Here is a 72,089-nt window from a genome sequence, read left to right on the forward strand (position 1 = left end):
AGCCCCACAAGGGAAAAGAGCCCCAGAGGACTTGAATTTCTAACGAAACTTAAAGTAGAACAGAATGTGTGCCTTTGCCAACGAGCTGGAACTTTCTGAAGGTTGATTTGAGATGGGGGCAGGGAGTGGGGACAAAATTGAGCACTGTGCTTTGGGCCAGTCTCTGCTAAGAGCTCCAAGGCAGGAATACGAAGTGCTCTGGAATTAAAGCAAACAGCCAGTGCTTCCTTTGGCCGACCTTTGCCCGGAATCATTCCCTCACAGAGCTGGCCAGTTTCTCAAACACAGAAGTTGTGTTTCAAAGACGCTGGGCAAAGGGACCCTCCAAATATCATGCCCAAGCCAGTAACTTAAGCAAGACAGGAAAGCCTGCTTCCAGTGTCCATTTCCACTCCATATGCTTCTGAATATCCAGAGAACCAGTGGGCATGCTGTGATTTGTGTTTTCTTCTTTTTTGAAAAGGGACCTGTTACTCTTCTCTCTGCCTGAATAAAGACAGAAAAATTAGAGGGAAATATGAAGACAAGAGTAAGGAATGAAACAGGTTGCAAAGGCATTTTTTCTTTTAGTGACATGGGTTATTTTGATCATGGAATGAAAGGAGCAGAGTGAAAAACAGCAGAACGGCTATGGTTAGCCATGGCCATGACTTCTAGTCCTGGGCTCAGGCCCCCTTTGGGCTTTAAGTGATTCAAATCAACAAAAAGGCCCAGAGAACAGAGGAGTCTGGACAGTTTGCAGGGCAGAGAGCCACTGCTTCCTGTTCTGGTCCAGAGCTTAGCACCCCTTTCTGGAAAGGGGGGTGGGGTGAAGGATGATGGAGGGAAAAAAGAGAGGGTATTTCTACCCTGAATCTACTCATTGCGATACTTGCAAGAACCATCTAACCAGTGTTCCAGAACGGGCGTCAGACACCAGTTCTACCCCGGTGCCTGGCCTCACCCTCCACACCTCTCCGGGCCCCTGTGGACCTCCGTGTCATTCCCCAACAACCATATGCACTGCGTAACTCCGCGCCTTCACATAAGCCACCCTCCTGCTCTTCCTCTTCTGGCTCGAATGTCCACGTCCACTTCAAGTACCGGCCCACAGTATCCCTCCTCCGCCAGGCCATCTGAAGGACACTCAGCTGTTCCTTCTCCTTGGTTCTCACTGCACTTCTCCTACACCCCTCTGCTTTAGGGTCAAGAATCTGCAGGCCCAGACTTCCAGCACACTCGAAGCATCTTATGTCTTCCCTTTCCATCTATCTCTGCGGCCTGGAACAGTGCCTGGCTCACACAAGATGCTCAATCAACATATACAGGATAGGGGCACCTGGGTGGCTCAGTCGTTAAGCGTCTGCCTTCGGCTCAGGTCATGATCCTGGGGTCCTAGGATCGAGCCCCACATCGGGCTCCCTGCTCCGTGGGAGGCCTGCTTCTCCCCTTGCTTGTGTTCCCTCTCTCGCTGTGTCTCTCTCTGTCAAATAAATAAACTAAAAAAAATCTTAAAAAAAAAAAAAAAAACCACCAAACATATACAGGATAAAGGGACCAGTGGGATCAAGCGCTGTGCATCTTCATTTTATTGTAGAGAGAGAAACACAATAGGAAAGACGGAGCTCCCTCCGGGTTTCTATACATTTTTAGAAGAAATTGCCGCAATACTACTTCTGCGTCCAGCCTCCCTGGTTCAAGTGAAACCAAAGGAATAAACTCACTGAGGGGCATGAGAAGCAGCCCCTCTGTCCTCAACCTTCAGCTGCTGTGTGAAGATAAAATCACCTCCAAACGTGGCCTTCGAGCCGGGTGGGTACACCACGAGCTCGCCCCGCCCCCCAGGGCGAGGCACACCCCCCCCGCCCCCCAAAGCTGCAAGACACCGTGCCATGGAGGGAGGGAGCCGTGGACGCCGCCCGCATGCACACGCTTCCCCACAGAAGCCCTGCCCTCGTGCAGCAGGTGCGGCTGAAACGTGCCCCGCCGGGCCTACTGGTGAGAAGGACACCGGATCCTAAGGAGCTGCTAAGGCAAAGGCGAGGCTCCTCAAGACGTCTGTCATCGTCAGCAGACGCTCCAAGCACCGAGTGAGGTGGACGCAGTTCCGAACACTACCCGTCAGGGGACGAGGGGGGCGGGACGCACAACGGCTGTGGTTTCGGGAAGGCTCTGCGTGGCGGGGACCAGGAGGTTACAGCGGCTGGCAGCGCAAATACCGTCGGCCCGAGGCTCGAAGACCACAGGCAAAGAAACGCAGGCGATGCACTGGGCTGCCTATTTTTAATTTATTTCTTTTAAGACCACCTCCTTGCAATTTCCAGAGAGAAAATACAAAACAAGAAACAGACTTCGTTTCAAATACATAAACAGTGTGCTGGAGTTTAAAGCGTTACTGATAACATTGTTACAGAAGAATGTCAGCTTACTCCAGGGCACTTCAGTATTCCTGAGGAATAAACATGATTTCTCTTTTCCTCCCACTGGGATGTTCTCAGGTGCAAGTCACTGCTCCTGCTCCTAGAAAGTAAGGACACTCTGATTAGAAGTGTGCAGACAGCATTTGGACAACCATCTCCGACCCAAGGGACCAATGGGCCCCAAGCCTTGACACCCGGTTTGCTTTACAAAACGGTCTCCCAAGAGAACTAACACCCGTCCCGGGGCCTCAAGAGTGGCTCCCTAATCTTGGTGGGAGGACGGGGGCAGGGGGACCAGAGTCAGTACCCGCACAGCTGTTCCTCACACTCATCAGAGGGCTGCACCAGAGGTGGGCGGACGCAGCGCGGCTCTGGAATCGAACAGCTGACTACCGATGGGACCTCGGGCAACTTTCTTAACCACAGTAAGACTGCAGTTCCTCATCTGCTGAAGGAAGGCAAGGAAAACCTCTCCCACTAACCTACTGGGAGGGAGGTCTCGAGAAAGAACAGAAAGGCGAGGCATCCAGGAGGGGCCCTCAACAGGCCCCGACCGTGAGGTGACTACCTTGAAATAGCCCTGCGCTGGGCCCGCCTCTGCAGAGAATGGAGGGTGACCACCCAGAGGCACAGACTCAAGCCCAGATACAGTTACAAGGCCATTTTGGAGCAGGACACGCAAGGCTGTTAAAAAGGAACAATATTTTCCACAGTAGCTCCCAGCCATGAAGTGTATAATACGCATATAATCACCCCTGAGCCACTATCCATGACAACTGGGTCTGGAACACGAAAACATTCTGAACAATTAAAAGACCTGAAGCTCCTCTCCGGCTCCTTTCTGTTCTCCCCCAAATCCAGCTGTGGTGCCAAGAAGGCAAAGGGTCAGGGAGCGGTGGAAACTGCCTGTCGCCAGCTTTGGTACCACGCAGCCGCGCTTCTTCTCGTCCCTGTGAGGATCTCCCCCGGGCTCTGGCGCAGGGACAGGACACTAACCTGGAGGGCGGCGGAGGGCGGCCAGGCTCCCTGGCCAGACAGCTCACACTGCTCCCAGTTCTCTGGCTGAGCACGCGCGGGCTGGGGGCCCGGCAGGCAGTGGGTGGTCTGAGCGGGTTCTAAGACAGAGGCTACTGAGCTGTGGTGGGGACTGTCCTTTGAGCTTTGGTGACCCTGGTGGCTCCAGCTTTTGACCAGAACCGGGACACTCGACGGTACCCCCTCTTCCGCTCTACTTGTTATTTCGGAGGAACAAGGGGTAAGTCAATCACCCTTTCGGGGCCGGCCTCGACTATTACCCCCAACATTCCTATTGATACAGCACCTCACAGCTTAAAATCATTTTCACACCGAATTCTCACAGCAACCATGTAGGTAGAAATTATTACCCTCAGTTTATAGACAGAAGTGAAAACTCAAGATCACAGAGGAAGCAAGCGGTGGGTGGTCCAGGACCCACACCCTGGTCTCCTGGCTTCCGGGCTCGTCCCCCTCGTCCCCTGCTGCTGCCCAGATCATAGCGACTCTAGCTCACGGGCAACCCAGAAGGGAGAGGAATCTACACATCCAGGCAACAGGACACTCTGCAGTGAAGCTGGTGTTGCTACAAAGACTGTGCCTTAGTAAGCCCGAGGCCACAAACACATCTAATAGGAGATGCAGTTTACTTCACTCAGTCATTTCCTATTTATCTGAGTGTCTACTTTGTTCCAGGCCCTGGGGATACAAAACTAAATACCACCCCCGTCCTTGCGCACCCAGCCTCCCATGATCCTTTCCCCCCAAACCCCACAGTAACCAATCATCTAAAGTAAGGCAATGGGAAGAACCTCAGGAGACGTGCCACCTTCTCCCTCCTGAGGTGCAGGCCACAGGTTTTCATCCTGTCCCCATTATTAAAAATCCACCTGTAGACAAGGACTTCAGCAGAATCACATGGGACTTAGAGTGGAGAACCTCCCCTCTTCAACAAAAAGTGAAAGAATGCTGAGTCCCAGCTGTCTTTACGTTTAGCTGGAGCACGTGTGAGATGTTTGCAGGGCACTCTGAGATCTTGAGCATAAGTGCTACTTACAGGTAATTTCAGACAAATCTACTGTACTGCGATGATAAACTTTTCCAGGCAGGTTCATCCATTCTACTCGCTCACCTAAGCTTATACACGTGAGTGCACAGGTGTATCTCAAGCCACAGGGGAAAGGACAGACGTTAGGCACCAAAGCGGTGTCGACATCACTAAAGGCCGAAGAGCAAATCAGGGGCTCAGTGGTGCCACAGTGACCCAGACCGTTTATTAATTGTATGTGCTCTAAAGAACTCCTCAGGGACTCTGCGGAAACTGTTTTTAAAAGAAAGAGAAGAATCAGCTCTATACATACTTTGATGTATTTTCCGTGTAGAAGATATGGAGCCTGGAAATCATGCTGACAGTTGGAGTAGGCCATTCCCAATCCCATGCCAGAACCAAAGGCTAATGGCCACATTCTTCCTGGTGAGCAGAAAAAGGAAAATCCCAATAAGGAACCATTAAGAGAAGATAAAGCTTTTTCTCCGGCTTCAATCCGTTTATTTGCTTAGGGTTCAATAAATATTCAACATGCATCTTACTGATGACTGCAACATACCACACATTTCTATCAATGTTTAATCAACGGTTAAAAACCAGGAAAGGGAGTCTATTACTGAATTTATCAATTCAGCAAATATTATTAAGTACCTATGCCCCGAGGGTTCAAGGTCTTAACAAGTGGTGCAATATGAAAACAGTGGACACAGTCGAACCTTTTAATTGTATATATACGTTCTAATCATTTGCTCCTTTTAACTAATTTCTTAACCTTAACAGAAATACCACCTTTGAATTTTAAATGGAGTCAGTGAATTTTGATTGAAGTCATAAAGCTTATTTATGCCAATACCATGAAGTGATGATTTTGCATCAGCACTGTGTATTACGATTCCCTGGTAATGTATTCCCCACCCATTCTTCACGGAAAGCGGTCAAAGTGACCCCTTTGGCTTTTTTTTTTTTTTAAGATTTTATTTATTTATTTGAGACAGAGAGAATGAGAGAGAGAGAGAGCACATGAGAGGGGGGAGGGTCAGAGGGAGAAGCAGGCTCCCCGCCGAGCAGGGAGCCCGATGGGGGACTCGATCCCAGGACTCCAGGATCATGACCTGAGCCGAAGGCAGTCGCTTAACCACCTGAGCCACTCAGGCGCCCTGGCTTCTATTCAATAACCAAATTTCAGAATTTCTTCCACAGAATGAAAGGGATATTGTCTGCCCTTTGCTTAGGAGAATTTCTGGCCAAAAGGCATGTGTATTTTTGGTCCACTTGTTTTTGTGACCAGCAAGACTCATTTTCAAGTTCCTTTAGAAAAAATAATTAATTAAAAATATTTGAGCATGCAGATTTGGCCAAGTGACTCACTGGCATAAAGTACAGGCTTTTCAGATGATATCATATTGAAGATATCAGGCACCCTGACTCAACGCCCACGGGGAACTCTGGAGGCGCCCAACCCACTCGGACCTCTTCTGAGTCCACATTCTCTGTCTAGCACCTTTGACAGTGGCCTACCTACACCCATAAACGGACGGGGTGGCAACCACATAGCTGTGCCCTCCAGAAGTGTGCCTGCTGTGTGTGCGTGTGTGTGTGTGTGAGAGAGAGACAGAGAAAATGCGCACAAGGACATTATGTTCAAAAGGTAATAGTAAAAGTCACACTTACTTTTAAAGAAGGTAAGTGAGAAAACAAGTCCTAATCCAAAACCAGTACCTACAAAGAGGGAGGAAAAACATGTTAAATCTTATAACAGTAACTTAACAAAAACAAAATGAACATTTCATAAATGTAAACATCTATAAAACAAAATTTTTCTTAAATAATTTGGTACCGAGGTGACTTTCCCATTTCTAACCTTATCGTCAGAGGCTTTACAGATGCCTTTGGTCCTTCTGCCTACAACAGGGGAGAGAAACTTTATTCCCAATTCTGTCTAGACAAGTCTGGCAGGGTAGGGGAATGAGCCAAGAGACAGTTCTTGAGCAGACGCTCTGGGCCCCACTTGCAAACAACGTCTGGCACCTTGGGCGCTCCTAGTCCTCTTCCATAGGGTTGCCTGAGCCAGAACATCAGACTGTAGACAATGTCAACTGGAAGCTCCCCTTGTCATTTTAGCATTTTGAGTGATGGCTACTTTTTGAGGAATAGGGAAAGGAGTGATCCAGAACATTCCCAAAGGCTGTCACATGTCAGACACAAGTCAGAGACCTCAGACAGAGGGAAAGTGTCTCCTCAAAAGCCCCGAATGTGGAGATTAGTCCCCTTCTCTTGTTTTCACTCATGGGGCATTTTCAACCACTATCTTTCAAAATAAAAGAACAAATGCAAGCTTATTTTAATGGTCTGGAAGAAAAAAAAAAATTAAATACCTAATTTTCAATCAAACCTCACAGGAATCTAAGCTTGTGGGGGAAAAAGACCAGAAGACCAGATCCTCATTTTTACCAGTATTTCTCAAACCTTGGTCATTCTAGTGCTGCCATCACAATTTTTGCTAAATCTACACTACCTTCACAATTACTTGTTTAAAAAAAAAGAAAAGTTAAGAAAATCAATGCACGTATTTAGTTAAATGAATTTGGCCTGAACTTAAATAATATTGGTGTAATCATAGCTTTGAGTGCTAGTTTTATCTTTCTCATAAGATGTGTTAAAATGAGGAGTGCCTGGGTGGCTCAGTCGTTAAGCCTCTGCCTTCAGCTCAAGTCATGATCCCAGGGTCCTGGGGTGGAGTCCCGCACTAGGCTCCCTGCTACTCGGGGAGCCTGCTTCTCCCTCTGCCTCTCTCCCCCTGTGTCTCTTCTCATGAATAAATAAATCAAACACATTTAAAAAAATGTGTTAAAATGAATGTAGAACCATTAAAAGAATTTTTTTTTTTGGTCTGTGGTACCATTTTAGGAGGGGAATCACCCCCCATACTATAATAATACATGTCCCAAATATTGAAGTAAACTCATTTTTCCATTATCAAAAAAGTTATACACACCAAGGAAGAGTGCCAAGCTCTGATTTTATATTTGTTTTTCAGACTTGACAATTGTTTTCAGACCTTCCAGAGTATTCTGAGGCTCTTTACAAAGTGTCTACTCCAGAGTCCAACTGAGCCCCCAACCAACCTCTTTACAATTAAGCACCACAAAAAAGTCCCGATTCTCACTTTGCCTTAATAGTTTCCCAATTTTGGCTGTTGGAATTCTAAGAGATTCTTCTCTGTCTAACCATGATTTTAGGCCACTGCAGTGTAAACACTCAAAGTACTTCCCTGGTCACAGGCCTGACGTCTCTGCTCTAAACACAGAACTTCGGCACAACTAAGCAAGCTAATTCACATCAGTTTTCATCCACCCATGCAACCACCCAGCTGATGGTGGCGTGAAGAAAGTATTTATGCCACTTACTCAGAATGATTTCTTATCATTCTCTCGTGCCACATACATGCGGCCATGGTGTAGGTTCCTCTCATATGACTGCATCCTATACAAATATGAATTTTCATTACAAACCATGACTTTGCCCCCTGTACAACAGACCCTGCATTAGGTTTAGTGCTCAACTTTAAAATGCAGTATCTTTTTTTTATTTTATTTTATTTATTTATTTGACAGAGAGAGACAGCGAGAGAGGGAACACAAGCAGGGGGAGTGGGAGAGGGAGAAGCCGGCTTCCCACGGAGCAGGGAGCCCGATGTGGGACTCGATCCCAGGACCCCGGGATCATGACCTGAGCCGAAGGCAGACGCTTAAGGACTGAGCCACCCAGGCGCCCCTAAAATGCAGTATCTGAAAATCACTCATGTCACCCTAATGTCCATACAATTTATAATATGGTGGAAAGCTAGGCAGCTTACAGACCACACTAGTTAAACCTGTTCAAAGCTAACATCATCTGAAGGAAAAGGAACTAACATTTTAGTATTTCCCATGAGTACCCACCATTTTCTCCCCCTCCCCGCCCCCAAATTATCTTTCAAACCAAATGACAACCTGATCCGGTATTATCCCCCATTTTTCAGATGCAGAAAATAATTTGCTCAAGGGTACTCTGTTTAGTTAGTGGTAGAGCAGTGAACGGGGCCCAGGTCTGCCAGACTCCAAAGCCACTCGACCCACTATGTCTTGACACTGGAGTCCCCTACAATTTCAACCCCGACACAATCACTACCTCCCGAGGGAAAGCTGGAGTGTCAAGATTTCTACTGCCAGTGAAGATACAGCCAAAAACCAAATTGTGCTTCCCACGCAACAGCCCAGAACGCTCGGCAACCAGGCCAGGAACAAGTCTGCACAAGGCCAAAAGGGCTTGTTCAGATTCATTCCCAGACTGATCCTACCGCACATGTCACAGACACAAGTCCACCTGGTAGGTGAGATTCAAGAGCTTCAGAGAAATGCGAGCTATCGTGACTGATACTCCTTGGTGAGAATCTGCTGTTGCCCGGTTTATAAAATGGCACTGGGTTCAATTTCAAAGCAACTTGCCTCACCCCCTTGCAGCTGGAAGATGAGTAAGACAGTAAATTGGTACTAGAAAATGAGGTAAAGGATTTGGACTGGCTTACAGATTTCAAACCAGGCAATGGGATGGGGAGGTAGGCCAGTAAAAACATAATGGCTTACAATCAGAGCTTTTGGTCTTCTCCATCTGGAAGGCAATTTTTTGGCAAACAAATCAAAAGCCCAAAAGGAAAATATTTCAGCATTTTTCTTGTCCCTCTGACTCCATGCCTGTCTCTCCTATTTTTCCCCAAGGAAAGAAAGCTCTCAGATGCTCAACTTTTCCAAATAGTAGACCAAGAATGATGGTAACCCACTGCTACCAGCATCACTCACCACAGAGATGAGAAACGTCTCAATATCAATCAATACGGCACAGGAAATCTTTACCCTAGACACTTAAGCTCAGGGATATGCCCAACACCTAGTTCTGCTCCCAGCAAAGGCACCTATTTGCAAGTCTGAGACCAAAATCCCAGTTCGGACGAAGCAAAAGATGGTCTCCAATTGGGCTGCTACCTCTTCCATTCTTAAGAGTGACTCCCCCCGCCCCCCCACCCGGTCTCCGTATTTTTAAGACACAAAATAACAAGACCGGTCTCTTCAGAAAAAAATAATACAGAAACTGATTTTTTCAATGCCAATGTCTGATTTAAACTTAGCTATCTCGGTTACTTGCGAGATTAGCAACGGTGGGGCCGCTGATGAGTTTTACAGGCTCAAGTTCTCACATGCTGGGTTTCTTTTAAAAGGCAACATGGAGCTTCAAAGAAGTCCCACCTGATCCGGGGACACCCACTCTGCAGCTGTTTCCACTAAAGACTGGCACCTCTAGGCCACGTTTAAACTTCATAACAATAAAACATGAAAGGTTCGTCTTACAATAAAAACAAACCAACATGGAAAAGAGAAGAGTTTTTTCTGCCTTTGGCCACTTTTTTCTGTTGTTGCATGACAAGCTCTCTTAGAGGAAAAAAGCCAAAGGAAAAAGTACAAAGCATTTTTCACCTTCCCTGGAAGCAAATATTTAACTATGAATAAAGTTTATATAACTTCGCCTTTCCCCCACTCAAGTCTGTTCTTTTGCTCCGTGCTGTCTGGAATGACAAATCACCCTCCGAAGGAAAGAAATGCCTGATTATAATAGGTACACATCTTCCTCATGGCAAAGTCCAGTTATGAGGGGAAGGAGGGGGGCAAGGCAAACACACACACACACACACACACACACAGAGGAGCCTTATGGAATTGACATTAGGCAAGGAGCCCATGCTCCAAAACCAGAAAAGAATTGGCACAAATTCTTTCAAAAAGAAATTACTCCAAATCAATCTAGCCCTGCACTTCAGTGCATGTTTAGTACCCAAATGGACATCATAAAGCTTGCTAGTAGAGAAACAAATTTTTAGGAAGGACCAATTCCTTAGCAGTTCATCTGATACTATTTTAATAACAAAACAAGAAAGAACTCACTCCCACTAACAACATGTAAAATACATATAAAACATTGCTGTATCTTATGCCCAAGCGGATTTTTAGCAGATTTAAAAGGATAACAACCCAGAGCAGTACACCCGTGTATGCCTGAAGCCACGTTCTGTGTAAGAAGGGGAGGACATAGATATATGTTGACAGCCATTACTGTGACATGTGGACTTCTGGTTCCAACTTTATTTAGAAAAATCTTTGCTCTCACCATGCCACCTAGCATAAAGCTTCACTTCACTGCAAATCACTAAGAAGCAAGCATAATCAGCAAGAAGTAACAAGCAGGCTACACAATTGGATTGCAGTCTTGGGGTAGAAGTGTACTTTGGATGTGAGCCCCTACAGAACAAGCTGGAGCAACCCATGCTCCCGCAGAACCGACCTGGTAAAAAGTTGCACTTGCCAACAGACTTTTTAGGCCAGGAGGAGGGACTCATTGTTTGGAGGGGCAGAAGAAAAAAAAAAAAAAATCCTCATTAAGTCACTTAGAAAACATGTCTAGGAAAGACCCGGGGGGGGTGGGGAGACCATGGGCCCATTTTATTTATCAATAACTTATTATACAATAATTAAGCTCTCCTTCCAGTTTACATTTAACATTTTATTTTTATTTATTTTTGATTTCTCATTTTTATTGTTTTTAATTTTAATTCCACTATAGTTGACAGGGTTATATTAGTTTCAGGTGCATAATATAGTGATTCGACAATTTTCTACATTCCTCAGTGCTCATCATGAGAAGCAAACTTACATTTCACATGTTAAACGAAGCTCCTAAATTCATAAGCCTAATGTATAGTTATCAATGCTAAAATCTGACCTGTATCTAAAAATTAAGTAAACCTGCAAAGCAACTCCATTCTAATTTCTATAACTTATATCATAATGTAGGAGCAAAAACTTAAGTATCATTGCAACTGGCAGTTTAGTATGAGAAGCTTCAGTAATTCCAGGCAAGTTTTTCAGATCCCTAGAAGCCACGTGCCAAGCAACTGTATTCGTAAATGTCTGAAAGAAAACACAAAGGTTCCAAAGCAAGGAGGGCTTTGGTCTCCTGCTGAGTGGCACAGCAAGAGGACTAGTGCCATCACGAGATGGGCCTACGTCAACCACTGTTCAGCAGCTAGCTCCCTAACCTCACGTCCTATACTAACATCACCTAGCCCCAACCTACTGGGCTACAGAGTAAAAACAATCTCACAGGGTTGCTGTTTCCGGGAAATATAAGGTATCTGGCAGCATCCGGGACAGAACTCAACAAGTGGTAGTAAGTTCTGTTACTTCTCTAATAAAACTCAACACAGATCAAAAGTGTCATGTAAGAGTTAATCCTCTATTAAAATACAACCCACTGGCTTGCCTACGATCACACTGTGGGTGAGCCACGGCTGAAAGTCACAACCTTCCCCCACCCCAACTCTGCGTGGGTTATCGGCAATTTTTTATAGGAACACCTCAGGTTTTGACAGACTTTTTTTTTAAAAAAAGATAGGGGATTCCTTCAGACTCATGGCTAACTAGAACATTTTGCTTAAAATATGATAAAAATTTTCCGAGAGCTATCTGGTGTTTCATAAACCTCCAGTTATACTTTGAACATGGATTAGTATCAAACTGATCTATTTATGATGGGCACGCTTTCCTGTTCAATCATGTTTCGATCAATGTTATTACAATCATCAAATGCATTTGTTATGACAGACCAAACAAGAATGTGCTTTTATAGAGAAGTACCCTTGGGACTGAGTTTAGTGAGAATTACATTTCCAAGAAACATTCCTGATTTATGAAAGATGCTCAGGGCCCAATTTATGAGGGAAAAAAAAAAGTTTTAAGTCAGCTCCAAACTGTGTTACTTAATGCTCTGAGGCAAAGACACACTGTCCCAGGTGTCCACGTGTAAATGCCAAGTCGTGTGAATTAACCAAGAAAGTGGGCCGGACCAAAGACCCAGAGATGGTAAATTCAGTCTGTGTTAACCAGCCTCTCAAAAGTCAACATCGCTGCAGGGTAGATAGGAAGCAGACTAAGAAGGTGGCTTTTGTACAAGACCTCCACCTTCTGTAGCTATCCAGACTAGACGGAGGCTGGAACATCGGCAGGAATTTCTCGGGTGGACATCAATTCCCGGGATCCTGATCAGAACAAGCAAGCCAGTCAGCAGAAAGCAGTAAAGATAGGGAAGGTAAATGTGGAAGTCATTACTGGGGTGCTCTGCTTCAAGTAAAGCCAAACTCACTAAAAGGGTCCTTTTAAATGAGTGCGTGTGGCACATGATCCAACTTCGGAATTCTGACAGCCATACAACTTTCCAAGAATGCACAAAGGAAGAAACAGGTTTGGTACACATTTTACTAACATATAATTAGCTAATAAATTCACATGTGGGCATAGCATGCAGGAAAATGAGAAAATGCTCTGAAGACTAATTTAAGGGGGACTGAAAAAAATGCAGAATTACTAAGTTTCAATAAACACAGTAAAAGACGCAATGCATTACACTTATTTGGGGGGAGGGTGCTTTGGAGGTACTAACACTTACAGAGTGTCAGGCACTGATACCGTTTCTATGTATTATTTCATTTGATCCACAGAACCACCTTGTAAGATGTAGTATGATCCCGTCTCCCAGAAGAGGAAACAGTTTACTGGAACTGACTTACCCAAGTACACACAACTAAAAAAGGAGAATTCAAAGCCAGGCCGTCTGACTCCACAAAGTCATGGCTCTTTCCTATACACAGGGGTAAACTTCATGGAAGGTTGAGCAGAACAGCAGGGCAGCTGGTCTAACGTTACATTAACAGCCAAGTGTTTTCTGCATTGTGACAGGTAGTTTCTGACTATGTGACTCTTCAGTCCCTCAAGAAAACAACAGAAACCACAGATGTTTGACTTTTTAGGAGTGGTAACAAAAACCTGCAATTACTCAGAATCAGTGAGAAAGAGAGTCGACAACTCAAGCGGGGAAGTACTGCCCTCTGTGCACCGGCTGGAGATCAGATGAATCCAAATTCATCCAACTGCTCAAAAGGGTATCTTCCAGTGAGTCCCTTCCCTCCCAAAACCCCCATCCCTCTCGCCCATCCCCATCAATACAGTAACTGGATTCTTACCTTTGGGAAAGGAAATGTAAGAATCGGGGATTCAGGATACCCGACATGGACCATTACAGAGATTATGTTGTCATCTACTCCTGATTCAAATGAAAAATTCAATGGAGAAACAAAAACCAATAATTTATTTTCCTTACACATCTACTTGAGCTACATTTATGAGCATGTATTAAGTAGAAGGCACAGGTGTTTCTTTTTTGAAGGTGGGAATTGTTACATGGAGGTCTACTTCAGTGATAAGGTTGTGTGGACTTGGGGTAAGACAGGTTAAACACGAAGGAGAATACAGGTTAGGTCACTTATTAGTTGTGTGTCTCAGTCCTTGGGCAAATGACAGAACTTCTCCCAGCATCCGTTTCCTCATACGGAAATCAGGAATACTAACAGTACCTGTCCCCGACTGGGGAATGGTGAGGATGACACAGCAGAGTATGTGTAAAAAGCCTGGAACAACGGCTCACCACACACAGTTAACTGTCATTCCCTTCCTTCCCAACCAGCCAAACCATCCTGGCGGGTTAGAGAAGGGAGCGGGGAGAAGGTGGTAAGATTGTTCAAGAACAAAGCAAAGGTTCAAATACTTACTGAGTGCTGAAGGACACGGGTCAGAAATAAGTAAGACAGAGTCTCTTCCCTGGGGAGCTTGTGATCAGGGAAGGAGAGTGAGTCCGGTATCCAGAAAACTGGGAGGGACCATGTTCTGCTGGTCCAGAGGAAGAGGGTGGGAGGAACACACTTAGCTGGGAAGATTTTTTTAAATACTCAAGAAAGAGGTGTCATTTGAGTTGTCTTAAGGAGTAGACATTTAACAGCCGAGTTCGTACAGAGGGGCACATGCTCCACCCAAGGCTGCGCAGGGAAACTGGGGCGGCGGGGGGCGGGGGCAGCTTGCCTGAAGCCTGAGGCCTGTCCTGGAGAGCAGCAGGTAAGGCTAGAAAAGGATCAGGGCCATTCTGAGGGCCCCAAAACATCACGGCACTTAATCTAGCGGGCAAGAGGCTGCCTAAAGAGTTTTTTAAAATATGTAACATGACTGAAGCTGTGCTTTAGTAAGACTCATCTAACTAAGGTGTGTAGGATCACTTGGAAAGGAAGAGACATTTTGCTGGCAGAATTTACAGGCTTAACAACTGATTAAGTGTGTGTATGTGGGTCTGGGGTTTGGGGGCTGCAGTGGGGCAGGCTGTAAGAAAATGCCGAGAACTGCTATCTGGATAACTAGAAAAACAGGGGTACCATTTATAACATTCATCAAATAACCTTTTAAATACCAAATGCCCTTTATCTAAAATATAACTGGGTTTATAAAACTGCAACATCTAGGGGCGCCTGGGTGGCTCCATTAGTTGAGCGTCAAACTCTGATTTCGGCTCAGGTCATGATCTCGGGGTCGTGGGATTGAGCCCAATGTTGGGCTCTGCCCTCAGTATGGACTCTGCTTGTCCCTCTCCCTCTGCTCCCCACCCCACTCAAGCTGTCTAAAACAAATAAATAAAATCCTTAAAAAAAAAAAAAGGAACATCTACAATGTTTTCGGGAACACTATACAAACATTAAAAGCATTCACTAAGCACTTAAGCCTCAGGAGCCCATTATCTCATTTAATCCTCATGATAGGGGCACCTGGGTGGCTCAGTTGGTTAAGCATCTGCCTTTGGCTCAGATCGTGATTCTAGGGTCCTGGGATCGAGCCCCATGTCGGGCTCCCGGCTCAGCGGGGAGCCTGCTTCTCCCTCTCCCTCTGCCCCTCCCCATGTTCACTCTCTCTCCTGCTCTCTCTCTCAAATAAATAAATAAAATCTTTAAAAAAAAATCCTCACGATAAACTTCTTTTATTAGCCCCATCTTACAGGCCAAGAAACGGAGACACAGAAAGGGTAAGTAACTTGCCCCAGGTCGCACATCTGGGATCTGAACCCAGGCAGCCTGACTCCAGAGGCCTGGTCCTTGACTGCCCCCTCACAGATACACGAAGCTATTATCATAATTTTGACTCCCTAAAGTAAATGAAATAGCTTTCCAAATTCGTCCTGGCCAACACTATGTGTGAGCATCTCCTTAATCATACAAACTGAGCGCCTACTGTGTGCTGGCTGCCACGCCAGGCCCTGCGATTGGTAAGCTCACGGTCCAGTGCTGGAGCCAAGTGTAATTAGAAACTCGAGGTGCAGGGCACAACGACAGAAGCAGGTACAACGCACAAAAAGCACTGAGGAGGACACCCAAGCCATTCTGGGGCACAGAGAAGGGGTAAGGGAGCTCCTTGTTGCCAAATCATCCGGTGTGAGGTCGACGGAGCAAGTCTTTCATGCCACACTAAGGCCCCTCGGCCTCTACTGTAAGCGGGAGGGAAGCAATAAAGAGAATTAAGCGGGGGAAACAACATATCCAATGAGCACTAGACAACAGGCCTGCTCTGCAGCAATGGGGACAGATGTGAAGAGGCCCCCATCAGAGATGGGGGTGCCGCGAGGAGAAAGCCATCACAGCAGCCCAAGTGGGAGCCAGGTCCGACCACAGACTCTCCTCTGCCCATCTGACTGGAAAATGGTATCTTACATACTGTGGCCTTTGCCTCCCCCGTCCCCCCTGCTAGGCAGAACTGAAAAGGACGGTACTGGAGGTGAACAGGACAGGTTACAGCAGGACTCTGGTCAGGGCTGAGGAACTTCTGAGCAGTGGGAGTGACCACACTCAGTCATGACTCTTAATACATAAGGGATCCTTAAGACACAGTCATGGACAAAGGTAAACAGAGATGGAAAAGGGGCTCAAATATTTGCAAAATATACCAATGGTTCTACATTTAAGGTATTATTGGAGCAAATGGGGGATATCCCAAATCAGCATTTGCAAAGGTGTTGGAAGGATTCACCTGAATTTCAGGGCCTTCTGTGAGCAAGCAACTTTTTCTCTGCTACTCAAATCTGGCTCTAATAAGGGGCCCAAGACAGCCAACAGCACCCAGCTGACTATATTCTGGTAGTAGTCCACAGTCTTTCTTAAAAGGCATCATTATTCTACAAAGCCCCATAAATAAAACTCTCCAAATCACTGGACTTGTATACATAAAGAAACCAAGAATTCAGGGCGCCTGGGTGGCTCAGTTATTAAGCATCTGCCTTCGGCTCAGGTCATGATCCCAGGGTCCTGGGATCGAGCCCCACATTGGGCTCCCTGCTCGGCGGGAAGCCTACTTCTCCCTCTCCCACTCCCCCTGCTCGTGTTCCCTCTCTAGCTGCCTCTCTCTCTCTCTCTCTCTCGTCAAATAAAAAAAAAGAAGAAACCAAGAATTCAATTTTCATAAACTGAGTAAAGAAAAAAAAGTCTTCTAAAACAGAAGCTATGAGCTGAGGGGCGCCTGGGTGGCTCAGTCATTAAGCGTCTGCCTTCGGCTCAGGTCATGGTCCCAGGGTCCTGGGATCGAGCCCCACATCGGGCTTCCTGCTCGGCAGGAAGCCTGCTTCTCCCTTTCCCACTCCCGCTGCTTGTGTTCCCTCTCTCGCTGTATCTCTCTCTGTCAAATAAATAAAAAATCTTTAAAAAAAAAAAAAAAAAAAAAAAAGAAGCTATGAGCTGAAATAAAATGAATTTCAAGTTGTAGTGGAAACAAGAAAAAAATAAGTGTGCGTTTTTGATGGTCACAGCCAATCTTTTCTGGGAATTCGTAAGACTGGTAGCACATATTCTAATGTTAAGACAATGTATGACTAGAGCAGGAATAAATAAAATACTCTATTTTTGCTTCTAGTCAGAATGGGATATTTATGAGCTCACGAGTTCAGGGTTTGTCACATATAGGCCTGTACCAAAATGGTTAAAAAAAAAAAAATCTCCAACTAATGGATTTCAATTTAATCATTTGAGATGATGCCAAGAAAGTAGCAGCCTTCTTAGGACTGCTTCCTAATAAAAGGTGAATTATGTTGCTTAAATCATTCGCTTTAGTTAATCATTTAAAATCTATCAGACAGAAATTTCGAGTGGTTTACATGTGCAGGTTCTGACAATCAGAAACATTTGTTCTGACTCATAAACATTTGTCGAAGTCAGTCTAGAAATCTGTCAACAATTACGTCAGAGTGTTACAGTAATTATAAATTATCCTAAGCATTCTAATGCAGCTTTAGGTTGGATAAAGAAACTTGACATAAACACACTGGATTTCAATTCCTCCCCATATACACTGTTAACTATTAATCAAATAGTTCTAAATTCTACCTGAAGATATCCAACTGAAACGACTTTGGAAAGTCTGTATAGTTTTTTATTTTTTTTTATTTTTTATTTTTTAATGATTTTATTTATTTATTTGACAGAGAGAGAGAGAGAGAGACAGCGAGAGAGGGAACACAAGCAGGGGGGAGTAGAAGAGGGAGAAGCAGACTTCCCGCAGAGCAGGGAGCCCGATGCGGGGCTCAATCCCAGGACCCTGGGATCATGACCTGAGCCGAAGGCAGACGCTTAACGACTGAGCCACCAAGGCGCCCCTAGAAAGTCTGTATAGTTCTTTAAAAAAAGCACCACGATCTGCCCGCTCTCCCAGCTGTGCCTCACACCATTTTGCTACTTGGCTCCCTGTCATCATTTGTTAATATTGACTCATATTCTCATATCCCATATCCTTCTCATATGCATACATGTGGTGTGTGTTTTTTTTTTAAAGGCCCTAGAAATAATGGGCTATGCTTTCCTTAAAATCATTCTAATTATTCTGTTTATTCCTTTTTTTAATTCATTTCCCCCCTCGATTTCAGTTGCTGAAAAAGTATGTGCATACAGGTATATGAATATATGAACCGTGTTGTGTATTAGTCTGAAAGGCTGTGGCAGGGGAGCCATAGAGAGTAAGAAGTTTAGGGAAGTTACATAAGCCTGGGGCAAGGTTTCTCAACCTCGACTACTGACATTTAGGGTGTACAATTCTTTGGTGCTGTTCTGCGCATTGTAGGGTGTTTGACAGCATCCCCGTCCCCTACTTACCAGATGTCAGCAGCGCTCCCACTCCCCCATCCCCTATATGGCAACCACCCAAGTCGCCAGACATGGCCAAATGTCCCCAGGGGTAGGAGGTAGTGGTAAACCCCTCCCAGTGGAGAACCACCCGTCTAGGGGTTTACAATTTATAAAGTGCTTTCACATCCACTTAGATTATTATCTTATCCTAAGCCTCATCAAAACCATGTAGGGACTAGCACCCCAAGTGTGCAGATGAAGAGGGGCATCTGGCTGGGTCAGTAGGTAGAGCATATGACTCCTGACCTCAGGCTCCTGAGTCTGGAGCCCCACACTGGGCATGGAGCTTACTTTAAAAAAAAAAAAAAAGGCAACCAATTTCCTACAGACTAGGAAATTGAGGCTCAGAGAGAGCCAGTAACTGTCCCAAGCCCATTTGGCTCTTCACTAGCCCACGCTGCTTCTCCAGCTAAAGGCCCTCAGCTTCCTCACTCTTAAGTTTATGAATTCATGGGGGTTATTCGACTGGGGTCTTCCAAGGCAACAATGGGCCATCACATCCACCAAAAGCAAACCCATTAACAGGTCACCCAATGAGAAACTCCATGAACAGACACAAATATAATTTCAAAGTTGGCAAAAAGCTTCAAAGATTTTCACCTTAAAGTGCTAACCTGCTAAATAACAAAACTAGACCTAATATACTCATTTGAAGATTATTCATAATCCTCAACTACAAGAACCAAATGGACTCCATAAAGAACTTAAAAAAATTTTTTTTAAGATTTTCTTTTTAAGTAACCTCTACAGCCAACATGGGGCTCAAACTTACAACCCCGAGATCAAGAGTCTCATGATCCACCAACTGAGTAGCCAAGCACCCCTAAATAATGTTTTTTTTTTAAACAGAAACTGTTCTTATGTGTTTATGTGCTTACATTATAAAACCAGCAAAGTTAATGATCCTCTCCACCTAGCATCACCATCACTCCCAAGAGATAATTTGGATTAAGTTTATCATTCCATTTATATAAATGGGATCACACATCATGCATGATTTTTTTTTTAAGATTTTATTTTTATTTGAGAGAGAGAGAATAAGAGACAGAGAGCACGAGAGGGAAGAGGGTCAGAGGGAGAAGCAGACCCCCTGCTGAGCAGGGAGCCCGATGCGGAACTGGATCCAGGGACTCCAGGATCATGACCTGAGCCGAAGGCAGTCGCTTAACCAACTGAGCCACCCAGGCGCCCCCATGCATGATGTTTTACAACTTGCTTTTCTCACTTTATAATTATCAAGGACACCATTCTGTAACAGTACATCTTTTTTTCTAAGATTTACTTATTATTTGAGAGAGAGAGAGTGTGTGCACGCGAGAGAGAACATGAGCAGGAGCAGAGGGAAAGAGAGAGAGAGGGAGAATCCCAAGCAGATTACCCACTGCATGCGGAGCCCTACAAGGGATTGATCCCATGACCGTGAGACCATGACCTAAGCTGAAATCAAGAGGCGGACACTTAACCAACTGAGCCACCCAGGCGCCCCGACAGCACATGTCTTTCAAAAGCTTTTTACTGAAATACAACATATAGGTAGGAAGCTGCACAATCAGGTGTACCACAGGATGTATTTTCAGACTAAAAACACCCAAGATACCAGCACCCAGAGTAAGGCACGGAAGATTACCAACATCCTCAGAAGCCTGTCTTGGGCTCCCTTATTCAAAGCTCTCCATCCGAGGGCAATCATATTCTGACTTCTGTAAGTATAGTTTTGCCTGTTTCTAAACTTCTATAAATGGAATCACACAGTGAGTATGTTAGTCTAACACTGTGAACAGTTGTAGGTCGTTCATTATCACTGCCAAAGAGTACTCCGTCACATCAGTGTACCACAATTTACTTATCCATTCTCTGCTAATGGGCATTTGGGTAGTTTCCAGTCGGGGCTATTCTGAACAGTGTTCTATGAACATTTCAGTGAGAGTCACCTGGTGAACACATGGGTGCGCGTCTGCTGGGTAGATACCTAGGCATGAAATTGTTGTGTCACAGGGTATATACCTATGGTTAGCTTTAGTAGATACTGCCAGTTTTCCAAAGTGGTTCACCGATTAATACTCCCATAGGCAGTCTGAGGCTTCTGGTTGCCTTTATCCTCACCAGCACGGGGTATTTTTCATCTTTCCGGTTTTAAATAACTCTTGGGGGTATAATTTCTGTAGAATAAACTGCAGCCACTTGCAGTGTTGACAAGCGTATATACCTGTGACACCACCACTCCAATCGTGAGACAGAACACGGCTGTCAGCTCTAGAACTTTCCTTATGTCCCTTTGCAGTCCACGCTTCCCTCCACCCTTTGCCCCAGGCAACCACTTCTCTACTTTGTCATTACAGATTGGTTTGCATTTTCTAGAATTTTACATACAAATGGCATCATATAAATGGAATACAGTAGGGGTGCCTGGCTGACTCCGTTGGTAGAGCACGCGACTCTTAATTTCAGGGTTGTGAGTTCAAGCCCCACATTGGGCGCTGAGCCTACTTTAAAAAAAAAAAAAAAACTTTTTTTAATGAAATACAGTATACACTCTTATATGTCTAGCTCGTTACTCAACATAATGATTGTGAAATGTATAGATATTGTTGTATGTATTAGTATTTGCTCCTTTTATTAATGAATAGCCCACTTTATGGACAGTCTGTATTTTGTTTATCCATTCACCTGTTGATGGACTTCGGGGTTCTTCCCAGTTTGGGGGCATTATGAGCAAAGCTGCTATGAATATTCATATATAAGACTTGATGTGAACAAATGTTTTCGTTTCTCTTGGGGGGTAAATACCTATGAGAATGACTAGATGGTATATTTATAAAAAACTACCGAACAGTTTTACAAATGGTTGTACTATTCTACAACCCCACCAACAGCTCCCCAGGACTCCAGCTGCTCCACATCCTAGTAGACTTTAGTGTGGTCAGTCTTTTTAACTATTTAATGGGTGTGGAGGGGTATTCGCATGATGACTGAATTTTGCATTTCCCTAATGACCAATGATACTGAACATCCTTTCATGTGCTTCTTTGCCATTAGTATAATTTCTTTTGTGAAGAATCTTATCAAACATTTTACCCAATTTTTTTTTTTTTTAAGATTTTATTTATCTGAGAGAGAGAACATGAGCAGGGAGAAGGGGTAGAAGGAGAGGGAGAAGCAGACTCCCCGCTGAGCAGGGAGCCAGACTCGGGTTCCATCCCAGGATATTGGGATCATGACCTGAGCTGAAGGCAAATGCTTAACCCACTGAGCCACCCAGGTGCCCTTACCCATTTTCTCAAATGGGTGGTTTGTCTTCTTATCATTAAATTTAAGAGTTCTTTATTTTTTTATAAGATTTTATTTATTTGAGAGAGAAAGAGAGAACATGCATGAGAGAGCACAAGGGGGTTGAGGGGTGGGGGGAAGGGCAGAAGCAGAGGAAGAATGAGACTCCCCGCTGAGCAGGGAGCCTGACGCAGGGCTTGATCCCAGGATCCTGGGATCACGACCTGAGCGCAAGGCAGATGCTCAACCGACTGAGCCACCCAGGTGCCCCAAGAGTTCCTTATTTATTATGGAACAAGTCCTTTGTCAGATATATGTACTGCAAATATTTTCTCCCATTCTGTGGCTTGCCTTTTTGTGCTTTTAACGGTGTCTTTCAAAGAGCAGAAGTTTTAGATTTTGATCAAACCCCGTGTATCAATTTTTTTCTTTGTGACTTTTGTTGTGACCTAAGAAATCTTTTCTGAACTCAAGGTCACAGAGATTTTTCTCCTATGTTTTCTTCTGGAGTTTTACAGTTTTAGCTTTTACATTTAGGTCTGTAATTCTTTTGAGTTAATTTTTATGCACGATAATGAAGCTCACTTTTTTTTCTCTATGTGGATACCCAGCTATTCTAGCACAATTTGTTGGAAAGATTTTCCATTCCCCGTTAAACTGCCTTGGCATCTTTGACTAACTATTGACTATTTCTGGACACCAATCTAGATGTGTCTCCCTTCTCCAATACCACTGTCTCATTTACTATAGCTTTACAGTAAGTCTTGATGTCAGGTAATGTTACTTTTCCAACTTTATTTTTCATTTTAAAAACTGCTCTGGTGACTTTGGATTGTTTACACTTGAATACAGATTTAAAAAGCAGCTTCTCGGGACGCCTGGGTGGCTCAGTTGGTTAAGCGTCTGCCTTCGGCTCAGGTCATGATCTCAGGGTCCTGGGATAGAGCCCCGCATCGGGCTTCCTGCTCGGCGGGAAGCCTGCTTCTCCCACTCCCCCTACTTGTGTTCCCTCTCTGTCTCTCTCTTGTCAGATTAATAAAATCTTAAAAAATAAAAATAAAAATAAAAAGCAGCTTCTCAATTTCTATAAATATCTCTGAGCATTATTTTTCTTGCTAGAAAAAGAGAGAGAATATAAACTTCCTCACTAAGTTGCTAGGAGGGTAAAAGGGGATAATATGTTAGTGTACCAAGTACGGTGGTGGCAGATACCAGGCATTCACTTAAAGTTAGCTTCCTCTCTCTTTCCCTCTCTTGGTCTTTAAGTAAACAAGATCCAATCTAGCAATGCCCTCACATTTTACTAGTGGGTCAATGGCCACAGTAAAAATATTACCACACCAAAAAGACTTTTATAAGTAAATATTTGTATTTTCACTTGGATTCAATACTGAAATGCACTTGCCAGAGAAAGCAATTCAGCATATTTGCTAATAAACTGTTTCAGGCCACATTTCAGGAAAGCATGAAACCACAGCCAGAACAAAAATTTAAATATGTTTGCAAGTTCCGTATCGTGCCTAATTACATTATTCTGTAATACTAACACAAAATTCTCCTCTAGCAAGATCACAATGTTCCATTATTCATATTGCTGCCGCAAATGGAAAGAGTATTTTTGGTCTCAGAAACTGTTTAGAAATACATATAACAAACAAAATATGGCTACTAATTCAACAATTAACGTACTAATTTGAAACCAGAAACCTATAAACAGCCAAAAACCTTTGAAGTATTTTAGTTTAGCCTAAGTGATATCACTCTATGAAATGGAGACAGATCAGTTTGCAAACTCAGGCTACCAAAAGGCAATTTTGGTGAGCCACCAATACTCTGTGGTAACCCACATTTATCAGATGAACTGAAATTTAAAGACAAACAATAATTTGCTTTCTTTTTCCATGACCTTATTCAATGGCCTCTTCTCGTATAGTATTTTTTTTTGACACGAAAATGGCCTTCACAATTAATTTAACTACCCTTGATTGATTATTGGATGAATACACAAAATCTGCTGGTTAATTCTAAGGCAGGTCACCTGCTAAGTCATTTACTGTCCTACTTTCTTAACAAGGAAGAAACAAGGCAAACCCTTTCTTTTCATGAAAATGAACGCATGGCAAAGCAATTTCATCTCGGTTGAATGAGCTGCATATATCCAGTGACCTATCCCAAGACGTACCAGAAATTAATAAACTGCAAAACGTTCCTTGGGCTCCCCTCCTGCCTCTCCTGTTTGTCAAGGGCAACACCATTCTCCACTCATATCGATGTGGCATCATCCCCACTCCTCCCGCTTGTGAGCATTTCAAGTTCCGTAAGTAGGACCGCTGCACAGCGCCACGACGTATCTCTCCATTCCACTCCTCTGTCCCCATCTTAGTTTTGGTTTCCTCTAATCAGATCACCTCATCTTCAGCATGAATTTGCAGTCACACACTATCAATCTCCCTGCCTCCATCTTGGTCCTTTCTAATTCATTCTCCTCGTGCTAATTCAGTGATCTTTCTGAAGTCAGAAATCCAACCATGTCACTCTTCACCTTCACATCCCATGGTTTTTCTCAATGCTACCCAAAGAGTTGCCACACAACCCAGCAATTCCACCCCTAGATACATACATACCCAAGAGAAATGAAAACAGGCCTCCACATAAAAACTTGTATATTTGATCACAGCAGCATTATTTGTAATAGCCAAAAAGTACAAACAACTGGGTGCCTGGGTGACTCAGTTGGCTACGCATCTGCCTTCGGCTCAGGTCATGATCCTAGGGTCCTGGGATCTGCCCTACCCCCCCCCCCCCCCCCCCGCTCATGCTCTCTCTCACAAAAATAAATATATTTTTTTAAGATTTTATTTATTTATCTGACAGAGAGAGACACAGCGAGAGAGCGAACACAAGCAGGGGAAGGGGCAGAGGGAGAAGCAGGCTTCCCGCAGAGCAGGGAGCCCGATGCAGGGCTCGATCCCAGGACCCTGGGATCATGACCTTAGCCGAAGGCAGACGCTTAACAACTGAGCCACCCAGGTGCCCCAAAATAAATAAAATCTTAAAAAAAAAAAAAAACACTACAAACAACCTAAATGTCCATCAACTAGTAAATGGATAAACAAAATGTGGTATATCCATATCATAGTATTCTACGGTAACAGAATAAATGGTATTAATACTAATAGTATTAATATAAATCATTAATATAAATAGCATTAAAAACTAATAAATAGTATTCTATTTGTTAATACATGTCAATACTACCCAAAACAATCTACAAATTCAGTGCAATCCTTACCAAAATCCCACGATAGGGGGCCTGGGTGGCTCAGTTGGTTAGGTGTCCGACTCTTGGTTTCAGCTCAGGTCATGATCTCAGCATCATAGGATCAAATCCAGCATTGGGCTCCCTAGGTCTACTTGGAATTCTCTCTCTCCCTCTCCCTCTGCCTCTCCCCTTGCTCTCTCTCTCTCTCTCAAATAAATAAATGAAACATGTATCTGATAAGGGGTTAATATCCAGAATATAGAGAGAACTCCTAAAACACAACAATAAACCAAGTCAAAAATGGACAAAGGACTTGAACAGACATTTCTCCAAAGAAGATATACAAATCGCCAGTGAGCACATGAAAAGATGTTCAACATCACTAATCATTAGGGAAATGCAAATCGAAACTACAATGAGATACTAGCTTATACCCATTAGGATGGCTACTATCAAAAAAAGGCATGAAGGAAGTAACAATTGTTGGTGAGGACTCTGGTGCACTCCAGGTGGGAATGTAAAATGGTCCAGCTGCTGCGGAAAACAGTGTGGCAGAGCCTCAAAACGTTAAAAGTAGATTTACAATATGATCCAACAATGCCACTTCTGGGTATGTATCCAAAAGAACTGGAGGCAAGGTCTCCAAAAGACCGGTGTCTACCCATGTTCATAGCAGCATTATTCACAGTAGTGTCCATCCACCCACAGGTGAATGAATAAGCAAAATGTGTTACAAACACACATACACACACAATGGAATCTTACTCAGATTTAAAAAGGAGGAAATTCTGATATATGCTACACACTTATGAACCTTGAGGGCATTACCCAAAGTGAAATAAGTCCGTTTCAAAAAGACAAGGACTGTAGGATTCTACTTCCAGGAGGTACTTAGAGAAGTCAAAATCAGAGAGACAGAAAGTAGATCAGAGGTTGCCAGTGGCTGGGGGAGGGCAGGGGGCCAGGAATGGGAAGTTAGTGTTAAATGGGTACAGAGTTTCAGTTTTACAAGTTCAGATGGTAAATTCTGTTATGTGTATTTTATCACAAAAAAAACTGGGGAAAAAAGGGGGAAATACCCCATAAGGCTATAAGGCTTAAATGTGATAATGTATATAAAATGGAAAATGCCAGTATCTGGGAACACACACTAAGTGCTCGATAAATGGCAGCCACTATCAGCATTCCCTGCAGAAGCCAAAGCCTCTCTGTCCTCTGGGACCCCACCTGGACAGTTTCCAAGGCCTAGAATGCAGTCCTCTACCTGGTCCACCTACTAAATGCCTACATATTCTCCAAGGTGGAACTCCAATGTCACCACCTTCTTTGCACATTCCTCCAGAAGGTAAGCCCCTCCAGGGTAAGGCTGGTGCCGATTATCTGTACACTGCACCCCCCAGACTTTCCACAATGCCTGGCATTAAATTTGGGGGGGGGGGAGCATACATTAATGATTACTATTACATATATAAACTGGAATACTGATTATCCGGCTTCCATACTACCCACAGCAGCAAGATAAAAGCAAATGTGGTAATTATTTTAACTTATGACTGCTATCTTTCATTCACATGCCTACAGCTAATATTTATCAAGTATAGGTAATATCCTAATTGCTCTATAGAGACTATCTCATTTTATCCTTACTTGTAACAACCCCCTGAGGAATATACTACCATTCTATAAATGAGGAAACTGAGGCACGAGAGGTGCTTCTTTCTTTCTTCCTTTCTTTTTCATTCATTCATTCATTCATTCAAGTAAACTCTACGCCCCACGTGGGGCTCAAACTCAGGACCCCGAGATGAAGAGTCGCACACTCTACCAACTGAGCCAGGGAAAAGAAAAGGAAAGGACCGTGAACGTCCCAGAGTCCACTGAATGGATCACACTCTAGGGCGGCTTCCCAATGCTCACACCTTGCACTTTTCCTTGTTACCAAGAAAATGAAAAACCCTGCTGTGCTGAATATACCTGGCTTGCAGAGACAGCCTTTTTCAGGACAGCCTTTTCCACAGCCTTGGGCAAACCCTGCCCCAACCATGACATCTCCTTCCCCTCTTTTGGATCTTCTGGCCAATTCACAAGTTAGTAAGACCAGATATTCTGGACTCTGGCCTCCCAGTGGGAGCGAAATGCAGGGGAAAGGGACACAGTCCATTGTACAACTTTTCAAGTCACTTAGGGATCCCAGGACCTCTGTATGAATCCAGGAAGTACTGGGATCAGATTTTCCTCCAAGCCTCCTCGGGCAAATCTGCAACCCTGAGGCCCTGGCCAATGTCACACAGACATTGACTTGGTCATGAGGTCACAGCCGGCCAGCATGGACATCCAGCGTTCAAGAGGGAGTTATAACAAGGCTCTGAGGACAATGGCAGTGCTTCCATGACCCACACTTGCAGGGCTTAGAAATTCTCAAATCACAGGGAAGCACCTCCCGAAGTCTCATAGTGGGTTTTTCTCATCTCCTGGAATCTTATTTTCCAGGGAAACAGAAAACAGATATAACCGCCCATCCAGTCCAGAGTGACAAGCACAAGCTGAGGGCACCAGCTCTGTCCCAGAGCTTTTAAGCCCTCTATTTTGGCAAGATACCTTGCCTTCTATTCTCATTAACAAGAGGGTGTAATTTATTCCTGTGGGTACACACAAGACAAATTACTCCGTATGTACAAGGAAAATGAACGGCACAGTCCGTGAACTGAGTGCAGAAAGAAAACCAGGGCATTCAATAAATCTGATAAAACTTAAAAATACACCCATAAAATTAGCAAAAAACCATTAATGACGCATTCACATAAAAACTAACGGAACATGCCATTCGTAAAATGTAACATTCTTCACTCCTTTTTAATTTCCTGCAATAAGGCTTTGGCACTACCACTTAACCAACATCACCCTCTACTTGTTTAAATACAAAAGTGCTCTCTGGTTCATGTTTCTTAGCCGATTACTCCCAAACATTCCTAATGCTACTTTATTATGAAGATCTACTGACAATAACTTACATCCCCAGATGAAATAAAAAGTTGGTACAAGCCCCAAGATTACAGGGACACATGATCAAACATGTGAACTGGCAGAAATTCACATGAAATCTACCTGACTTGACTTTTTAATTTAAATGCTAGTTCATTCGGTTAATAAATACACACTGAAGAGCAAATACGGGCAGAGAATGTAGTCTGCAAAATTCTCAGCAATACATGTCATTCATTTAACAGCAATTATGGTATGCCGCCTCTATGCCAGGGGTTAGGGGATCAACAGTGAACAAAAAAGGTCTCTGGGTCTCATGAGTTCACATTCTAGTGAGGGCAGACAATCAAGTAAAGAAACTGCAGGGCGCCTGGGTGGCTCAGATGGTTAAGCGTCTGCCTTCGGCTCAGGTCATGATCCTGGGGTGCTGGGATCGAGTCCCGCATCGGGCTCCCTGCTCAGCAGGGAGCCTGTTTCTCCCTCTGCCTCTGCCTCTCTCTCTCTCAGACTCTTATGAATGAATAAATAAATAAATAAATAATCTAAAAAAAAGAAAGAAATCACAAATTTCAGAGGGTGCCATGTGCTATTAAAAATTAGTGATGTGGGGCGCCTGGGTGGCTCAGTCGTTAAGTGTCTGCCTTCAGCTCAGGTCATGATCCCAGGGTCCTGGGATCGAGCCCCGCATCAGGCTCCCTGCTCCACGGGAAGCCTGCTTCTCCCTCTTCCACTCCCCCTGCTTGTGTTCCCTCTCTCGCTTATCTCTCTCTGTCAATAAATAAAATCTTAAAAAAAAAACATTAGTGATGTGATGGAGAATAAACAGAACACCTAGGAACTTATTCAATGCTAACAAGTTTATTTTAAAAAAAGATACATTAAGCTCAAACTTTATGGAGGAACTAGGCAATGCATATGAGTAGCAGGAATAAGAACACAGGCCAAAGAGAAGGGTAAAAGTGTGACGGGGGAAAGGAAAGGAAAGGCACAGGAGCTGAAAGAGAGAAACAGATGTGTAAGAACAATGGCCTATTGTGTCTATTACAGGGAGGCATGTGTTTTGTTTTGTTTTGTTTTGTTTGATTCATGGGCTCGATATATTAGGTCAAACCGTATTAGAAACCACCTATCCTACCATGCTCCTATTACACACAAAATAAATAGATATTTTAAAACCAAAATTAATGAGGGAAATACAAATGCTTTTCTTATGACAGTGAAGGGCAGGGAAAAAGTACTTATGAATAAATGTAGTTCTTTCTACAGGATAAAACCACAGAATTTTCTGTTTAGACATTGCTCAAGCTTCAGAGCAAGCAAGAGATCCGTGAACAGCAGTTTTTTTAAAGAACTACTGTCTGAGTACAAGCTTATATGCTCTTTAACTCGGCTGTACTACATCTAGGTTAAACATGAGCAATGAAAATAGTCATTTTTCAGCAAACCATTGTGAAAAGAACAAAAACCCTTCAGGTTTGGGGCGCCTGGGTGGCTCAGTTGGTTAAGCGCCTGCCTTCGGCTCAGGTCATGATCCCAGGGTCCTGGAATCGAGCCCCGCGTCGGGCTCCCTGCTTGGCGGGAAGCCTGCTTCTCCCTCTCCCACTCCCCCTGCTAGTGTTCCCTCTCTCTCTGTCTCTGTCAAATAAATAAATAAAATCTTAAAAAAAAAAAAAAAAGAACCTTCAGGTTTAAGGCAGCCAACCACAGAGAAGCGCTCACAAAGGGAGCTGTCCATCCACCTTGGCTTCCCTTCAGTCTCTGTCAAGCCAGAGCATGAAATTACCAATACAGAGCTGAAAGCCTGCATTGGCCCCTCTTCCCCGCCTACATCTCCTACAAAACCTCTATCTTCTGGCGGGCGGCCACTCTGAGTCTCCACCTCCATTCTCAAAGACCAGGCAGCAAGCAGCCCAGGAGGTTTGAAGAGTCCCATAACCTCACTGCCAATACGCTCACTACAGAGTGTGCTCCCCTTCACCGTCTCAAAGACCTCTAAGACTACAGGCTCCCCGAGTAACTCTTCTATGCTTCAGTGCTCTTATGCCCTTCTCTAAGTCCATTACTAAAGGGACAACGCCCTCCAAATCTGAACTCAGCTTGTCCCACAAAATTAAAACTCCCTACTCAACTTCATTATCACTCTCAAACCATTCAATCATGTAAGCAGAAGAGCAACCAAAATCATGATCACTGTTCTCATTGGTCTTCCTCCTGCCATCCCCCATGATCAGTTTCTAGTCTTTCCCTACTTCGTGTAAATGAGGTGCACATACCCCCCTCCAGTTTTATGTCCAAGTTCCCTTCACTGAATCACCCCTTAACCACATTCTAACCTTGGAGTCATCTTTGTAAGAAACGGAATGATGCAAAGTTAACCAGATGGAGAGAAAGATGAAGAAAATAGCATTTATTGAGTTCCTATTATGAACTTGGCACTGTTCTAGCCTAGGAGGTGGGAATTACTATCTCCATTTGATAAATGGGGCCCAAAGTTGGATGTTTCTCAAATACACCCATTCGTCTCTGGTCTAACAGAGCAGGCTTTCATCACTTCACATTCACAGCACCACTGGCCTTCTCGACTCCTGACCTGTTCTGTATAAAACACTGCCAGAACAACCATACCAAAATTCCATTTATATCACATCAATTCCCTGTTGAGGGAAGTGAAATGCCTTCTGCTTCTCTATCTGCCCACGGACTGGCCCACAATTCAATAAATATCTGTTGCTTAAAACCATGCCATGAGGGGCGTCTGGGTGGCTCAGTCGTTAAGCGTCTGCCTTGGGCTCGGGTCATGTCCTGGGATCAAGCCCCACATCGGGCTCCCTGCTCGGCAGGAAGCCTGCTTCTCCCTCTCCCACTCCCCCTGCTTGTGTTCCCTCTCTCGCTGTGTCTCTCTCTGTCAAATAAATAAAATATTAAAAAAAAAAAAAAATCCCATGATTCCCCACCAGCTCAGACCTAATGAGCCCGAGAAGCAGAAAGTGATAGGTGTTTAGGACAGCCATGTTGAATACGCACCATGAATCTGAAAAAGCCAAAGGCAACTCAAGAGCCATTAAGATAAAGTGGAATTTCTCTAAGACATTTTACAATTCTGACCCCACCCAAACCAGCCTTCTTCAGGGAGTAAGGGCACTGGATTTAGAATGCCTGGGTTCTTTTTTTTTTTTTAAAGATTTATTTATTTATTTATTTGAGACAGAGAGAATGAGAGAGAGAGAGCACATGAGAGGGGGGAGGGTCAGAGGCAGAAGCAGGCTCCCTGCCGAGCAGGGAGCCCGATGCGGGACTCGATCCCGGGACTCCAGGATCATGACCTGAGCCGAAGGCAGTCGCTCAACCAACTGAGCCACCCAGGCGCCCTAGAATGCCTGGGTTCTAACCCCTGCTCCTCCATGTCTAGCTTCTTAACCTCTCCATGCTTCAATCTCCTGCCCTACAAAAGTTCAGCTGGGCCTCTGTTCCAGTCTTCCCACCCTCCCTGACTATCCAAGTCCAAGTCATTCCCCAAAGGTCAGATGAAGGCCCATTTTCCTTGCAAACTCTCACTGGATGGCCTCAGCCCATCACCACACTGACTGGATTTATAACAGCTCTACAAGAGAAGGAGCCTGAATCACTCACTTCAACTTTTATCTGTAATCATGTATCGCTGTGCCTCATTTAATTATTTCCCCTGTGTATACCCCTCCCCTACCAATGTCCCACTCACAAATGACAGCCACGCTACTCCCTCAGGTGATCCTCAGTGGCACAGTATTAATATCAACAATTATTATGACCACCATTTGCTGACTATGTAAGTGCCAAGCACTGTGCTCAGTTTCCTATGTATTTTACTATCCTTCAATCTTCCTAATCCTTTTAGGTAAATCTGTCTTTCTATCCCCATTTCACAGTGACGGAAGAGAGCCTACCCAAAGCTACAAAGCTAGTGAGGACAGGGGTGAAGAGCAAGAGTGATGACTTCAAACTCAGCCGTCTGCCTCCCACTCTTAACTACTGCCATCGTGTTGCTTAGTACTTACTAATACCGACATGTTCAATCTTCTCTCCTAAATGTGAGCTGTTTACAATAAGAAAAACTGTATTCCTTGGCTCATTTACAGAATAACCCATTCTTAATAAGTGATTCATACCCAAGCCTTTACTTAAACTAACTCGTAATCCTAACAACTCTGTGAGATAATAATTACTATTGTCAATTTACAAATGAGGAAACGGAGGAAGGGGTTCAACAACTTGCCCCAAATCACACAGCTGGTAAATGAATTCAAGGGTGAAGGGACAGCTGTGATCAAGTAAGTACTCCTCTTATTAACTCCTTCTCAACAATTTTTATTAAGCACAAGAAAACCGAGACAGGGCTTGGGGATACAGCAGTGTCACCAGAACTCTGCTCTCATGGTGCTTACAATCTTCATTCTTTTCCAACACCCGTCATTCAATGGGCACAATCCTAAATCCTCTTAAATACTCATTTTCCATACAAAAATATCAAATTTGGTAAGAATTAGTATCAAAGGGGCGCCTGGGTGGCTCAGTTGGTTAAGCAGCTGCCTTCGGCTCAGGTCGTGGTCCCGGGGTCTTGGGATCGAGCCCCGCATCGGGCTCCCTGCTCGGTGGGAAGCCTGCTTCTCCCTCTCCCTCTGTCTGCCGCTCTGCCTACTTATGCTCTCTATCTCTGTTAAATAAATTTAAAAAAAAAAAATCTTAAAAAAAAAAAAGAATTAGTATCAAAGAAAAAGCATGGGACTCGAAGCCAAAAACCTGAGTTATATTTCCAACTTTGCCATTTATGAGCAACTTTGTCACTTACTCGACCCTGGACAAATCCGTTCACCTGACTCTCAATTTCACGACCTGTATGAGATAATGTATTGAGTTGCACACCTAGCACAGTGCCTGGCACTTGGTATACGCTCAATAAATGAGCTTCCATCTTTCCCCTCCCCTCCGGGCAGGGACTTCATAATCTGTGTCGTCACTGAGCACGTGCTAAAAGGCTCCGCGGAGTTACACCAAGGACCAGAAAGTCTCCAGTCTCTTACTTCTCAGGGCAATTCTCATTCCAGATCACTAGGTCTCCAATTTCAGGCGGCGGACTACTCTGATGCCAATAAATCGGGTTACGACTCGGGGATGACAGAGACGCTCGTTAGAGCCTGGCAGTGTCTACATGACCTTCTTTAGAAGGCACTCGTTTCAGCTGGCGAGCACTGTGACCCCTGACCGGGCTCCACGCCCCCTGCGGGCAATGTGGCACCGGGGAAGAGAATGACCAGCCTCTGGCACGAGGTTGTGCCCTGCAGACCGCTTTCTACTCGAGGAGCTCCGCACCTCTCCTGCCACCTGCCAGCCCACCCCCCCCCCCCCGCCCCGGAACTGCGACTCCTCCCCTCCCACCTCGCGCAGGGGCCCAGGCTCCGCCGGCCCCGTGCCCCCGCCCCCGCCGCCGCCGCCCAAGTGACCTCCCGCCCGGTTCGGGCAGCTCGCCCTGGCCCGAGGGGCTGGATCAGGGCGGTCGGCCTGACCTCCCCCGGAGCCTCCCTTCCGCCCGCCTGGCCAGCGGGGTCTGGGGCCGGCCGCTCGGCTCCCGCCGGGGCCTGCCAGGGGCGAGAAGCCCCTTACCTATCTTCACGACCGCATCCGCCATGCACCGGTCCCACTTCCTGCCGAGCTCTGAATCCGACATGTTCCCCACCCGCAGCTCCCGCTTTTCTTAAGGTCGGGCCCCCCGCTCCGACTCCAGGCAAGTCTCGCGAGAGCCGGCCGCGGGTTCCAGGCCCGGAAGGCCGGCCCTGGCCTGCCAGATATCGCGAGATGATCTGAATGCTTCCGCCCTTTCCGTTTTTTGTTTTTTTTCTTTTCCAGTTGGTCGTCGGGGTGACGGGTTGCCTGAAGGCCCGAGGTGACCCTGACCTTGGAGCCACGCCTACCTGAGTGCTGCGAGGCTGACAGGCTTCCCGGGCGGCACCCAGAACCCTGTCGGGAAGGCCCTGCCTCCGCACCGGCTCCCGACGTTGGCCCTGGAAATTCCCAGGGCAAGTGAGGGCACAGCTCTTGATTCATTCATTCACGTACTCACTTCACTGTTTCTCCTCCCTCATTCACTCCCGCCTGCACCACTACCACGGAAACTGCTCTGGCAAAGGTCACCTAGGCCAGATCAAAGGGATGCTTTGGAACCTCTACATAGCGCGGGACACAACTAGGTCCTCCTTCCTGGTCCTCCTTGTCTCCTCCTCCTCTTTATTCATCCGACTCCCGGGACACAGCCTTTCCTAGTTCTGCTCCCGACTCTCATCCTTCCAGGGTTGCTTTTTCTCTGCCAGCTACTTAAAGATTGTGGGTTCCAAGGAGTCCACCAATCCCCTTTTCCCTCTACATACTCTCCCTGAGTAATTGCAACCACTTTCAACTTCTATCTCCAGATCAAACGTCTGCCTCAAGCCTCCTGTTCATAATTCAGCCTCCTTAGTGGTGGCGTTGATTTTAGCCTTCCTTCCCCATTTGCATCCCCCATTCTACCAACAGATACAAATTTGACCATATTAATCCTGATTAGAAGCTGTCAATGAGGGGCGCCTGGGTGGCTCAGTCTAACGGTTAGGCGGCTGCCTTTGGCTCGGGTCATGATCCTGGGGTCTTGGGATCGGGCCCCACCTCTGGCTCGGCGGAGAGCCTGCTTCTCCCTCCCCCTCTGCCTGCCACTCTGCCTACTTGTGTTCTCTCTCTCTCTCTCTGTCAAATGAATAAATAAAATCTTAAAAAAAAAAAAAAAAAAAGAAGCTGTCAATGACTTCCATCCACTTGTGGAATATATATCCAAGACTTCATTCTAGGAAGCCTACACTAATATACCTTAGAGCCCCCCTTCATCCACTAATAGAGGGCAGAGCCCCCTCTATCTTCTTATTGTCCAAGTAGCTTGGGTACCCCATAGAATTCTCTACATTCTATTAGAACATCTCTCTTTTTTTTAAGATTTTTTATTTATTTATTTATTTATTTATTTGACAGAGAGAGACACGGCGAGAGAGGGAACAGAAGCAGGGGGAGTGGGAGAGGGAGAAGCAGGCTTCCCGCAGAGCAGGGAGCCTGATGCGGGGCTCGATCCCAGGACCCTGAGATCATGACCTGAGCCGAATGCAGGCGCTTAACGACTGAGCCACCCAGGTGCCCCTAGAACATCTCTTTATAGATGTTTGTATCTGCCAGTAAAACTAGAAGCTCATTATGGGCCTGAGCTGCCCCTTCTTCATCTGCACACTCCCTGTTCAGAGTGCAATGCCTTGGACAGTAAGATCTTCTATGAAGTGCTTGTTGAACTGAATTGAATTCATTCACCCATTAATTTATTCATTTATTCTTGGCAACTTTAACAGTAGAACTGCTATACCGGTCCTTGCCATGACAGAGCCCCTTCCTTCAGGAAGGCTTCCTTCCATGACCACCCTTCTTCTAGTTCTCATCTGAGCTACATATCAGATTGTATTGTAATTCTTTGTGTATCTCTTGGATGTGACTGGGAGCTCTTTGAGAACGAGGACTGTGCCATTTTTGTGTCCCCAGTGACTAGCAGAGAGCCTGGTATATATTGGATTCTCAATAAATGCTTTTTGAATGGATGTAAGAATGAATGAATGTATAAATGAATGATTGATTGAATGAATTAGAGAAAAAAATTCTCTCAGGGCACCTGGCTGGCTCAGTCAGTAAAGCCTGGGACTCTTGATCTCAGGGTCATGAGTTCAAGCCCCGTGCTGGGTGTGGAGCCGACTTAAAAAAAAAACTAAAACTAAAACCACTGTTCTAGAGGTAGAGCATTTGTGTGAGAAAAAAAAAACAAAACTAACTTCACTAAATACCTATGATGTGTCACAAATAGCACCAGGCATCTCATATAATTCCATTTATCCTCACAGCAGGTTGAAATTAGTATCTTCACTTTCACAAATTTGGAAACCGAGTCTCTGAGAAGTTGTATGGAAGATGCACAAGGCTCTGCATTGTGTAGATTTAGAAACTGACAGAGGCATTTTTATTGGATTCAAGAGAGTTGTAAACTTTTGCAGAAGGCAGAGAGCAACTTACAAAAGCAATCAGAGGCAGATGGTATAGCATGAATTCTGGAGCCAGGCTGTCTGGGTTTAGATCCCAGCTTTGCCATTTCCTAGCCTTGTATCTATTTTTCTCTCTTTCTGTGGTTCCTTTCCCAACACAAGGTTTTGTTCACTGCTGTATCCCCACTGCTAGAAAGTATTGGTATGAACTCATGGTATTTAATAGAGATAAATATAAATATATGCGTATGTATTTCCTGATCCTATCTGAGGAGAGGGTCTAAAACAATGACACCGGGCACCTAGGGGCTCAGTTGGTTAAGTGTCCAACTCTTGATCTCAGTCCAGGTCTTGATCTCAGGGTTCTGAGTTCAAGCCCCATGTTGGGCTCCACACTGGGTGTGGAACCTATAAATAAATAAATAAATAAATAAATAAATAAATAAATAAACAAACAAACAAACAAACAAACAAACAAACAAACAAATAAAAGCAACTACACATCAGTAGCAATAAGCAAGCCTGGCTCTTGGCTTCTAAATACCAGGACTCCTTAGAAACATGACCAAGACTCCAGGGCTGGAGCAGTAAAAATACAAGATGAATGTGTTCTTTTTTTTTTTTTTATAGATTTTATTTATTTATTTGACAGAGAGAGACACGGCGAAAGAGGGAACACAAGCAGGGGGAGTGGGAGAGGGAGAAGCAGGCCTCCCACCGAGCAGGGAGCCTGATGCGGGGCTCGATTCCAGGACCCTGGGACCATGACCTGAGCCGAAGGCAGACGCTTAACGACTGAGCCACCCAGGCGCCCCAAGACGAATGTGTTCTTGTGTCACAAACACAAAGTAAGGAAGTCTTCAAAGGTTAACAATGTCATGTCAAAATGTATAACTCCAAACTGCCTAAAGTAGTGCTTGGTTCCTAATTGGAACTCTTTGTGTAAGTCACTGTTATCACGGCTGGGACTTCTTCCAACTGTATGGAACAAGTTTCACAAAAATGAAGTTTGCACTTCAAATGGGTAAAGACAGAATCTTGTAATAAAGCAATTTCACAGCAAGAGAGCTAGCATCTTTTTACACTGAATAGAAGAAAAATGAAAGAGTGAAAACTGTCACTTAAGTAGTCTAGATGTCCCCCTCAACCGGTTACTCAGCTAAACATAAGCTCTTTGTTTAGTTTACTAGGTTGTAAATCCAGCTTCATTAACAACACAGATTAGAATATTTTATAGCACAGCACCTGCATAAATAAAGGTCTTTTAGATTCCAGGAGGGTTTTTTTTTTTTTTCAATTTCCCTTCAATTAAAAGTGAATTCCTTTCTTAAAAGGAGATATACATTTTTTTGTTTCATATCTCCTTTCCCCAGAGGGTCTTAGCTGGTTTCACCCCTTTAGCAGTGTGTCTAGAGTCAAACAGCTACTAAGTAGCTTCTTTGTCTGGTTCTAAAGCCCAGGTGCTCCTCCCCCCATATTTTACATGTGTATATGTGAAATGTAACAAGCCTACAGAAAAGTGCTAAAAGTCTAAGTACAGCATAACAAATAAATTGTTATGAAATGAGCATTACTAGCGTCTCAGAAGCCCACACCTGAGTGAGTCCTTTGCCCAATCACATCCTTTCCCTCCCTGCAAGTATAACCACTATCCTGAGCTTCATGTTACTCATTTCCTTGCTTTTCTTTAAGCATTGTTACCTGATCACACATCCTTAAATAATATGGTTTAATTTTGCCTAGTTTTGGGGAATCGGAGGGGTAGATGAACCATGAGAGACGATGGACTCTGAAAAACAAACTGAGAGTTCTAGAGGGGAGGGGGGTGGGAGGATGGGTTAGCCTGGTGGTGGGTATTGAGGAGGGCACATTCTGCATGGAGCACTGGGTGTTATGCACAAACAATGAATCATGGAACACTTCATCTAAAACTAATGATGTAATGTATGGGGATTAACATAAGAATAAAAAAAAAATTTGCCTAGTTTTGAACTTTATATAAATGGAATCGTACAGTTTCTATTTATGGTATTTGGCTTCTTTTGTTCATTATTATGCTTTAAGAGTCACTCGCGTTGTATGTATAATTCATCCTGGTTTCATTGCTATACAGTACTCCATTATATTCTACCCATAATGTGTTTACTTATTCTACTGTCCATGGATATTTGAGTTGTTTCCATTTGGGGATTATTACCAACAAGGCTTCTCATTCTTTTACACGTATCCTGATGCACGTTGGCATACATTTTTATAGCATATGTAACCAAAAATGGCAATAGGACATGCTCACCTTCAGCTTCACTAGATACTGACAACTTTATCCTAAAGTGATTGTACCAGTTTACATCCTCACCAGCAGTGTTCATACATTTTTGTTACTCCACATCCTCCCCAACAGTTGATTTTTAATTACACTCTAAAATTGTTGCCAATCTGATCGATGTGTCATGGCATCTCATTAAGATAATCCTCGCTTCTTCAAGTGTTTATACTACTCAATCATATGTTCTGAATCCATTATACAGCAGGAGTAGGGGATTCAAATGGAACCTCAGCATGTGACCTTATTTGGAAAGAGGGTCATGGCAGATGGTATTAGTTAAGATTAGATCATACTGGAATAAGCGGAACCCTAAATCCAAAATGACTGGTGTCCTTATAAGAGGAGAAGAAATACGGAGGCAGGCAGATGCAGGGGAAGGTGGCTGGGGGATAATGAAGGCAGAGGCCAGAGATACGTGGTGACAAGCCAAGGGATGCCAAGGACTCCTGGCGAGCACCAGAAACTAGGAGAGAAGCATGGAACACATTCTCCCTCTGAGCCTCCAAGAAGAAACCAACCCTGCAGACACCTTGATTTTGGACTTCTAGCAGCCTCCAGCACTGAGAATAACACTCTGTTGCTTTAAGCCACCCAGGCTGGGGTACTTTGTTCCAGCAACCCTGGGAAAGCCAGCTAACAGGGAACACGCCAGAGCGGAAATCCTGAGCTGGATCTCAGTTTACACTACCACGGATTGGTGGTTGTGAACATGCATGTAGCAGCTCCCATCAAATGGGGCCCCACATCAGCTCTCCAGATTCTCCTGCTTGCTTCTTCCCCTTCTACTGTGCACATGATGCTAGCAATGGCTCCCGCTGTTACTAAGTCCAACGTGTTCAACTGTCCATGTCCCCCTTTGAGTGTACCCCGTGTTTCCTGCCGGGACCCTGACTTCTTTTTTTTTTTTTTTTAAGATTTTATTTTTATTTATTTGAGAGAGAGAATGAGAGAGCACATGAGAGGGGGGAGGGTCAGAGGGAGAAGCAGACTCCCTGCCGAGCAGGGAGCCCGATGCGGGACTCGATTCAGGGACTCCAGGATCATGACCTGAGCCGAAGGCAGTCGCTTAACCAACTGAGCCACCCAGGCGCCCGACCCTGACTTCTAAACCCATGACAGATCCTCGCTCTGCCCCTGTTCTCTATGGCCTACCACCCTCTTTGTTTCCTTCCTAGTGCATATCAAAAATCGCAATCACGTTCTCAGTTTATTTACTCCTCTCCTCTCCTCCCCACCCCTCCCCTGCCCTGTTTCTCCCGTCAGACCTCAAGTTCCACGAAAGCAGGGACTTCACGTGTCTGACTGTCATTATATCCCTAATGCTTCACACAGTGTCTGAGAATATTGAAGGCATTTAACTAATATTTCTTGAAAGAATGAATGAGGAGCAGGAACGACGGGTTGTTGTTGTTGTTGTTTTTCTTCATTTTTACATCTCTAGCAGTGGCCGCGCCAGGTACTAAGTGCTGCTCAGTTGATATTCTATGTTCTCACCTGGCCCTGCCTTGGAGGCCAGAGGCCAGGGTGGGACACAGCTCAGGAGTAAAACCAGAGCCAACTTGAGTGTAGCTCAGGGGTCAGTTACGTGTTTGAATTGACCTCAGAGAGAGTTTGAGTCTAAGGGAATGCTGGGAAAGATGCACTGGAAGGTGCATTTACCTGCATTGGAAGCTACATTGAAGGGGCATGCAAACGGATTTGTGAGAGAGTGTGAGTTTCAGACAAATACCATCACTGAACTACTTTGGATTTAAATATATGAGCTTGAGAGTAAGAGTTGGTGCACATGTAATCATTATAGCTTGAGTGTTGATATTTCAAAGGTCAACCAAAGCCATGTATTTGTCCACAGGTCAGCTCCCCTGGCCAACTTAATGTTTGATTTTTGCCTGGATTGTATGAACTCAGCCTGGGTTAACAAAATTTTTTGGTTAACAAAAAATTGGGGATTTCTTAGTCAATGCAATTCGTTTGGTAGGGAAACTATTTCTGAATATGGGATCCAAAGAAGGGAAAAGGCATTCTTGGCAGAAAATAGGTTGGGTAACCTCATTTTTATTTCTCTTCTGTCTCACAGCCAAATAGGTGGGTGTCTCAGCCCTGAACTGGCACTTAGGTCTGCCTGCTTTGCAAATTACACCTTTATGGGAGTAAGTTAGTGTAGCCACTAGGGAAAACAGTATGAAAAACAAAAAATTAAAGAGAGAATTACCATATGATCCAGTAATTTCACTACTGGGTATTTACCCAAAGATAATGAAAACACTAATTGGAAAATATATATACACCCCCCAGGTTTATTGCAGCATTAGTTACAATAGCCAAGACGTGGAAGCAGCCCAAGTGTCCATCCATAGATGAATGGATAAAGAAGATGTGGTGTCTATATACAATGGAATATTAACTGAGCCATAAAAAAGAATGCGATCTTGTCATTTGCAACAACGTAGATGGAACTAGAGGGTGTTACACTAAGTGAAATAAGTCAGAGAAAGACAAATACCATATGATTTCATTTATGGGTGGAATTGAGAAAAACCAAAACGAATGAACGAACAAAGAAAAAAGCAGAAACAGACCCATAAACGCAGAAAACAAACTGGTGGAGGGATGGGCAAAATGGATAAAGGAGAGTAGGAGATGCAGACTTCCAGTTACGCAACGAGTAAATCACCGGGATAAAAAAAGCAAGCATAGGGTTGCTGTGTTTGTTGTAAAAGCATTGTGTGGCAACAGACGGCGGCTACCCTTACCGGGAGCATAGACAGCATGATGTATAGACTTGTCAAATCACTATGTTGTACACCTGAAACTAATGTCACAATGAGCCTCAACTAGACTTCAGTTTAAAAGAAATCTAAATAAATAAATACATAAATAAGGAAAAGTAAAGTTATACCTTTATCTGGAAGGTTGATGGATGGGTTTCAGAGGATCTTTCCACAAATCCTTGAAACTCTATGCAAATCTTTATGTATGAGTGCATATCTTTTTTCTTTGTGTCCATAGCTTGCTTCATATTCTTCTCAAAGGGAGCCACGATCCAAAGAAGGTTAACCATTGACCTGGATCCAAATACAGGCCTTGGGGAGGACTGCAGTCCCTCCAGCAGAGGGCAGTGGCGCCCACAGTCGCTGACCTCCTTGACCTTAACAACACTGGGGTCAAGAGATCCTAGTGGTGGAGCCTGGTAGGCCGAAGAGAACACCAAGCTTTCCCTGTTCTTCTGTTGGGTTGGTTTTGAAATCCCACTTCCAAGCCCCAGTTGCCACATCATGGGATGTGTAAGCTCTCGAACAGTGGCTCTGGGGAAGACTACCTTCTCCTATCAACTTCCTGAAAGGGCCTGGAAAATTCTTCCCAGGAACATATATTTTTCTCAGCTTTGTTGCTCCCTTCTCAATGCTGGTTTCTCTTGCTTCCTTCATGGATATGTTTAGACCACCAGAGCAAACTCTGACTCAGAGTTCCCGGTTGGAAGACATTTTTCAATGGAAACTTAAGTGAACTGACTTTGATTCCCAGTTGGAGGCCTTTGTCCATAGAATAAACAACTCTCTCCTTTACTTAGCATTCAAAGCCATTTGAAAAGGTTCCACTCCCCCTTCAATTCTTTCTTTTCATGGGACTTTCTCCCACACAGAAGGTCTCCTTGTTGGCCAAACTATCTCTGCAATTGCTTTGGGCTTTCCAACAAGCTCCTGAAGGGATCATTTCTTCCCTCCTGTTTTCCTGTTTTTCCCATCCTTCAGCCCCATTCTCCATGGAGCCGTCTCCAGCTGAGAAGCAGTGGAACACAGGGTTAAGGGCTCTGAAGGAACAAGGAAGCAAACCACATAGATATTGGGGAGAGAGTCTTGTAGGCACAGAGAAGAGCAAGTACAAAGGCCCTGGGGTAGGAGTCTGCTTGACCCTACATAGGCACCATGTGGCAGGAACAGAGTGTGCAAACAGGAGATCAAATCAGAGGGATGGGAGAAACAGATGGTACAGAACCTTGCAGGCTATAGCAAAGCCTGATTTTACTCTGCGTGAGACAGGAAGACATTAGAGGCCTGAGGGGAGGCGTGACCATCTCACTTGTGTTTGAAAAGCATCGCTCTGACCCTTGTGCTGAGAACAAAATGTGGGGGCAAGGGCAGAAGCCGAGAGCCGACAGAAAGACCCTTACAATCATCTGAGAATTATGGGAAAGGAGGCAGTGAGAGGAGGTTGGCTGCCGGCTATATTTTGGAGCTGATAGGATTTGCTGATTGGTTGGGATGTGGGTTTGAGGAAAAAAGAGGACTTAAGGACAGTTCTAAGATTTGGGGTGTGAGCAAACGGAAAGGTAGGAGTTGAAGCTGAGACAAGAAAACAGAAGAGGGACACCTGGGTGGCTCAGTCGGTTAAGCGTCTGCCTTCAGCTCAGGTCATGATCCCGGGGTCCTGGGATCTAGTCCCATGTCGGACTCCTTGCTCAGCGGGGAGCCTGCTTCTCCCTCTCTCTCTCTACCCCTCCTCCCTGCTCGTGCTTTCGCACTATCTCTCTCTCTCCCCGACAGATAAATAAAAGAGTTAAAAGAAGAAGAAGAAGAAAATAGGAGAAAGGAATTTGTGTGGGGGAACAGAGGCAAGAATTCGGTTCTGGCTAGCTTAAGTTTGGGGCTGCCTGGGAAATATGCTGCCCCACATTTCCCCAACCCCCATCCTCTCCACCCGCTCTTGACCGTGAACTCCAAGAAGGGCCCAGCCACCCCAGCGAATGGCCTCCTGCTAAGATTGGCTGCCTCAGTCTCTCCTAGTGGGAGCTCCCTCTGGCCTACTGCACCAGGACCTTCACCAGCTCCCTGCACAAGGCCCACATGTCCAGACATTGAGGCTTTGGCTCCTCAAACTCGTCTGAGCCCAGATTAAGTTCTAAACCAGAGCTGGGAAGCACTGGCATCCTAAGGAGTCCAAAAAGGCTAGGGACCACAACCCTGAAGGGCAGGGCTCGACTTTGATCATTGAGAGATAAGAGATAAGAAGGAGCCAACAGACGAATTCTCTTTCCTTCTGCAGGCCAGAAATAAACCTTCTCCTTCCTGAGAGGCAGCACTGAGGTGCTGTGGTCCCTCCTGATACACACACACACACACACACACATGGCCTCTCTCTGGAGATGTTCCCGTGTGACCGAGCCCTAGCACATGGCTAACTAGATAATGCACCCCCTGGTGTTTGCTTTCCCTCCTTCCCTGCCTTGTCCCCCCACCCCCCACCGGGATTGCACTCCTCCAGTAGAGCATGCCCAAGTGTGAGCTTGGCCTCAGGCTCTGATGTCTAAGGCACCCAGGCTAAGTCAACATTCAAGTGGACACGCATTTACAGATTAAGAATTAGCAGAGGAGAGGTCAGAGCTGGAGATAAAAATGGGGAGTTCAATGTATAGATGGTGCTTCTCTAAGGTCACCTAAGGCACTCTCGGCTGGGGAGCGGAGGGTGAATCAGCACCCGAGAATCAGAAGGAACGACCGTGGGTGGGAGGAAACCTGACACAACTGGTTTCCTGGAAGCCAAATGATGAAAAACTGTTTCAAGAAAGAGAATATGACCGACTTGGTCGAAGGGAGATGAAGACCCGGACATTGGATTTCTCACCAACATGGTTCTTTCGGTTACATTGACAAGGACATTTTCCTTGGAGGGGTCAGAGCCAAAGACTGAAGACAGTGGGTCTGAGAAAGACCAGAAGGCGCATTCAAGGAGTGTTTCTCTAAAGAGGAACAAAGAGAAGGGGCAGTAGCTTGAGAAGCAGTGGAGTCCATAGCAGGTTTTTAGGGTCAGAGAAATTACTCGTGTGTGTAGGCAGATGGGAATGATTCCGGGAAGAGGGCTAAACTGGTGGAGTAAGGGAGAGACTGCAGCCTGCAAGGTCCCCTGCAGAACCCTGAGGTTTTAGATTCCATGGGGCTGCAAGTAGGAGGTTGACTTCTGACGAAAGAGGGAGAATGCGAGACATCTGGAATTTCCTCTCCATGGATGCCTGGGTCTCTAGGGCCCAACTTTTAAAGTTGAACATTCACTTTTTGATGTGGTTAGAATCCCTGAGCCCGCAATATGTTCCCGAGAGAATTTAATTCAATGGGAATCTGGTGTGCATCTGTGACTAATTAATGCTGATCAAAAACAATTAAATATTAAATGTCAGTGCCGTTACCTGGTTCCTTACTAATAATTGCAAAGGGCTGCGTGTAATTATCAAGTCCTGACTGCCATAGGAACCAAGTTCACATTGAAATAATGAAAGACGAAGACCGAGCTAATGAAAGAGCTGATTTGGTGAGTTTTTAAAAATATTTGAAGCAATAAAATGCTAAATATCAAGGCAAGGGTATTGCTTAGAGTTCTCTTCCTCAGCATATGGGTTTGGAAGGGCCCTCTCTCTGAGAGAAATAATGGCAGCTTCACTTAGCAGCATAGGAAACATTTCTAACGGTTCCCCTTGCAGTAAAATATGCCTTCATCTGCAGATAACTGTTATATGAGATATATATATATAAAATGATGTAATTCATTCAACAAGTGTTGAATGAGTATTAGTTGAATGCTTGATTAGTCCTATGCTAAGCCTTGAGGATAAAGAAATGCATAAGACACACCTTCTGTTTACAGAGTCTAATCTGGTGTTTCTCTGAGGAGGCTCTGATGTCTACATGGGGTGCTCGGCCCTTTGTCTTCCCACATTCCTGATCCCTGTGTGATGGGGGTTTGCTGTTTTCTCCTGGTTTAATGAACAATACTTTTGTTTTCATATCTGCACTTTGTTTTGGGGTGCTTTTTAATGAGGGGGGCAGAAATGCCCTGATTCTGCCATCTTGAAACTGACGATGACCCCTGTGGTCCTGCTGAGGGGTGGGGCACCTCCAGCAGATCTGACTGATGGGCTGCTTCTTACCCGTGGGAGCAATGTGGGAGGTCGAAGCACAAAGACCAAGCAATGGCTTGGATCAGTGTGGTTGTTGAGAGCCAGGAGCATGAGTCAAGCCCAGAGGACCATCCAGCACAGAGGTGAGTGGAGGATAGGAACCTCATAGTATGAAGCCAAAACAAAGAGAGTTGAGGACTAAGAAACTTATGAACGAGGAGTCGCAGGGTGGAAAAACAAGGAGGTGGTCTGGAAGGATTCCAGAGACAAACTGGGGATGCTTGTGGTGACTCTACATCTCATCCCTACACCGGCTTGAACATGCTGCCCACGTACGTCACTGGAAAGGATCAGGGTGGATGGACGCTTTGACATGATCTCCTCCATTGTTAAGAGCGAGCTCACTTCCTAAGAGTCTGAATTCTGAGCTGTCATAAACTGTAAAGTGCTCCTTGGATGCTCTTGGGATGGTACCTGATCCTTCGAATTCTTAATCTGTAAATGGGGGACAGTTGAAGTTCCCTCAACCTACTTTACCCTGGGGAAGGTTGTGTAGATTACTGAGAGTTGCAGTCCGACTTTCCCCTTTGGCTCTGCAGGAGGCTCACATAGGGACCATTTATCCTGAGAGCTCAGATGCTTCTGTCTTCATCTGGAAGCTGAATGCAGGAGAGGGATGCAAGGAGAGAGAAGGAAAGGGACCTCAGAATTCTCTTTAGCATCCTTTGGGTGCAAAGCACTCTCCATGTGTTGTTTTAGTCTGTAATAGCCATCTGGCCTGAGCCTTCTTACCCACTCTGATAGATAAGGAAAGCAGGCCCTTGTAAGTGGAGGGCGTGGCATTTCAAAGCCGGTCACTCTGACTCCAGAACTACGATCTTTCCACTACCACACAGTGACTATGGCTCTGGCTGCCGCCAACTCTTCTCCTCACGCCCTACTCTATCTCAGAGAGAGCGACCCTGCAAGACTGGAGGAGGTGACCAACCAGGAGAGGACCACTCTCTTCCCAAAGGAGGAAGATAAGCTGGGGCGCCTGGGTGGTTCCGTCGGTTAAGCGTCTGCCTTCAGCTCAGGTCATTATCCCAGGGTCCTGGGATCGAGTCCTGCATCGGGTTCCCTGCTCAGCAGGGAGCCTGCTTCTTCCTCTGCCTCTGCCTGCCACTCCCCCTGCTCATGCTCTCTCTCTCTCTTTCTGGAAAATAAATAAATAAATCTTTAAAAAAAAGAAGAAGCTAAGCTGACTCATGGCTGAACTTCCCTCTGAAATTTATGTGACTCTGATCTTTTGAACCATGAATAAAAATATTTGACTCTGACTTTTATTATGGCTAAACATAAGAGATCCTCTCATCCTTTGAATAAATACATGTTGAACACCTACTTTTTAGAAGATACCGTGCCAGATTGTTGGAGGATCTGGAAATGTATAAAATATAGGTGAATCATATAACATTACTTGCATGGTGAAGATTGATTTAAATCTACACATACTAAAAATGCCCAGTTTTCCGTTTGAAATTTAGCATTCACGAGAGAGGTCAGGGCTGGACCTGCCCGTCAGGAAGTCACACACCTGGAAGTATTGAAACCTTGAAAATGAAGGGATTTCTCAAAGAAGATAGAATTACATAGGATAAAAATAAAGACAAGGATCGAGCCTTAAATTACACCAATTGTTAGGAGCTGCAAGAGAAAGTCAACCCACAAAGCCCTAGGGATGAAAGAGGAGGAAAGGATGAAGGAGGAAAAGGCAAACAAGAATAATGAGTCTAGAAAGGTCGTGCTCACAGAGCTGCAAGAAGTGGAAATGGTCCAAAGCACCCAGTGCTGTATAGAGGGCAAGATGAATGGAGATTTTTTTTAAAAGCCCTGAAGTAAGAGTATTGAGAGGTTCATGATTCTCTGCAGACGTGGCATCTTAAGAGAGTGATGAGAGCAGAAACCAGAGAGCAGAGAGACAAAGACACATAGGGAAAGCTGGTTCATTATAGAGGAAAAAGAAAGAGATACCCCCCATAATACCCACATTCAAAGTGGGCTCTGGGAGGACTGAAGACCTAAATTTGAAAGGTAAAAATATACTTAATGAAAAAAAAAAAACCATAATGTCGGGGAATCTTTTTGTGATCTTGGGAATGAGGACAAATCATTAAGGAGAGAAATCTATTAATTTGGTTACATCATAATGAAGGAATTCTGCTCAACAAATGACACTGAGACTTAACAGACAGATGACATATTGAAAAAAGATATTCAGGGCACCTGGGTGGCTCAGTTGGTTAAGCGACTGCCTTCCGCTCAGGTCATGATCCTGGAGTCCCGGGATCGAGTCCCGCATCGGGCTCCCTGCTCGGCAGGGAGTCTGCTTCTCCAGCTCCCACTCCCCGTTTGTGTTCCCTCTCTCTGTGTCTTTCTCTGTCAAATAAATAAATAAAATCTTTAAAAAAAAAAAGAAAGAAAAAAGATATTCAGACTATCTAATATTTAAAATGTGCATGGAATCCTTGTACTCGGATATGAAAAAGGCAGAGTCTCCGTAGAGGATGCTGTGGTGTTCTCTCGGATCCCATATTTCAGAACTGAGCCACCCACTCCCCCAGCTTAGCCACAGAGTGGTGCCTTGCCCAAGATCAGGCCCCCTCCCTAAAGGCACCTTGTATCTAATGACTGGTCCAGGAGGGAGAGTCAATGCCTAGCCCCCTCGCTGCAGGCAAGACAACTCTGAAAACCCATCTCAGCTCCAGAGCTCCCCAGGGTTCTATCTGAGGCTTGGGAGCAACTTGGTCGCTGTTCAGCTTCTCCCTCTGCCCGATTCTGCTTCCCTCGCTCACCGGTTTGTTCCTGAGAGCATACTCATCCCACCCCCGCTAAAACTTCTTACGTACAGATTTCACACTCCACATCTGTTTCACGGAGAGCCCAACCTGTATCAGTTGCTACAGAAAGTGGTTTTAGGAAGCAAACTAAATTGGGATTTTAGAGCCGGATCACTGGCCTGTTGCTATCATCGGTGGTTTGTGGAGTTCCAGCAGCCTCCCGCATGCAACGATGGCACCATTGTTCAAATTCTCACTGGTGGTGAACTGGAATGGGGCAGGAGAGGAAGAGAATGAACTGATGGGTGCAATATATCAGGTGTTTGACAGTTTCAAAGACTGGAATCAGATGGTATTCCTGGAGGCTACCCATGCCCTGGAGAAAGATGCTAAAAGACCAAAGGTGCTTCTCACCAATGGAGGGTGAACTCGCCATTGTGGTCTTGGAAGATGACAGTGGACTAGGGTAAACTCCACCAACTAACAGCACCAACCGCAGGGGCTGTACCAGATGTGAGATCTTTGCTGGAGTGGATGAATGCAACCTCAGAGACAAGGCATAAGGTCCGCACTCACAGATGAGGAAAGCGAAGTTCAGAGAGGTTAAGTGAGTTGCCCAAGGTCACACAGCTTGTAAGAAGTTGTGCTGACATTCAAACCCAATCTGTTCCTCTCTAGAGCCAAAGTTCTTAATAAAAATAAATCCTTATAAAGCAAGCACCTTCTACATGCTGGGCACTGTTCTAGGTGTCACCCCCTTACTCCCACACAACACATTTCTGCTGGTGGTGTTCTTATCACCCTCATGCCTATGTTATAGACACGGGAAAGAAAGCACAGACAGGTTGAGTAATTTAGCCAAAGTCACAGATAAACAATCCGCACAGGCTGGATTTGAGCCCAGGCAGACTAGCCCCAGTCTTCAAAAAAAATTTTTTTAGATTTTATTTATTAATTTGCCAGAGAGAGAGTGAGAGTGAGAGAGAGAGAGAGAGTACACAAGCAGGGGGAGTGGCAGGCAGAGGTAGAAGCAGGCTCCCAGCTGAGCAGGGAGCCCAGGGCAGGACTCAACCCCAGGAGTCTGGGATCATGACCTGAGCCGAAGGAAGACGCTTAACAAACTGAGGCACACAGGTGTCCCGAATTCTTTCTTTCTTCCTTTCTTTTTTTTAATTTGAGAGAGAAAGAGAGAGAGAAGAGGGAAAGGGAGAATCTCAAGCAGACTCCATGCTGAGCATGGAGCCCAAGGCAGGGCTCCATCTCATGACCCCAAGATCATGACCCGAGCCAAAATCAAGAGTCCGACACAACCGACCACACCCCCCAGGCACCCCTCCAGTCTTCAATTCTTAACTGATACCACCCCCCCAAATTGCGCTAGGACCCTGTGCTGATTCAGAGGGCCAGGTAGGGCTCCGCATAGGATCCAGTTTGTTTTAGTAACATAAACACAGGCTTTAGAAATAGCCCTGAGTTTGAATGCCCAGTGTTTCACTGAGTGGCTGGGTGATGTTAATGTCTCTGAGCCCCAATTTCCTCAACTGTAAAGGGGGAATAATAAGAATATCCACCTTGCAACTGGAAGGATTACATGAGGTAATTCTATAAAGTTCCTGGCACGGTTCCCACCAAAGCTCAAGAAATGTTAGTGGCTTATTGATTTTTTTTTTTAAGATTTTATTTATTTGAGAGAGAGAATGAGAGAGAGAGCATGAGGCGGGGAGGGTCAGAGGGAGAAGCAGACTCCCTGCCGAGCAGGGAGCCCGATGCGGGACTCCATCCTGAGACTCCAGGATCATGAACTGAGCCGAAGGCAGTCGCTTAACCAACTGAGCCACCCAGGCACCCGGCTTACTGATTTTTGCTCCCATCTTGTCAAGGAGTCTTTAACTTAGATCGGGGTCTTAACTCTTTTGTGCCATGGACCCCTTTGGCCATCTGGGGAAGCTGCTGAAGCTTTTCTCAGAATAATGATTTTATTTGTTATTTTTATTTTATCATTATTTTAAAAGATTTTATTTATTTTAGAGCGAGAGAGAGCAGAGGGAGGAATAGAGGGAGAGAGAGAATCTCAAGAAGACTCTGAGCTCAGCTTGATCTCACACAGAGGCTTGATCTCAAGAGCCAAAACCAGGGGCGCCTGGGTGGCTCAGTTGTTAAGCGTCTGCCTTCGGCTCAGATCATGATTCCAGGTCCTGGGATCAAGCCCTGCATCGGGCTCCCTGCTCCGCGGGAAGCCTGCTTCTCCCTCTCCCACTCCCCCTGCGTTCCCTCTCTCGCTGTGTCTCTCTGTCAAATAAATAAATAAAATCTTAAAAAAAAAAAAAAAAGAGCCAAAACCAAGGATCTGACACTCAACTGACTGAGCCACCTAGGCGCCCCTCAAAATAATGATTTTATATTTTTAAAAATATTTTATTTATTTATTTGACAGAGAGAGACACAGCGAGAGAGGGAACACAAGCAGGGGGAGTGGGAGAGGGAGAAGCAGGCTTCCCGCAGAGCAGGGAGCCCGATGCGGCTCGATCCCAGGACCTGGGATCATGACCTGAGCCGAAGGCAGACGCTTAACTGACTGAGCCCCCCAGGGACCCCTCAAAATAATAATTTTAGATACAAACAATAAAATGCATAGGATTACCAGGGAAACTAAGTATGACAAAATACCATTATCAAAAAACTCAAATTTATGGTAGAGTAATATATGTGCTTGCTAATGCATGAAATCATAAAATGTAGTGGCATCTAATAATTACCATTAAGTTCAAAGAAGTGATGAAAAGACATTGGAGGATAATCTGTGGCACCAATTATGTAAAATGAAAATATCTGTGATTATTACTGGTAACAGTCGCTGGTCTTGCTAAGGCTTCTGGGGTTTGTTGCCTAGATTCATAATTGAAGGAAATGCAAAATTCTAGTAAGAGGTTAGTGGGGGAAAAAAGATGTAATTTTTTTCCCATCCAAGTTCATGGACCCCCGAGGTAAAAACAGATGGTTAAGAGGAAGGTGATGTCGGGGCTCCTAGGTGGCTCAGTCGGTTAAGTGTCCAACTCTTGACTTCAGCTTAGGTCATGATCTTGGGGTCCAGGGCTCGAGCCCCAAGTCAGGCTCGGGTTATCCCAGAGTCCGCTTGAGATTCTCTGTCCCTCCCCCTCTGCCCTTCCCCCCGGCTCGTTCTCCCTCTCTCTCTCAGATAAATAAATAAAATCTTCTGGAGAAAAAAGAGGAAGATGATGTTGGGGAAACTCTGAAATTGGCTGGTTAGTTTGGAGGCTCCTCATAAATGGTCTCTTGGGTCTTGCTTTTGGATGATATTGATTTGGCCCCATATGGAGAGAAGTTACACATCTCAAACTCATTATATCCAAAACCAAAGTCCTGATCTTCCTTCCCTGCCTACATCTGCCCCACTCAAAACCTCCCTCCTGCCAGCAGAAACCTTGGAAAGTGCCCGGACGCCTCTCCCTCTCACACTGCACATCTAATCTGTCAGGAAATCCCGCTGACTCTGCTTTCGGAATAAATCCAGAATCCAACCACCACTCCACGGCTCCCGACCCGGACTCTCTCCTGGGACTGCAACAGCCCTTCCCCGCTCTCCCTGCTCCTTCCCCACCCCTCTGCGGTCTATTCACAACCCAGCAGAGTGGCCCTTTTCTGTGTAAGGACTCCTTGCTCCCTCTGCTCACCCTCACCTTCTTGCTGTCGGTCAAACGCACTAGGCACACTCCCAGCTCAGGGTCTTGGCACTGCCTTGACTGTTCCTTCCAACGGTAATAATTTCCCTCAAACACCACCCCCAACTCTCATTTCTCTTTTAAGTCTTCATACAAATGTCACCTCCTCCAGGAGGCCTCTCTTGATTACCCTGTGTAAATGTACAACTGTGTCTCCAGCCTTCCCAATACCCTTAACCTGCTCTATTTTTTCTTTTGTCTTCAGCCTGGAAGACATCGCGTGTTACATAATTTACTTATTTATTGTGTTTATTTCCTGTCTACCTCCTTCCTCCGCCCCACCCGCAACAAGAATAGAAGCTCCATAAAAAAATGGATCTTTGCTCCCAACTAGAATGGGGAGTGGCACATAATAGGTGCTCAATAAATTGAGTAAATCAATGACTAAAGCCTGGTTAGCGGATTGCACGCTGTAGTGAAACAGCTCAAACCAAAGAATCAGAGCCAAGCTGCGTTCCCTGCTGACAAGCTGTGCTCCCCTGGGGCAACTCACGGCATCTCTCTGAGCCTCAGCTTGCTCAGCTACAATATGGAAGTCACAAAACCTCTCTCACCCACTTGCGAGGACTAAGTGAGCCTGGCACTTTGCAGGTTTCATAAATGCTGGTTCCAGCCCCCTTCTGATCCGGAGTAAGCAACTTCCTCCTGTTGACACCGGGTCCCGGGAAGTCCTGTAGGAGGGCAAGGCTCGCGTCCTCCTCCTTCATCCTGTTCCCAAAAAGGCTCAGAATAGAACCAAAGTCTCCTGGCTCCACTTGGAGTGGTAGCCAACAGACCACACGACCTCTTTTTTCCTGTCCACTACTTTCTTTTGAGGTGGAAAGTAGTTGTTGGAATAACTTACTCAGGGGCAGGGAAAGGAAAAAACAGCAAAAATTGTTTTAAAAGGGAGTTATACAAGCATATGCAGGAAAACCCCATTGAGGGACATAAATGCTGATTCAAAGGAGGAGGAAATATGAAATTTGACAGTTTTCCAGGCCTTCCCTGGTCCCGAATTTCCTCTCTTCCATCACACATTTTTCTCGCCCACAAAATAGGCATTAAGAAAGATGACAGGTCAGAAAATAGACCATGTAGAAAAGAGGAGGGAGCTTGAGGTTGTTGTTAGCAGGAGTATAAATGCTACTCCCTATTACCACCAGCCAGTTCCCTAAGTAATGATGGGGAAAGGCAGGCTGGAGCAGAAGCTGATGTCTCCCTAGGGAAGGAGAATGACTTCTGGATCCCTAATGGAGACCGTTTCCCAGGGTTGCTTTGATCTTCTGCCCGATCCAGGGCTGGGGACCAGCAAGCTGGAACTCCAAGGAAAACGGGACTTCACAGTGGGCCCAGGCAGCTGTCTTCGGGCAAGGGCGTGTGCCTGCCCCACCAGCTCGCCCCGCCGCCCAGCCCAGCTGGTGCCTGGTTCCTGTGCCCTTGCCCTCCAGCCCCAAGGAGTCCTGCCTCCCCTCCTCCTCCCCACCCAACACAGAGCTGAGCTGGCGTCTGAAAATGAGTAAGTGTGAAGTGAGACTGCACATTGGTCTTTGTCGAGGATTTGTTTTTGCCAAGCTTGGTGGAGAAGGTTGCATTTCTTGGTTATTTTTAAATCTGGATTTCTGGAATTTGATTTGGAAGGAGAAACAACAACAACATTAAAACAAACAAACAAACCAGAAACTCAAGTCCTGAGAGGCTAGTGGCTCCAGGCATCCTCTTTAGGAGGTTTGATACTCCCTCCAACCGACAGGAGCCTCGGGAGTGTTGGGTTGGCAGAGCGGAGATGCTGAGGGGTTCCAGGCACTTCCAGAAAGCATCCCAGCTCTCCGTGTCAGGGGGAGAAAAAGCCATGCCCACATGACGGCTCACTTCTAGCACTCACATGTGGGCACTGGCTGCATGCCCGCTCTGGGCTGGATGGTGATGGCAACAGTCTCGGTCCCTGGTCATATGGGCTCATCCTTCGGGCGAAGAAATGGATGGTTGCAACATATTTACGACATGGGCTTGAGAGGGGAAGACACAAGGTTGGAGGTAGAGCTGCTAGCCCAGAGGGATCCAGAAAGACTCCAACTCTGAAACCTGAATAATGAGTGGGAGTCAGCAGAGCACAGCCAAAGAGGACTGTGGGTAGGGCAGGGGGACGGAGGGGGTAGGGACAAAAAACAGGGGCTTGAAGGCAGACAGGTTTGACTTCTAGTTCTGTTCCACCTCTGTCAAGCTGTGTCATTGAAGCAAGTTTGCTTACCTTCTCTGCACCTGATTCTCCTCATCTGTGAGGTAGGGATAATCTGAATCCTTTACTTAAAAAAAGCTGACATTTATTGAGCCTCTACTGGATGCCAGGCACTGTTCTATGCATCCTACATACATTAACTCAAAGGGTAATTTTCAAAAAAGTTAAAATTTTGGGTACCTGGGTGGCTCAGATGGTTAAGCGTCTGCCTTCAGCTCAGGTCACGATCCCAGGGTCCTGGTATCGAGTGCCGCATCAGGCTCCCTGCTCAGTGCAGAGCCTGCTTCTCCCTCTCCCTCTGCCATTCCCTTTGCTTGTGCTCTTCTGTCTATCTCTCTGTCAAATAAATAAGTAAAAACTTAAAAAAAAAAGTTTAAATTTTGACTCTCCTAAGGATATGAAATGAACCTGTATCAAAGATTTTATGGAACCTATGAAATAATGAGGGGACCAGTTAGACATTATGACTAGTAACTAGTAATCAAAGTATTCCACCATTATAGGGAGATAAGGAGCAATAAAATTAATCTATAAACAAATACAAAACTGGCGAGGTTGGTCAGTATCCCCAGGACAACTGCACTCCACCAGATGCAATTTGCATTTCAATAGATAAGCATCATCTGCATTACATTACTGTCAATTTTCTACAGCTTTGAGCTGTAAAGTAGCTCAGTGATAATGAAAGACAGAGGTTAGGTGAAGCCAGTCAGGATGCCCATTGAATCTCAAGGTCCTTCCAACTTGTCCTTATGGTCTCCACCAACCCCTTATGATCATAATAATCTCAAAGAAAAATTATTCTCGATAGCCAAATAAAGCTGGTCTCATGAAATTCGGTCTGATTGTTTACATAGGTGCAGTGAGTGTATTAATTTGTCATATGGACCCCCTAAATTTGCAAAATTTAAAGCCATACGGTTTTAAATAATTACACAATTAACTTTTGTCTGGAAATTTTCATAAGGAATCTCCAACTGGGATTTAAAAAGGCTCTATTATTTGTAATTCCTAGGTTAAAAACCCAACCCAGATTTCTTTGTCCTGTCATAGATAAATTTGGGTGAGTTCTTCTCTTTTTGGGGTCCCCCAAATATTCCAAATATCATACCTTAGCACCTGTAAACCAGGTACCAGGTCAGTTTTCCTGACCTGGTTTTGTAGGTATCAGCTCCATAAGTAGAGCCAAATTTCATTCCTTAAAATGTCTTGTCATACCTGATTTGATGAGGATCATTCTCAAATACGACACCTGATGCCTTGATGTACAATCCATTTATCTTGGTAAGAAGTGGGACACGTTCTTATTGAAGCTATGCAAATAACTATTATGAAAAGTAACAACACATTAAGAGTTTCTGGATTCTGTAAGGTCAGTGAAAATCAGATATTTTAAGTGGTTTAGTTCAGTTTACATAAGCAAAATCAACTAAGTTGTTATGGATAACATGGCTTGAGTAGAGAGACAAAGGGCTTCCTTATGAATCTGGAAAACAGAACATTACAAGATCAACAATTTTCCAAACAAATAACTACCATAAAATTTCCCTTGTCAGTTCATTCAGTCCTATGTAAATTAATTCTTCTTCAGCTGGCTCTTGAGTTAAGAGTCTCATGAAGCCATCTACTCAACTATAGAGTCCTGGAAATCCTGACTCACTCCACTGGTACTGTCTAAAAGTTGTCTAAGCTGAGTCAACTCAGGTTTGAGTGCCAATAGTTTGAAGAATTTGGTATAGTCCTTTTCCACGAAGCTCTAAGACTGGGTTCTTTGATAGAAACACAAACCCTGTGGCTTATAGCAGGGTCTTTGGGCAAGCCTCAGAGACACTGTAGATGGCAATGACTTAAAATGGCTCTGGTTAACTTACTGCTGATAATTTCTCAATGTGAAAGGTCTGATGAGGGTTCATAATAAGAACCATGAAACGGACAAGGAAACTGAGTTGTTTCTGGCAAGCTAAACAAAGATAATCAAACCGCTCCCCAAAAGAATTAAATTTAGGCAAAATACTCTGAAGGTAATGATTAAGTCTATTTTCAAAGAATTCCACTAATGTTACATCTGATTCACAAAAATTGATTAATGTAATTGGTATAGAGGAAAACATCTTGAGAGATAACATACAATAATCCTGAGACATAATTTTTTTTATACCAAGAATATCAACTAAAGAGATTCAGTAAGTCCAGAGTAGGGCCTAGAAATCTTATAGATGTCCGATGCCTGGGTGGCTCAGTCGGTTAAGTGTCTGCCTTCAGCTCAGGTCATGATCCCAGGGTCCTGGGATGGAGCACCACATTGGGCTCCCTGCTCAGCGGGAAGCCTGCTTCTCCCTCTCCCACTCCCCCTGCTTGTGTTCCCTTTCTCACTCTGTCTCTCTCTGTCAAATAAATAAATAAATAAATAATCTTAAAAAAAAGAAAAGAAAGAAATCTTATAGATGTCTACAGATCTCTAGTCCACGATAACTCTGAGGTGCATCCCACTGGATCTAGACCATGCTAGATCCAAACTGAAGAAGGAAGACTACAGCAAGTAAACATTTTAAAGAATATCCTAGCTCATGATACACTGTGCTGTTTATCATCAGGCAAAGCACTGACAAGACTCTGATGTAGGAAAACTCAACAGAGCTATTTCATAATTGTTCTAGTTCTTAAGAGAACCAGTTAATAAGACTGATTTCCATAAAAGTAGGACGCCTGGGTGTCTCAGTCATTAAGCATCTGCCTTCGGCTCAGGGTCATGATCCTAGGGTCCTGGAATTGGCCCCACATCGGGCTCCCTGCTCAGTGGGAAGCCTGCTTCTCCCTCTCCCCCTCCCCCCTGCTTGTGGTCCCTCTCTCACTGTGTCTCTCTCTGTCAAATAAATAAATAAAATCTTAAAAAAAAAAAAATAAGAGTGATTTCCTACTATGGAGAGCAAGGATGTTGTCCCGGGGACTTCCCATAAGGCATACAATTTAAAAATCTTTATACACTTTCTTTTTTTTTTGGTAGGCTCCGTGGCCAGTGTAGAGCCCAAGGTGGGGCTTGAACTCATGACCCTGAGTTCAAGAGTCAGATGCTCAACTGACTGAGCCACCCAGGCACCCCTAAAAATAGTTATATAAATAACACTTTACCTATACAGATTTAATATACAGAAAGCTGAGCATCTTTCCCGATTTGACACCTCTCCCCATGCAACTCTTCAAGCAAATCTAATTATTTTTAGAATGCTTTTTGGGAACGGAAAGAACAAATCTCTGTGGTTTTCCAGGGATCCAATGGGAAATATAAAAAAGATAGTTTTAGGTGTAATGGATATCTTGAAATTTTTCTTTTACTTTTTTCTATATTTAGGATCCAGTCTGGGAGGCAAAAATTTAGAAACATTATCAGAAACTGGACACTGAGTTAAGCTAGGATCCTGAGTACATGTAATTGTGGTAATAAAGCATTTGCAAATAAACATAGACGGAAACAGGATGGCAAAGAACATTAACTCTTTCATGAATGAGGAATCTTTGTTCTTTTTTCTCCCCGTTAAATAATCAACAATATAATAAAATCAAAGTAAATCATAGAAAATGATTAAGACATGGAGTCTTTGCAAACTAGGCAATTGTGCAGAAAGTAAAGAATAACCTTGCATAGGGCAGGTGAAAACGTGAATCGGTAAACCAAGGAAGCAAGCCCATCACAATCGAATGAACTCTGCTACGATTTTAACATTTATTTATTTGAGAGGAGAGAGAGCGCACGCATGCGCATGTGCACAAGCAGAGCAGGGAGGGACAGAGGGAGAGAGAGAATCTCAAGCAGACTCCCTGCTGAGCATGGAGCCCAACCTGGGGCTGGACCTCACCACCCTGAGATCATGACCTGAGCAGAAATCAAGCGTTGGACGCTCCACCAACTGAGCCACCCAGGGGCCCTTGATTTTAACATATTTCATAGCTTCTTTTCAGACTCAGGTATCAGAAACCAAAGCAAATAAAATTTATGTTTACATAAATCCTCTTTTGGGGGCGCCTGGGTGGCTCAGTCGTTGGGCGTCTACCTTCGGCTGGGGTCATGATCCCAGGGTCCTAGGATTGAGCCCTACAACAGGCTCCCTGCTCGGCGGGAGGCCTGCTTCTCCCTCTCCAACTCCCCCTGCTTGTGTTCCTGCTCTGGCTATCTCTCTGGCAAATAAATAAAATGTTTAAAAAAAAAAAAATCCTCTTTTATATTCTGGACCATACTGAAACTTTACTTGAGCATAGCATTTCTCTTTCAGGGGGTCCATGAGGCCAAAACCTTTTTTTTTTTTTTTTTTTTTAAGATCTTATTTATTTATTTGACAGAGAGAGACACAGCGAGAGGGAACACAAGTAGGCGGAGTGGGAAAGGGAGAAGCAGGCTCCCCGCTGAGCAAGGAGCCCGATGCGGGGCTTGATCCCAGGACCCTGGGATCATACCTGAGCCAAAGGCAGACGCTTAACAACTGAGCCACCCAGGTGCCCCACCATTTTCATATTAATACTAAGATGTTATGTTAATGTGCAATGAGTGCATCAGTTTTATCTTCCAATGAATCAGTAAGTATTTTTCTAATTATTTTCTTTAAACTTTATTTAAGTAATCTCTACATCCCACATGGGGCTTGAACTCATGACCCCAAGATCAAGAGTTGCATGCTCTTCCAACTGAGCTAGCCAAGCACCCCTAGTATTTTATTTTTCCCAGTTTCAAATTCCAATACGGTAAAGATTGATAGTTAAAATTCACATAAACAGGGGCGCCTGGGTGGCTCAGTCATTAAGCGTCTGCCTTTGGCTCAGGTCGTGATCCCAGGGTCCTGGGATCGAGCCCCACATTGGGCTCCCTGCTCTGTGGGAAGCCTGCTTCTCCCTCTCCCTCTGCCTATCTCATTCTCTCTTTCTCTTTCCCTCAAATAAAATAAATAATATTTTAAAAAATTACACAAGATAGCCTTTATATAACAAACATATAAGAAGAGTATATAAATTTAAAGTTATGCCTAGTAAACAATGTTTCACTATGGTACCTTAGAAATTATTTGGCTTTTGGGCGCCTGGGTGGCTCAGTTGGTTAAGCGACTGCCTTCGGCTCAGGTCATGATCCTGGAGTCCCTGGATCGAGTCCCGCATCGGGCTCCCTGCTCGGCAGGGAGTCTGCTTCTCCCTCTGACCCTCCTCCCTCTCATGTTCTCTGTCTCTCATTCGCTCTGTCTCAAATAAATAAATAAAATCTTAAAAAAAAAAAGAAATTATTTGGCTATCAATGATTATCCATTAAATAACTCAATCCATTAACTCAATAACTATCAGTTCAAGGTTTTCCGTCATCTGAAGACCTTGGAAATTATCTAGTAGGTGACAGACTGTAAGATATGATCACCGTTAAAGTGTGTCGGAGTGATTCAGTTTAGTTGAATACAAATTTACATTTCTTCATTTTGTAAATGTTATGCATGAATAAGTTAGCTTATTTGATCAATAAGCCTGAATAAATTCAGGATAAACAAACCCAAGTAGAAAAATGTACGCTATTACACTCACACTGATAAATCAGATATAGTTTTTATTAAAGCAAAATTGTTAAGCTAACCTTTTTTTTTAAAGATTTTATTTATCTATTTATTTATTTATTTTTAAGATTTTATTTATTTATTTGACAGAGAGAGACACGGCGAGAGAGGGAACACAAGCAGGGAGAGTGGGAGAGGGAGAAGCAGGCTTCCCGCGAAGCAGGGAGCCCGATGCGGGGCTGGATCTCAGGACCCTGGGAACATGATCTGAGCCGAAGGCAGACGCTTAACGACTGAGCCACCCAGGTGCCCCCTAACCTTTTTGCCAAAGGTTTATCTTGCATATGTGATGCAGGCAGGCTGAGTCCAAGAACCCAGGGGAGGGTCCCAGGACCAGCCAAGAGGGTCTTTGGCTTCCTGAAGGGAGAAATCAAAGGCAAGCCAGAGAAAGTGGGAAGTTTACTGACTAGTGTAAGTGACAGGTAGAGAATAGTAGACAGAGCGTCTGGGAGACTCAGAAAGGAAAGGAAAATGAGTCTCGTCGTTGCTTGGGGCTGGGAGTTTATATAAGAAATGGGTCTAAGTATGTGTCCTCCAGGAATCCATGGTAGGGTCCAATCAAAGGCAAGTGAGAGGTGAACAACAGGTGTTATTCCATAAATGACTGAAGGTAGGGGGTATTGAGGCCAGCGTCAGCCGAGGTTTGTTCGAAGTTTATGTCCTGGAACATATTTGGGATCTGGCTCATTTTAGATGTTATCAGGTGTTTGGGGCCTAGGACAAAACTCAGAGAACGATGAACTTTCTTACTTCCCACTTGCAGAGGGAACAAAGCTTCTTTGGCTTATTTAGAGGCAAAATGTGAGTCAATGGGGCCTAGCAGAAAAACAGCAGAGACAAAACCTTTCTAAAATGGAGCCCCTTCAGCCTCCCTACTTCATCCATGGACTTGAATCCTGAAAAGATTTCCGAGTTTCTGTAAGAATAATAGATTTTACTTATCACATATTGAAGTGTTAGAAATTCAATTTCCTCATTTTATGCAGATTTCAGAACTATAATCACTTTTTAAAAATCTCTATGAGATTCAGAAAAGAGCTCCTTTACTTTAGGAGACTTCATAATCTGATTTACTAATATCCTCTAAAGATAGGAAAACTTTACATACTTACAAAAGAGATAAGGGCCTTTCTGTATTACAGATACACAAACATACGAAGCCTCCAACATCAGCCCTCCAACTGTAGCCAAGGGTCAAGACTAAACTGAAAAACACATAAAACTCACTGGTCCGGATATCAAAGAGCTCTTTTCCTTCCTGGCAGACATAAAAGTCTTAATTGATTTGAGCTCAAACAGACAAACAAAAAGACTAACGAGCTGGATTCTCTGCCTCTCTCAGCAGAGAATAGATCTCTTACAATCCATTAATCCACTTAGAGAGATTGCTAAATGTTCTGACCATAAAAATCAAATTCCCCATTACTGCTGCCACTAAAGGGGAATAATTCATTGGCTGCACATGAGCCAAAACAAGAAACAAAACACAAAACTTAGTGGAGAGAGAGAAGAGAGAAACAGAGAGTTAGGAAAGTCAAGGTTCTCTCGCTAGTTCGGATCTATTTCCAGGTGCCACGAAGAGATGTGTCTGCACTTAGACCAGCCACAAGGCACTCTTCTGTAAGCGAGGTCCACCCAGCTGGCAGGTGGATCCCTAGGGTGTCTTGATGGAACATTATAGGATCATTTTCCAAAATGGTAAAATCCTCACTCTAGGACAGATAAAGTGAACATCATCAAAGACTTTATTGAACTCATTAAGTAAGGAGGGAACCACTCAGATACTATGGGGTGGGAATAGAACTTTGGAAAGTTGGACGTGCTACCAGTGATAGTTGGGAGGAGGATGTTGAAATTTACAAACAGATAGGAACCTGACAAAACTGGTCAATATCCTCAGGACAAAATCAGCTACATTTCATCAGATACAATATTTGCATTTCTATTAGCAATAATTATACAATAATTATTGCATTACTATCCGTTTCCTCTGACTTAACAGAGTTGCAAAATAACTCAAAGACTATGAAAGGTAGCAATAACTGTGATGGGTGAGTTCATCATCAGACACCCACTGATAGTTTGGTTTGGTTTGGTTTGGTTCCCATTTCAAAGTATTTCACAATTTTTCCCTGCGTTTGTTTTTAAGATTTTATTTATTTGAGAGAGAGAGCAAGCAAGAGAGAGAGAGAGAGTGAGAGAGAGTGCGCCCAAGCAGGGGGAGGGGCAGAAGGAGAAGCAGACTCCCCACTGAGCAGAGAGCCCGATGCGGGGCTCAACCCCAGGACCCTGTGATCATGACCTGAGCCCAAGGCAGATGCTTAACTGACTGAGCCACCCAGGTGCCCCTACCTTTTTTTTTTTTTTTTTAAGTAGGCTCCACACGCCCAGCATGGAGCCCAGTGCAAGGCTTGAACTCAGGACCCTGAGACCAAGACCTGAGCTGAAATGAAGAGTCATATGCTTAACAACTTGAGCCACCCAGGCAGCCCTCTCTACATCTTTGAAGTAGGTACTATTTTCCCCATTTTAGAGAGAGAGAACTCAAGACAGAGAGATTGAGCTCAAGGTCACACAGCTAGTTAAAGGTTAAACTATTATGAAATGTATCCATGATTTGATTCAAAAAAATTTGTTTTAATTTTATTCTAAAGTAACCTCCCCCCACAACATGGGGCTCGAACTCACGACCCCAAGATCAAGAGTCACATGTTCTACCGACTGAGCCAGCCAGGCGGCCCTTCCATGATTTGATTTTACTCAGGTATGGTAAGATATCAGACATGGAGACAACTGCCTTCAAATGAAGGATTTATTACTTAAAATTCCCAAGATGCAGGGGCACCCCATGCTATGCAGGGCCATGTGGGAAAAGCCCTAGGACAAGTTAGACGGAAAAAAAGCACCAGCATAAGCCTTGATTGTGGTTTTCGGGGGAAGGAATGAATTTCGGGTTGGCTAGTATGAATAATGTCAGCAGGCTCCAGCCTATGGGGTGACCCCTGGCTGTCTGGTTATCTGGCCTCTGTGTATGTGTGTGTGTGCACGCGCGCGTGCATGGTGGGGGCAGGGGGACTATTGACTTGCTGCGGGAGGGTTGGATAAAGGAGGTGTTGGGGGTGTGAGCTTTGAACTGACTGGTTTGTGTTGGAAAGGCATGCTGGAAGGCAAGCTGTTTACTATCTCTTAAGAATTAGCTAGCCGTGGGAGGGGCAGTCTCTCCAGGATTTGCAAGGCCCTAAGGTGTGAAAGCATCATAAAATACAGAAAATGAAAATATGATTAATACACGAGCCTACATCTGAACTCCACCAGATGGACTGCTGTGTTCGTAGTATCCCGTACACCCCGCCTCCCTTCACAGAGTTATCGGGAGGGCTCACGTTGGGTATATAATACACATGTAATGCTCAGCACATTGCCTGGCACTTGGTGGGTTCTTTAGAAATCACCACGACTATTAGGGAAAAGCCAAGAAGTAGGAGAGAGAACAAGGCATATTTGGACAACTAGGCAATGCAGCCTGGCTTTACTAAGGAATGCTAGGAGTGTGGGGGGTGGGAGAGGCCAGGTCCTGGAGGCCTTGTTAAGGAGGGTGGAATTTACCCTGAAGGCAAAGAAGAACAACCGAAGAGTTTTAAACAAGGCTCAGATTTGTTCCTTTTGGAGGGCCCCTTTCTGGCTGCAGTATGGAGAATGGATTTACCCCAGGACAGCGCTGGAGGCACAGCGCTGGAGGCACTGTGACCGTGGGAGTTTTGTCTCCCCAGCAACCATTCAGCACTCCCTGTGCTTTTGTGTGCAGAACTTGAACCTTAGCGGATAGGAGAGCCGGAGCTCCTGCAACTACCCTGCCCCTAAACGGAGAGAGCCTGGGGGTGCCTGGCTGGCTCAGTTGGTGGAGGAAGCGTGCGACTCTTGACCCTGGGTTTGTGAGTTCGAACCCCACACTGGGTGTAGACTTTACTTAAAAATAAAATCTTAAGGGCGCCTGGGTGGCTCAGTTGGTTGAGCAACTGCCTTCGGCTCAGGTCATGATCCTGGAGTCCCTGGATCGAGTCCCGCATCGGGCTCCCTGCTCGGCGGGGAGCCTGCTTCTCCCTCTGACCCTCCCCCCTCTCATGTGCTCTCTCTCTCTCATTCTCTCTGTCTCAAATAAATAAATAAAAATCTTAAAAAAAAAAAATAAAATCTTAAAAAGAAAAGAAAGGAAAAAAAAGGAGAGAGCCTGGAGCTGCTGGAGGCATGACCTAGAACAGAAGTAAACCAACCCCGTGGGAAACAGAAAATGGGTTCCAATGGCAACATCTGAGCCCTGGATCCAGCCTGGCCTGAAGCCATTTACCTCATAAAGTCAACTTTTTGCCAAATCAGTTTGAGTTTGGTTTCCGCCTGATACAATTGCGGTGAAATGAGAGCAAATGGCTCCCTGCAGTGCATTCCGTAATCCTGACTAGGTCATCGAGGAAGAAAGCCGCACAATCCAACTGCTTTGACTGAAGGTTTGTGTCCTCACCAAATTAATAGATTGCAATCTAGAGCCCAGTGGGATGGTACTTGGAGGTGGGATCTTTGGGAGGCCATGAGGGCAGAGCTCCCCAAGATGGAATTAGTGCCCTTATCAAACATCTCAGAGAGCTCACTTGTCCCTCCCAATACAGGAGGGGGGCAAAAAGACAGGAGTATGTGAACTGGGAAGTAGATTCTCACCAGACGCCCACTCTACCACCACCTTCATTTTAGACCCCATTCTCCAGGACCGTGAGAGATAGATTTCTGTTGTTTATGCACCACCCAGTCTATAGTAGTTTATTCTAGTAGCTCAGACAGATTAAGACACCTCCTGATGGTTTTTATTAGTGAGTAAAAGAAAAAAATTTACCAACCAAAGCACCCTCGAGCATTATTGGGAAAAGCTGGTACAACCTCTGCAGAGGATACAAGTTAGGCCCTAGGTATTAAAACTTTAATCTTGGGGCACCTGGGTGGCTCAGTGGGTTAAGCGGCTGCCTTCAGCTCCAGTCATGATCCCTAGATCCTGGGATGGAGCCCCAACGGCTCCCTGTTCAGTGGGGAGCCTACTTCTCCCTCCCCCACCCCTTGCTCATGCTCTCTCACTACCTCTCTCTCAAATAAATAAATAAAATCTTAAAAAAACAAAACAACACTTTAGTGTTTATACCCTTTGACCCAGCAATGCGACATTTAGAGATAAATTCTACACACTTCCACAAACAAGCAAACACAGAAAGATGCAAATATAGCACGATTTATTAGAGCAAACATTAGAGATAACCCAAATGCACATCAAAAAGAGAATGGAAAAATAAATTATGGAATTTCTATAAAATCAGAACTATCACATGCTGGCAACTCAGACAACATGCACAGCCCTGTGCACAATGAAATATAATGCAACCCTTTAAAAGGGTGAATTATCCATGATATATAAAAAAAAAAGTCACAAACAATATATATGGTATAGTCCATTGGGGTCTAAGAACTTTATGTTTTAGTATGTGCTAGAATCTCCTGCAAATTGTCAATTGTGGCCATCTCTGGAGAGTCAGCTCATGGTTAAATTGACGTATCGTAATGTCTTATTTTTCTAAGACATTTCTCACTTCCATAAGAAAAAAAATGATGAACGTGAAATATTTTTTAAAAGTCTAGATATGGGGCGCCTGGGTGGCTCAGTTGGTTAAGCGACTGCCTTCGGCTCAGGTCATGATCCTGGAGTCCCGGGATTGAGTCCCGCATCGGGCTCCCTGCTCGGCAGGGAGCCTGCTTCTCCCTCTGACCCTCCTCCCTCTCATGTGCTCTCTGTCTCTCTCATTCTCTCTGTCTCAGATAAATAAATAAAATCTTAAAAAAAAAAAAGTCTAGATATGTGTCTACCTCTGTTCTTTTAACATTAAAGAGATATAGTCCACATGTGTCTACCTCTATTCTTCTAACATTAAAAAGGAAGAATAGCTCAAAATGCTCTAAAAAAAATGACGTCACTTAAGTAGATTAAGAGGAAGTTGTTCAAATATTTCAGCAAATGTATTTAGGGTCCTTTTCTCCAAGTTCTGCACAAATTCTACTAAGTCTTACAGTTCTAAGGAGAGCATGAGAATCAAGCCCTTTGGCATTGACAGAGCTCCAAAATTACCAGATCAAAAGCTAGAAGTTCTGTTTTTGTGTTGACAAGCATCCAAATGTTTGGAAACATGGGGAAAATGGACTGACCTTTCCCCTTCTTCATCCTGTTGTTTTGGCTTTGAGCAGGAAGTGCTTTTGTATCCCATTTCAGGGGCTGATGTCTGACCTAGAGATACGGCTCCTACTAGCAGAAGAGGAGTCAGAGGGAATGAATAAACAGTGAGTTGGGAGGGAAGAGTGAATAAAAAGGTAACGATCTCTTGGTGGTAAGTAACAGAAAATCCAGCTCAAGCTGGCTTGGGCAACATGTATCGGAAAAGTCCACTGACTTCAGGTTTGGCTGGATCCAGGGGCTCAATCAGGACCAGTCTCTCTCTGTCTCTTTGTTGTGAAACTTTATAGAGAAAGAAAAAAAAAAAAACTTTATATAGGAAGGCTCTTCCCTAGCTATGGCACTGGTACCAGCAATTCCAGGCTTATACCTTGTTCTTTCTTAAAACTGGCAGGAGGGGCACCTGGGTGGCTTAGTCGGGGTTAAGCATCTGCCTTCGGCTCAGGTCATGATCCCAGGGTCCTGGGATCAAGTCCTGCATCGGCCTCCCTGCTCAGCGAGAAGCCTGCTTCTCCCTCTGCCTGCCGCTCCCCCTGCTTGTGCTCTCTCTCTCTCTGACAAATAAATAAATAAAATCTAAAAAACAGGGGTGCCTGGGTGGCTCAGTCGTTAAGCGTCTGCCTTCGGCTCAGGTCATGATCCCAGGGTCCTGGGATCGAGCCCCACATTGGGCTCCCTGCTCCGCGGGAAGCCTGCTTCTCCCTCTCCCACTCCCCCTGCTTGTGTTCCCTCTCTCGCTGTGTCTCTCTCTGTCAAATAAATAAACAAAATCTTTAAAAAAATAAAAATAAAATAAAAGGTCAAGGCCTTCAGCTTTTAGTTTTATATTCTGGAAATTACCCCAGTGTGGACATGAGGGAATTCAAGATCAACATTCCGGGGGTAGGGAAAAGAGGGTCATTTTCACACTCTAGGGGGCTTCAGGGTCCCAGCTTTCCAGGGTTCGAGGGAAGCAGTGGCCCTTCCTGGGGTCAGGATTCTTCCATGTAACATCTATTCATCGAGTGCTGCTCTGGTCTGGGCCGAGCCCACAGTGACACAGCGGCCCTCGCAGAGTTTACTCTGAGATGACACGCGGACCACAAACAAATGAGCAGTATATAACGTATCTGGTGGTGAGAGATGCTAGGACGAGAGAGAAAGCAGGGTGAGGGAGAGGAAGGTCACAGGATGGTCGAGGACACCCTCTCTGCTGAGAAGACCTTTGAGCAAGGACTGAAGGACTTGAGGGGTGAAGTTCTGCAGCTATGGGGGGGGCAGTTCTAGGCAGAAGGAAGGCCAGATCAAAGGCCTTGAGGCAAGAGAATGCTTGCACAGTTGGAGGGATGGCCTGGAGGCTGGTGTGGCTGGAACAGAGGGCGTGCAGGGAAGAATGGTAGGAAGGAAGATCAGAGAGCCTGTGCGGGGACAGATCAAGCCCTGGTCGGCCATGGTGACAATTTTGGCTTTGACCCTGAGTTAGCTAGGAAGCTGCTAGACAGCGTGAACAGAGGTATGATATAACCTGACTTGAAGCTTACGGTGAAATAAAGAGTGGAAGGAATATTCTGACAGCTGTGTGGAGAACAGACTGCAGTAAGCAAGGCCGGAAGCCCGGAGGAGGATAAGGTAGCTGTAGCAACAAAGCAGGGGACAGACAATGCTGGCCCGGACTAGGGTTGCAGCTGGGAGGAGAAGATTCTGGACTTGAGACATGACAATGTCTACCTTGATGGTTCATAAGACAATGATTGTGCTGTTCATATTTGTGAGGACATTTGTAGACTTTCAGCTGATCAGCATCCAGTTCCCTCTTCCTCCTGTTAGGACCCGAAGTCCCCTGTCTAGGAACTCACTTGGAGTCTTATAGGAAGGGCTATGCCTGGCACCCTTACCCACCCTTGTAAATGAGGCCAAGAGGGCTGATCCTTCCACTCTCTGTCCCATAGGACTTCAGCTCAGCCCATGGACTAAGGACACAGAGAATGGAGAAAGGGGTTGGAAACCCCAGATCCCTCAGAGAGACAGCATGTGAACCTGACCTGTCCTATACATAACCCTAGCTGTGGCTTCTGCTGCCCAGCCTCCCTCCAGACAAGGCCCCCAGTGCACTGTACAACTCTGGGGGGGGGGGGGCGCTATTTCATCCTATTCTATGTTAGTCTATGGCAGGGATCAGCAAACATTTTGGGTAGATATTTTAGATTTTGCAGGTCATATGATCTCTGTCGAAACTACCCAAATATGCTGTTACAGTGCAAACGCAGTGCAGACAACACATCAACTTAAGAGTATTCTAGGACGGGTTATTGTTCTCTGCAGTTCGGATAGAAAAAACCAGCAATGTTGTAAGAAAGAGGTAGTTCTGATAAAACTTTATTTGCAAAAGCATGTGGCAGGCAAGAATTGGCCAGCAGGCCAGAGTCGGCTGACTCCTGGTCAGTAGGAATGGTGCTTTGCGCCCCAGGAATGGTACAAATGTGGCTGCTGGGCTTCTGGAGCTCCCTCTGTTCCTGCTGGTTTTCCAACCAGCCCCACAGCTTCCTCTGGATTCTGTGAACCCCCATATCCTGTGTCTCAGTCAACTCAGGCTGCCATAACAAAATATCATAGACTGGGTGACTTAAACAGCAGACATGGATTTCTCACAGTTCTGGAGGCTGGGAAGTCGAAGATCAAGGTGCTAGCAAGGTGGGTTTCATTCTGAGGCCTCTCCTGGAGGTGGCTGTCATCACACCATATGCTCACATGACCTCTTCTTTTCTAACGCTGTGGGTGGGAGGGAAGCACAAGGTAGGGCTCCGGTGTCTCCTCTTGAAAGGGCACTGATCCCATCATGAGGGCCCCACCCTCATGACTTCATCCAACCCTAATTACTCCCCAAGTGCCCCCTCTCCAACTACCCCATCACACTGGGGGTGGGGCTTCACCATACGAATTTTGGGGAAACACAGGCATTCAGTCCATAACATCTTTTTAACGTATTTTGGTTTTGCCTAAGCGAGAGTCCATTTCTCTGGCTTGCAACCAAGAACCCTAACTGACGCAGCACTTACTCAATTTGATTTAATTCCACGAGGCCCTTCGCAAAGGGGATAGCTCAAAGTCCCTCACTCCCACTGCTGGAGAAACCACTCGAAGCAGATTACAACTAACAGAAATCATTAGTGTCATCTTGATTTATGAGACAGCTGCGTGTTTAAAAGTCTCCTCACTGTATAGTTTTAACTTCCTACCTCTTTCTTAGAAGGTTGCTGGTTTCTTCAATCGAGACTGCTGTGAACAATAACTGCCCCCAGAATGAGTTGGTTCAGGAACCAGCCTTCCTCCCCACCTCCTCCCCCCATCAGCTGTTGGCTGTTAGAGCCACGTGCTTCCTGTTTACAAAGAGATACGAAATATATTAGTTAAAGAGTCCACCCCTAATGCTTTGCTACTTCCTTCTGCTTCACAGGATGAATTTCACTTGGCCTTGGGATTTTATTTGTCTTTGGAAGTCATGGACTTGATGATGTTTGGAGATTTATGACTATATAAGACGTATCTGTAAGGTGCTCAGTTCACATGACTCATTTGTATTTTATATTTATTGGCCCCACCATGTTCCAAAGAGGATTTCCTAAATGTATACTGTGCAAAAGATTAAAAAAAAAAGTAAGTGATGAAGCTGGGCCAAGCAAACATTAAGGGAGGGAATAAATCAGATTAATTAAGAGACAAAATAAAACACAATGTTGCCTAAACACATATTGCCTAAAATTCTGGGTAGAGGTTGCCCAGCTGGCTCAGTCGGTAAAGCATGTGACTCTTGATCTTGGGTTCGTGAGTTTGAGCTCCACGTTGGGCGTGGAGCCCCCTTTAAAATAAATAAATAAATAAATAAATAAATAAATAAATAAATAAATAAATAAATAAATAAAGTTCCGGGTAGAAGTTAGAGATGTACTACAAATCTTGTTCTGAGCTTCCTGGTCGTCACAGCAAATAAGGAAATACTTCTGATGTGGTTTTCAGATTGAAAACAAATTACCCAGATGACATAGCAGATTCTTTTGTTTTTTTTTTTTAATTTATTTATTCATTACTTCTGCTGTGGTTTTCAGATTGAAAACAAATTAATTACCCAGACAACATAGCTGGTTCTTTTCGTTTTTTGAAAATATTTATTTATTCATTTGAGAGAGAGCACTAGCAGGAGGGGCAGAGGGAGAGGGAGAGAGGTTCTCAAGCAGACTCTGCACTGAGCACAGAGCCCGACTCGGCTCCATCTCACGACCCTGAGATCATGACCTGCGCCAAAACCAAGAGTCAGATGCCTAATCAAAACACCACTCACATGCCCCAACATGGCTGGTTCTAATTCTTTATACAATAAGGGGGGTTGAATAGCTGCATTTTTTTAAGACTCAGAAAACCGAAACTTTTTCAATCCCAGGAAATGCTGTCTGCTTTTGATGCCCTTCAGAAAACCCAAGAAACAAACATTTCACTTTCCAAACCTGATAAATTAGAGTTGGCTGCTCTCACTGCAAAGTAATCATTTTTTTTCCCCAAGCAGTCCCTTTAAGACACTCAAAAGGTACTTACTATTTAAAACTTAAATAGTAATAACATGACATGTTTAAGTATTTGCTTACAGATAGATTTCTATAGGGTCTGGTGGGACCTGAAAAGCCTTCCAGTTCATCCTTTCAGTCCAATATGGAAAGATCATTAACATTTTTTCAAATTGTAGTAGAAATCACATAGCATTAAATTTATCATCTTAATCATTCTAAGTGTGCAGTTCAGTCGTGTTAAGTATATTCACATTTGTTGTGCAACAGATCTCTGGAACCTTCTCATCTTACAAAACTGAAACTCTATACCCATTAAACAACTTCCCACTTCCCCTCTCCCCCCCAGCCCCAGGCAACTACCATTCTACTTTCTGTTTCTAGGAGTTTGCTACCTTAAGTACCTCTTACAAGTAGAATCATACAATATTTGTCTTTCTGTGACTGGCTTATTTCACTGAGCATCATGTCCTCAAGGTCCATCCATGTTGTAGCACTGACAGGATTTCCTTTTTAAGGCTGAATAATATTCCATTGTGTGCATTATCACATTTTCTTTTTTTTTTTTAAGACTTTATTTATTTATTTGAGAGAGAGAGAGCACATGAGAGGGGGGAGGGTCAGAAGGAGAAGCAGACTCCCTGCTGAGCAGGGAGCCTGATGTGGGACTCGATCCAGGGACTCCAGGATCATGACCTGAGCCGAAGGCAGTCGCTTAACCAACTGAGCCACCCAGGCGCCCCCCCATTTTGAAATTCTTAAATTTTAAGCAAGAGGCTTCTTTGTTTTCCCTCTTGCACGGGGCCCTGCAAATTAGGCAGGCAGCCCTGGTTGCATCGAGTAGATAACATGTGAATTTCCCTATTTTCTGGGAGATCTCAATCCCGGAATCATCTGCCCTCCTCTTCCCATCTGGAATGAGCCCGTGCACAGGGGTCTTGCTGAATCCTCCTTGTGCCATCAGCTTGGAAGCTTTCCTTGCCTTGCTCCTGGGTTAGAGCCATTGTCTCCTGGATACTTTCTTTTTGTTTTTCTCTCATCTGGGTGGAGCCTATCATCAATCACTTCCTGAGAAAAAGTGCATGCGAGGTAAAATGCTTTGAACGTTTGTGTATCTGAAATTACGTTGATTCTCCCTCACACCTAACTGATAGATGGGCTAGATGCAGAGTTCCGTGTTAACAATATTTTTCACGCAGGGCGCCTGGGTGGCTCGGTTGGTTGGGCGACTGCCTTCGGCTCAGGGCATGATCCTGGAATCCCTGGATCGAGTCCTGCATCGGGCTCCCTGCTCGGCGGGGAGTCTGCTTCTCCCTCTCCCGCTCCCCCCTCTTGTGCTCTTTCTCCCTCTCACTCTCTCTCAAATAAATAAATAAATAAAATCTTTAAAAACAAAATAATATTTTTCACGCAATATTTTGAAGGCTGTGTTCCTCTGCCTTCTAGCTCCTAATATTATTTTTTGGAAGCTCGGGCCATTCTAATTCCCAAGTCTTTCAATGTGGCATGTTTCTGGCTTTTTTTTTTTTTTTTTCTCAGTCTGAAAGCTTTTTGC

General features: G+C 44.8%; 1 protein-coding gene and 1 long non-coding RNA gene across 2 annotated transcripts; both read right to left on the reverse strand.

Annotated features, from left to right (window-relative positions):
* Positions 1 to 1,550: 1,550 nt before the first annotated feature.
* MICOS10 (mitochondrial contact site and cristae organizing system subunit 10) lies at positions 1,551 to 33,920 on the reverse strand. Its single transcript, XM_045898554.3, has 4 exons — positions 33,732 to 33,920; positions 6,133 to 6,180; positions 4,775 to 4,884; positions 1,551 to 2,499 (listed from the first exon to the last, which is right to left on the reverse strand). The coding sequence occupies exons 1-4, from the start codon at positions 33,793 to 33,795 to the stop codon at positions 2,485 to 2,487; spliced, it is 237 nt and encodes a 78-aa protein (XP_045754510.1). The 5' UTR covers positions 33,796 to 33,920; the 3' UTR covers positions 1,551 to 2,484.
* Positions 33,921 to 68,341: 34,421 nt separating this feature from the next.
* Positions 68,342 to 69,305, reverse strand: LOC135364017 (uncharacterized). The gene is made up of 2 exons (XR_010410445.1): positions 69,215 to 69,305; positions 68,342 to 68,747 (listed from the first exon to the last, which is right to left on the reverse strand). It is a non-coding gene; the product is annotated as an uncharacterized LOC135364017 (long non-coding RNA).
* Between the last annotated feature and the right edge of the window lie 2,784 nt (positions 69,306 to 72,089).

The sequence above is a fragment of the Mirounga angustirostris genome, unplaced genomic scaffold (genome assembly GCF_029215605.1).
Source record: "Mirounga angustirostris isolate CCGP_5_RB_7025 unplaced genomic scaffold, mMirAng1.0.hap1 SCAF_4, whole genome shotgun sequence".
Classification (NCBI taxonomy): domain Eukaryota; kingdom Metazoa; phylum Chordata; class Mammalia; order Carnivora; family Phocidae; genus Mirounga; species Mirounga angustirostris.

What these genes read in the sequence shown, in the direction of transcription:
- MICOS10 (XM_045898554.3), bottom strand. Translation starts at nt 33,795, where the DNA reads ATGTCGGATTCAGAGCTCGGCAGGAAGTGGGACCGGTGCATGGCGGAT. An exon ending in GGATGCGGTCGTGAAGATAG is followed by an intron (nt 6,181 to 33,731) that starts GTAAGGGGCTTC and finishes CCCTCTTTGTAG; the next exon opens with GTACTGGTTTTGGATTAGGA. An exon ending in CTCACTTACCTTCTTTAAAA is followed by an intron (nt 4,885 to 6,132) that starts GTAAGTGTGACT and finishes TCTGCTCACCAG; the next exon opens with GAAGAATGTGGCCATTAGCC.